Source organism: Crotalus tigris, unplaced genomic scaffold (assembly GCF_016545835.1).
Source record: "Crotalus tigris isolate CLP2741 ecotype Arizona unplaced genomic scaffold, ASM1654583v1 scf7180000024298.760630, whole genome shotgun sequence".
In the NCBI taxonomy this organism is placed as follows: domain Eukaryota; kingdom Metazoa; phylum Chordata; class Lepidosauria; order Squamata; family Viperidae; genus Crotalus; species Crotalus tigris.
Genome location: NW_024100471.1, coordinates 294,373 through 355,320, shown reverse-complemented (window position 1 = coordinate 355,320; position 60,948 = coordinate 294,373). Strand labels below are relative to the sequence as shown.

At 52.8% G+C, this 60,948-nt stretch overlaps 2 protein-coding genes across 7 annotated transcripts in view; both read left to right on the top strand.

Moving 5' to 3' along the window:
• Positions 1 to 1,178: 1,178 nt before the first annotated feature.
• On the top strand, positions 1,179 to 49,756 carry KCNN1 (potassium calcium-activated channel subfamily N member 1). 6 transcript variants are annotated; one of them, XR_005554423.1, is made up of 10 exons: positions 1,179 to 1,247; positions 20,091 to 20,223; positions 28,382 to 28,837; positions 31,100 to 31,195; positions 32,277 to 32,695; positions 33,933 to 34,074; positions 37,485 to 37,595; positions 38,082 to 38,184; positions 39,390 to 39,459; positions 40,868 to 40,940. XR_005554423.1 is itself a non-coding variant. In XM_039324347.1 (10 exons), exons 2-10 carry the CDS (start codon positions 20,206 to 20,208, stop codon positions 41,147 to 41,149), a joined length of 1,722 nt encoding a protein of 573 aa, XP_039180281.1. In that variant the 5' UTR covers positions 1,179 to 1,247; positions 20,091 to 20,205; the 3' UTR covers positions 41,150 to 49,756. The 6 variants fall into 6 exon arrangements, 4 of the variants coding, with proteins under 4 accessions (XP_039180281.1, XP_039180278.1, XP_039180280.1 ...); XR_005554424.1 differs by having other exon boundaries at positions 40,865 to 40,883; XM_039324347.1 differs by having other exon boundaries at positions 38,082 to 38,209; positions 40,868 to 49,756.
• A 5,450-nt stretch (positions 49,757 to 55,206) lies between these two features.
• The window catches only part of OCEL1 (occludin/ELL domain containing 1), a 10,865-nt gene continuing 5,123 nt past the window's right edge, over positions 55,207 to 60,948 (top strand). Inside the window, exons 1-3 of the mRNA XM_039324349.1 lie at positions 55,207 to 55,636; positions 57,100 to 58,322; positions 59,398 to 59,582. Coding sequence (XP_039180283.1) covers positions 57,219 to 58,322; positions 59,398 to 59,582 — 1,289 coding nt within the window. The 5' untranslated portion in view covers positions 55,207 to 55,636; positions 57,100 to 57,218. The remainder of the gene's footprint in view (positions 55,637 to 57,099; positions 58,323 to 59,397; positions 59,583 to 60,948) is intronic.

The following is a 60,948-nucleotide window of genomic DNA, read 5'->3' as shown; positions in this document are numbered from 1 at the left end:
CGGAGGGGGCCGCCCCGGAGAAGCGTTTGAAAGCGGGAGGCGGTGGCGCACGGGTCCTCGTGGCGCTCCCCTCGCGCCGCCGCTCTCGATGGGTCCCCGGGGGGTTCTGGGTGCAGCTCAAGGTGCCAAAACCCCCGCCCCACCCGGGTGCCATAGTTGGCCCCTCCCCCCGGCGTGGGTCCCCCGCGGTCCCCCTCCCTGGCGAGGAACAGGGCTTCCCCTGGCCAGCCGGGCTTCGGGATGTGTTCGCTTTTAGTGATGGCGGGGAACCATTTTCTCCCGATTAAAGTTCAAGTTTTCGCTTCATGGAGCATCGTGGAAGAGAGGAAGGAAGGAGGGAAGGAAAAGAGAAGGAAGGAGGGAGGGAAGCGGGGCTGCTTCCTTCTCCGTTCGGTTTCACGAAAAGAGCCAGCCGGGACTTTTGGCCGCGCCCAGCGCGCCTTCTGCGCTCCCCTCGGTGGGCGGGCGGGCGGCCGGCCCGGGCTGGGGGTGGCGTAGAATCCGGCTCGCTGGTTTTGCGGGGAGGGGGGGAGCGCCGCCTGCCCGCCTCCGTTCAGCGGGGAGCGAAGGGCTCGGCTCGGCTCGGCTCGTCCGCTTCGCCCTCGCGCACCGCGGCTCTTGCGGCGCCGTCCGCGCTTTGCCCTCCGCCTTGCGTGGCGGCTCCCGCGGCTCCTTCCCCGCGAGGCGGGCCACGCGCGGCCTCTCGCCCCGTTGCCCGGGCCGCCCCTCCGGGGGGCTCTTGGGGGACGGGCGCCTCGGCCCCCCACCGCTCGCTGGCCCGGAGCTGCCGGCCGCCCGGAGCCCCCTCGTTCCGCGCACCGGATGGCGACTCCCGCTGCCCGCCCCAAAGGAGACCCCGCCGGCCGCTCCCCAGCTGGGCGGTCCTCCCCGCAGCTGCCCGGCCGGTTGGCTGGTTGCTGGGGCGGAGGGGCTTCCCCGGCGCTGCCGCTGCGGCTCCGAGGGCGGGAGGGGTGCTCGGGGAAAGCCCGCCCCCGCCCCTCCCTCCCTCTGCGTCCTGGCTGGCGGGAAGGCGACCCGCCCGCCGCCCCCCCGGATGGCGACGAGGTCCCGGGGGGCGCCCAGGCAGGGGAGGTCCGGAGCCCCTCCCCGAGGCGGCGGCGGGGCTTCCTCTCCGGCGGGGCGGGATCCCGGCTGCCGGGCGCGGCGGGGCTTTTGTTCCCGGCTGGCGGGCGGCGCGGGGGCGATCGGCGGCGCTGGAGCCTCGCGGCGGACCGAGGGCGGACGAGGTATTTGCGCGGGGCGGGCGGCGCGGGCATCTTGGGCGCCGGCAGAAGCAACTGCGCCCGCGTCCCCCCCGGGCAGCCCGCTCGGTCCTCGGCGGGTCCGGCCGCGGCGTCCCCGCCGGCTCTGCTCTTGACCGCGGCGACGCCGGCTTTTGTCCCCGGGCGACTTCGGGGCTGCCGGCCGGGACGCCCGCTGGTCTGCGCGGCTACCGGTCGGAGGTCGCCTCCCGACTCCCCCCCCCCGAAAGCTGTCGCGGGCTGTGGCGGAGGGGCCGGTGGGCAACTGGCGGGGGCGGTGCGGGCGTCGCGTTTGCCGAAGTTGGCGCCGCCAGTAAGCAGCCCGAAGGCTGAGAACGGGAGCCTTTTCGGGGGGGCCGCTCAGAGCCCCCCGCTCAGCATTCACTCGTCACTGCCTCTCCCGCAGCCACCGCCCCGGGGACTCGTGTGGGGGGGGCAGGAAATGTGAACCGCAACACCGTTCCCCCCCCCCGACTGGCTATGTTCCAGTGGGTCAGTGTGCAGAGAGGCTGGGGCGGAGTAGGGGGGGGGGAAGGCCTTTGGTGGTGGGCTCTGTTCAGCCGCATCGCTTCTGCTGCGGCTGTGTGAGTTGGCAGCCCCTTGCCAGGGTGGTCTGGTTCTCAGTTGTGTAATGTAATAGTTTGCTCCTTGTGGATTCACTTGATCCCAACATCCCCTCAAGGAAAAAGCGTGGAATATCATCTCATATACAGTAAGAAAAAAAGAATCTCCAGGAGGAGCTAAAAATCCTTTTTAAAAATCCTTGTCGTTGTGGAGAGAAGGGTGGCGTATAAATTTAATAAATAAATAAACATTATTTCCCCGTGCCTGCTGGGGCAGTCTGGGCCTTGAGGTCCACAGGCCTTAACGTTGCCAATCTTGGACACTCCCTGCTCTTAACGGCTGCGGCTAATTTTGAGGGGGGGAAACTCATTTATCCCTGGCTTAGGCACCACTAACCAGGTTTAAATTTCTTGTGCAGGGAATGACACCCCGGGCAAAGAGAAACCCCCTTCCCCACAGGGGTCAGCACAGGTTCATTAGCACAGATCAGCAATGCCAGTTTGCACACCCCTGTGCTGGGGCGGGGTTGCTGGGTGTCCTCTGGGTAGGGCGTCTCCCCACCACGCAGGCAGGCGAGAGAGGGAAAGAGAGAGGAAGACGTCTCTTAGGTCTGTCCTGCCCCGGGTGGCGTAAAAGACCTCGTCCCCCCTCAATGGGCAGATGCCCAGGCCTTACTGGCTCTCCTAAAGCTCTGACGGGGGGGGGGCTCTGTGTCCGTGGCACCACCACGTCCGTGCCAGTTGTGGCTTCCTTGGGTGCAGAAGCAGGAGATGGAGGGATCAGAGGTAGGAGGGGGTCGCTGGCCCCGAGGAGGGTCTGGCTTTTTGTATCTCCTGTGTAGAAGCAGCAACTGTGGCAGGCAGATGGAGGACGAAGGGGGTGTCTTCTCCCGAAGTCTGGCGCTGCAAAAGAGGGGGGGATCTCTTAACCCCTGAAATCTGGGCCACGGCTGGTCCCAGGGAGCTCAGACTGCGCTGGAGGCTTCCTGGGAAGGAGGCGGGGGGGGGCTTGTTCGGTCACGGGAAGCCCCGGCGCAGCTGGAAGAGAGCGAGCGAGCGGCCTTGAGTTGCCCTGGCCTCGCCCAGCCCAAGGCGGTTTCCATAGCGCCCACTTAGCCGAGCTGTCCCTCGTAATCATGAGGACTGGAAACCGAGGTTGAGGAGAGAAGCCATTGTTGGCCAGCTGTGTCACGCCCGACTCAGGTCCTTGCTGGAGCTCCTTGGATGAGAAACGGAACGTTTTGTTCCTCTTCCTGGAGGAAAAAACAGCCCAGCCGAGACGCCCCCGAGGAAGCCCAGGCTGAATGCGCCAGGCCTGAGCCAAGGCCGCCTTTCCCCGCCTGGCTGGCACCGGGGCAGCCCCGCCCGGCCCCCGGGGAGCTTGGCCTGGAGCTGGGAAAGGGGTGGGTGGGCTGGCTTCAGCAGCAGAGGAGACCCTCCCGCTCTCTTTCCAGCCGGAGACCACCCTTAGCGCCTCCCCCCCCCCCGCCGAGGTGAGTCTCTGCTTTGCGCTTTGAGGCGCCTTTAATCTCCCTGCGACAGGCAGCTGGGCGGCCGAGGGGGGCTGTTTTCGGCCAGTGTTTGCGTTTCCACAGGGACCCTGTCCAAGCAGGGCTGCAATAGCCCCCCCTCCCCGTTTCCTCTCCAGCCGCGTTTATTAATAGGTGTTCCTTTGTTTGGGGGCTGGCAGGTGGTGGCGGCGGTGACGGGAATCCCCACAGCCGCCCCTGGTGGGCGACGATAAGAAGGGGAGGAGGAGCAGGAGGGGGCAGAAGTGGGTGTGCTAGGAAACACCCTCGGGGGGGGGGTCTCCTTGGGGGTCTCCCCTGGCAAACTCCCATCTGGTAAATTTGCAAGATTCGTTTTTCTCCCCATGTACATGTCTATACCCGAACTAGACTGTGTTGTTTCTCTGTGTCATAGAATATATGTGCGCGTATGCAAAAAATTTTCGCCATATATCTGTAGTGTACATGGGAGGTGATGACCCTTTGAGAGCTGAATGCAATGAAATTTCATTTTAAAGTATTTCTATATTGCTATTTCTATTTTTTATATTTTTTTTCTATGAAAGGTTGATGGAATTGGGTATGTCTAGTTTAATGAAGAGAAAGATGAGGGGGGACAGGATAGCAGTGTTTCAGTATCTCAGGGGCTGCCCCAAAGAAGAGGGAGTCAAGCTATTCTCCAAAGCACCTGAAGGCAGGACAAGAAGCAACAGATGTAAAACTAACCAAGGAGAGAAGCAACCTAAAACTAAGGAGAAACTTCCAGACAGTTAGAACAATTAGCCAGTAGAACAACCTGCCTCCAAGAAGTGGTGAATGCTCCAACACTGGAAGTTTTTAAGAAGAAACTTGGACAGCCATTTGTCTGAAATGGTCTAGGGTTTCCTTGATGACCTCCAATGTCCCTTCCAACTTTATTATTACTATTGTTATTGTTATTGTTATTTCTATTTCCATTTCCATTCCATTAAGATTCAAAACTCTTTTGGCTTTCTGACTTTGAGCGATGGGCAACACGGGCCCCATCTGGGAATTGGGGCTGGGGTGGAGGGGTGTTGGGTACACCTCTGAGTCCCTTTGCGCCCCTGTGCTGCGTTCCTTGCTCAGGGGAAGCCAAAGGCCCCCCACGGAGGATGAAGGTCACCAGCCTTTGGACGGGGAAAAAGATTTAAAGCACCTGCCTTATGGGGAGCCTCAGTACGGGCCGTCCTCGGCTTAACAACCATTCGCTTAGGGACTCTGTGAAGTTACAACGGCGCTGAAAAAGAGAGACGTGCTTTTCACAGTTGCGACCCTGGCAGTCTCCTCAATGTCAGGTGATCAAAATTTGGAGGCTGGGCATCTGGCCTGGATTTATGACGGTCGTGGCGTCCCGGGGTCACGTGATTTCCCCCGTTTGTGACCTTCCCAGCCGGCGTCCGATAAGCAAAGCCAACAGGGGAAGCTGGATTCATTTAATGACTGCACGATTCATTTAATGGCTGCATGATTCCCTTAACAACCGTGGAGAGAAAAGAGGCAAACTGGGGCAAGACTCACTTAACAAATGTCTTGCTTAGCGGTAGAAATTTTGTGTTCGGCTGTGGCTGTGGGCCTAGGGCAGGGGTAGGCAACCTCGGGGTAGGGGTAGGCATAGCTGACTTAGGAATTCTGGGAATTGAAGTCCATGAGTCATAAAAGAACCGAGGTTGCCCACCCCTGGCCTAGAACTGTCTCTCTGCTTTTGTGGCTTTTCTCCTTCCTTTTGCCGATTCAATGAAAAAGGAAAGAAAGTGAAGGAGGCCACTAGTGCTTGACACACCCACAACACCCCCCCCCGAAAGTTATTTTGCATTTAAGACAGAGAGTCAGATCCAAAGGGTCTATTTTCAATGTATTTAAGGAATCCGTTCTTTTTCATGGTAACTTCTGGGGAACTCAGACATCCTTGCAAGTTATGCACCTTAATCCACAGGCAGGTGGGTGGATTTTATACAAAAAATCACTGAATCTCAAAATAACAAAATAATTAACAAAATTATTATTATTATTATTATAGAGTTGGAAGGGACCTTGGAGATCTTCTAGTGTTCCTGCAGGAGACCGTGTGGCATTCCAGACAAATTAATATAATAATAGATTCTTGATGTATTTTGCAAAGGTTTTGGATATAGTTCCCAGTGCCCCGATGACAATGGGTACCACTGTTATACATTTCATCCATAATTGTGCAGTTTCGATGGCCAGGTCGCGATATTTCGTCATTTTTTCCAGTTCTTTTTCTTCGACTCTGGCATCTCCTGCTACAGCGATATCAATCAGCTGTACGCTTCGGTTCTCTACTGTGATATCCGGTGTATTGTGTTCCAAATGGCGATCTGTCTGTATTCGAAAGTCCCACAAGATCTTCACCCTCTCATTCTCAACAACTTTTTCCACCCTATGTTCCCACGACTTTTCGGACACAGGCAAGTCGTATTTTTTACACAATGCCCAGTGGATTAGTTTAGCAACTCGGTCATGTATGGATTATTATTATTATTATTACTACTACTACTACTACTACTACTACTACTCCTATCAGGGCTTTTTTTCTTATAGAATGCCCAGAATGGAGTTCCGGCACCTTTTTTGGATGGAACCTTGTAGGGTAGGCAAAGTGGGTTGTATGACGTGTGTGAGTTCTGGCACCTTTTTTTTTTTTTTTTTAGAAAGAAAGCACTGATTATTATTATCATTAGTCAACCCTGAAAACAATTCAGCTGAAGCCAATTTCCCTTCGTTTTCAGTTGCCACAGAATTGGGAGGGGGGATGAGTGTTTTATCTTAGACATAACAATAGAGTGTTCTGTAGAAACCAAGGTCATTGCTAACTGCATTTTGGCAGGCTGTAGTTTCCATTAGAAAACCTGTGCAAGTAGTTAATTGGGGAGTGTGATTAATAACAATACTGGGGTGGGAAGTTTAATTCTGTAATTGTAACCTTTGGGTGGGGGGTGTTTCAGTTTTGGGTTTACTTTTGAACGTGCCGATATTATGTAGCTAAATATGTTCTCTAAGGAAATTCTTTTTGCTTTGGAGTTCTTTTTTTGAGTCTCATTTTTCGGAACCATTTATTATTATTATGGATCATCGCACAGTCAGCCAGATGTTCAGACTGGATTTGGCATTTTGTCTACCTATCGAGTCCTTACCAAGGACCTGGGATAGGCGGATGTGGATGTTTGATGGTATTACAGGTATCGTCGCAGGATGGAAGCAGTTCCTAGCAAGGCCGTCTTTTGCAATTGACTAATAGCGAATTTGTCAATGCCAATGGTGTTCAAGTGGTGCTCCAGTTGTTTTGGGATTGCACCCAAGGAGCCTATTACTATTGGTACTACCCTTGCTTGCTTTTGCCACAGTCTTTCTATTTCTATTTGTAGGTCTTTGTATTTTGTTATCTTCTCCAGTTCTTTCTCGTCTATTCTGCTGTCTCCAGGCACTGCCACGTCCACTATCCAGACTTTTTTGTCTTTCTTATCGACAATTGTTAAGTCTGGGGTGTTATGTTGCAGGTGCTTGTCTGTTTGAATTCTGAAGTCCCAGAGCAGTTTAATTTTATCATTTTCTATGACTTTCTCTATTTTATGATCCCACCAGTTTTTGCTTACAGGCAAATGATATTTTTTGCAGATCTTCCAATGCACCATTGTTGCTACTTTGTCATGCCGCTGCTTGTAGTCAGTCTGTGCAATCTTCTTGCAACAGCTTACCAGGTGGTCCACTGTTTCTTCAGCTTCTTTGCATAGGCGGCATTTACTGTCTGTTGCTGTCTTCTCAATTTTGACTTTATATGCATTTGTCCTTAAGGCTTGGTCTTGTGCAGCCAGAATTAGTCCCTCGGTCTCTTTCTTCAATTTTCCTGCTCTTAGGGGAGGGGAATAAAGCCCAAGCTCCATTTGGTGTTAAAATTCAAACTTTTCATGCAAGGAACGAAGTGTAGATTTATTATTATTATTATTATTATGGATCATCGCACAGTCAGCCAGATGTTCAGACTGGATTTGGCATTTTGTCTACCTATCGAGTCCTTACCCAGGACCTGGGATAGGCAGATGTGGATGTTTGATGGTATTACAGATATCGTCGCAGGATGGAAGCAGTTCCTAGTAAGGCCGCCTTTTGCAATTGACTAATAGCGAATTTGTCAATGCCAATGGTGTTCAAGTGGTGCTCCAGTTGTTTTGGGATTGCACCCAAGGAGCCTATGACTATTGGTACTACCCTTGCTTGCTTTTGCCACAGTCTTTCTATTTCTATTTGTAGGTCTTTGTATTTTGTTATCTTCTCCAGTTCTTTCTCGTCTATTCTGCTGTCTCCAGGCACTGCCACGTCCACTATCCAGACTTTTTTGTCTTTCTTATCGACAATTGTTAAGTCTGGGGTGTTATGTTGCAGGTGCTTGTCTGTTTGAATTCTGAAGTCCCAGAGCAGTTTAATTTTATCATTTTCCATGACTTTCTCTATTTTATGATCCCACCAGTTTTTGCTTACAGGCAAATGATATTTTTTGCAGGTCTTCCAATGCACCATTGTTGCTACTTTGTCATGCCGCTGCTTGTAATCAGTCTGTGCAATCTTCTTGCAATAGCTTACCAAGTGGTCTACTGTTTCTTCAGCTTCTTTGCATTATTATTATTATCGATCATCGCACAGTCAGCCAGATGTTCAGACTGGATTTGGCATTTTGTCTACCTATCGAGTCCTTACCCAGGACCTGGGATAGGCAGATGTGGATGTTTGATGGCATTACAGATATCGGCGCAGGATGGAAGCAGTTCCTAGTAAGGCTGCCTTTTGCAATTGACTAATAGTGAATTTGTCAATGCCAATGGTGTTCAAGTGGTGCTCCAGTTGTTTTGGGATTGCACCCAAGGCGCCTATGACTATTGGTACTACCCTTGCTTGCTTTTGCCACAGTCTTTCTATTTCTATTTGTAGGTCTTTGTATTCTGTTATCTTCTCCAGTTCTTTCTCTTCTATTCTGCTATCTCCAGGCACTGCCACGTCCACTATCCAGACTTTTTTGTCTTTCTTATCGACAATTGTTAAGTCTGGGGTGTTATGTTGCAGGTGCTTGTCTGTTTGAATTCTGAAGTCCAGAGCAGTTTAATTTTATCATTTTCTATGACTTTCTCTATTTTATGATCCCACCAGTTTTTGTTTACAGGCAAATGATATTTTTTGCAGATCTTCCAATGCACCATTGTTGCTACTTTGTCATGCCGCTGCTTGTAATCAGTTTGTGCAATCTTCTTGCAACAGCTTACAAGTGGTCCACTGTTTCTTCAGCTTCTTTGCATAGGCGGCACTTACTGTCTGTTGCTGTCTTCTCAATTTTGACTTTGTATGCATTTGTCCTTAAGGCTTGGTCTTGTGCAGCCAGAATTAGTCCCTCGGTCTCTTTCTTCAATTTTCCTGCTCTTAGCCATTGCCAGGTTTTATTATTATCTGCTTTCCCAGCTATTTTTTCATGTATTGGCCATGTAGTGCTTTGTCTTCCCATGCCTCTATTCTGTTCTTCATTTGGTCTTTCTTGTAGGCCAGTTTGGTCTCTCCAGTAGTCAGTAAGCCTTCCTGATATACTAATTTCAGTGCATCTTCATCATTGTTCTTCAGATATTCTTTCAAAGCCATTTTTTCTTCTTCAACCATCTGATGTATTTGTAGCATTCCACGCCCACCTATTTGCCTTGGTAGATAAAGTCTGTCAATGTCACTGCGTGGATGAAGGGCATGATTCATTGTCATTATTTTTCTGGTCTTCCTAACCATTGCTTTTAGTTCTGCTTGAGTCCAGTCCACTATTCCAGCTGTGTACCTAATGACTGGAATTGCCCAAGTGTTGATTGCCTTTATGGTATTTCCTCCATTGAGTTTGGACTTTAAGATCTTCTTCACTCTCTTGATGTATTCACCTCTAATCTTTTTCTTGACTTCAGGGTGCTTGATGTTGTCAGCTTGAAGGATACCCAAGTATTTGTAGTACTCTTCCTCATCCAGACTCTTAATGTTATTTTCGTGGGGCATCTTGATTCCTTCAGTTTTCATTATTTTTCCTTGTTTGATAGTAAGTGTGGCACATTTGTCCAAGACAAACTCCATTAAAATATCTTGGCTATATATACGGACAGTGTTGAGCAGCGATTCTATTTCAGATGATGTTTTTCCATACAGCTTCAGATCATCCATATAAAGGAGGTGGGATAGTCTGGCAGATGTTTTTGATGTGTGATAGCCATGTCCTGAGTTATTCAGTATTGTTGACAGAGGAAACAGTGCAATAACAAATAGTAATGGTGATAATGAATCTCCTTGAAATATTCCTCTCTTGATATTAACCTCTCCCAGCCTCTCACAATTGATCTGCAACTGTGTTTTCCATTGTGCCATCGATCTTTGCACAAATTTTCTGATGTTTCTACTGACTCCTGTTATTTCTAGGCACTTTATTATCCAATCATGTGGCAGAGAGTCAAATGCCTTTTTGTAGTCATTCCATGCCACATTCAGGTTGGTCTTCCTTCTCTTGCAGTTTCTCCAGATCATTTTGTCTATTAGGAGTTATCTTTTTTGTCTTTCTTATCGACAATTGTTAAGTCTGGGGTGTTATGTTGCAGGTGCTTGTCTGTTTGAATTCTGAAGTCCCAGAGCAATTTAATTTTATCATTTTCCATGACTTTCTCTATTTTATGATCCCACCAGTTTTTGCTTACAGGCAAATGATATTTTTTGCAGGTCTTCCAATGCACCATTGTTGCTACTTTGTCATGCCGCTGCTTGTAATCAGTCTGTGCAATCTTCTTGCAATAGCTTACCAAGTGGTCTACTGTTTCTTCAGCTTCTTTGCATTATATATTATTTTATTATTATTATTATTATTATTATTATTATTATTATTATTACTATTATTATTATGTATAGGGTCTCCTGCCTGAGCAGGGGGTTGGACTAGAAGACCTCTAAGGTCCCTTCCAACCCTATTAGAATGCTCGCTCACCAAGAGATCAATGGGCAAAGCAGCGCCTTATCCCCCCCTGCGCTTGTGCCTCCTTCTGACTCACTCAGGTCTTCCCCTGGGAGAGGGGAGTTACTTTTTTGGCTTCCCAGCCAGAGGGAGGTGACCTTCCTGGCGCTGGCCTTGGCAGGGGCCTCTAATGACTAATCTCTGTCTGGTTCTCAGCTGTGAACAGTTGAGCCGGCCTGTCTGTCAAGTGTCCTCTTTGGCCCAGCCCTTGTGCGGTTCCTCCCCATGCCCTGCGTGAGACAGGGGGCTTGCAGGGGCAGCCAAGGCTCCAACAGGGGCAGCCAGGACCGCTGGGCGTCCCCTGCAGCAGGGGGTTGGGCTAGAAGACCTCCAAGATCCCTTCCAACTCTCCTCTCATTCTGTTATTCTCCAGCCCAGGGCCAGGTGGTGAAAGGGGCTCCCTGGCCCAAGGTGACCACCGTCTTCAGACCTGCAGGAAAGGCTCCAAGCTGCCCCGAGGCTGCCCCAGGGGCTTAATCTGCCTTTGGAAGAGCCAGGAAGGCCCCTCTCTGTGGCCTCTCCTGGGCTGTTCACGGGCAGAGTCCTTCAAACTGTTGACACCAGAGGGTGGAACAAAGGGATGGCAAAGCAGGAAATGTGTGTTTGTATGTTTGTGCGCACGTATGCACATACACTCATGAACTCCCCTTGAATGCCCTCTCTGCTTGCGCCTTCGACTGCTGCAGAAGCAGGCGTTCACACACAGCTGGTGGGTCCCTTCTCTGAAACCTACCTGAACCTCAGTAGAATAGAGCTGGAAGGGACCTTGGAGGTCATCTAGTCCAGGGCTTTTCAACCTTTTCACCCATTATACCATTTTTAGGATATGGCAACATCTGAGGACCACCAGTCACCTAGCAAGGTGTCAAAAACTTGATGACCCCCCCTCCCAAAAGGAAAAAAGTGATAAAGTACAGGTAGTCCTCGACTTACAACAGTTCGCTTAGTGACTGTTCGAAGTTACAATGGCACTGAAAAAAGTGCCCCCCAAGCCACAGCCGAGCAAGACACCTGCCCACCCAGTGGCACTCTTCCTCCTGTCCGAGGCTTTCATTGTTGTGAGCATTTCTGTTGAGGATTGGCAGCGGGGGTGGGGTGGGGGGTGTTTGGTTTTTATTCCCCCCCCCCCCGTCTACTGGGTGGTTGCAGCAGGTTTTGGTCACTTCACATGACCTGGGACACTGTGACCGTCATAAATATGAATCAGTTGCCAAGCATCTGAATGTAAATCACAAGACCCTGGAGAGGCTGCAACATTCCAGCTGATCGGTGCTTCTTCTGGGCTCAGCAGAAGCGCCAGGATCAGTGCTGAGCTCCAGCTGGAGCCTGGCGCTGATCCTGGCGGTTCCCCTGAGCCCTGACAGCCCTGCAGCTCCAGCCGTCTCTCGCTCAGGCTAGTGCGGTGCTGCCACCGGTTCAGCCCATTCCCCTCCCTCCCCGCTACCACTTTTCTAGGATGCTCGCGTACCACCTGCCAGGTGCCAATGGACCACAGGTGGTACCGGTACCACTGGTTGAAAAGCCCTGATCTAGTCCAGCCCTCCTCCCCCCCTTCAAGCAGGAGGACCTCTGTACCATCTCAGACAAGTGACTGTCTGGCCTCTTCTCAAAAACCTCCAGTGACGGAGCGCCCACGATTTCTGGAGGCAGAGGTTGCCCCCCTCTTCTTGGTGGTGGCCCCACAAATGTTGGGATGCTGCTATCCTATCATCCTTCCTCCTTCTCTTCATTAGGCCAGACTAGATGATTAGATTAGGAGGTACATATTTCAGGGTTAAACTGGGGAGGGAGGGAGGGGCTGTCCTTGACGCTCTTGGAGCTGGGCTATTTTCTTGCAGATGTTGCACTGTCAAAGTAGCACTGATGATGTTGCTACATTTGTAGGGAAACAACCAAGCTCAAAGAGGACCCCCCCCCCTTTCCCCAACTAAGCTTGTGCCGTCATCTTTATTACTGCAAGAGGATCGGCAGCATGCATACCTCTTCCAAGGCCCCCTCCCCCGCCATGCAGATGTGCCTCGGAGGAGGAGAGCACATCTTTCTCCTTCTGTCCTAGCCACTTTTGACAGAGGCATGATTGACAGCGTCTTAACAAACTGCATCACTGTCTGGTTTGGTGGCAGCAGAGCCTCAGATGGAAAGTCTACGCAGAGGGTGGTGAGGACAGCCGGGAAGATCATAGGAAGCCAGCTGCCTCCTGGTATTTAGGATGCTGCTTCTAAGCGCTCATGTGCGCTCAAAGCATTGCTAGAGACCCCACACCCCCACTTCACAGTCTGTTCCTGTTGCTCCCCTCTGGGAGGAGGCTTCGAAGTATTTATAGCAGGACTACCCAGTTCTGTAATAGCTTTGTTCCCTCGGCCCTCCGTCTGGTAACCCCGCAAGGTTCCTTTTTCTTGCCACGCACTTGTATGCATAACTAGACTGTGTTGTTTCTCTGTGTCATATAATGTATGTAGGCATAGGCATAACTCTATTTATTTATTTATTTTTGTCATATTTATGTAGTGTATATAGGAGGTGGTGACCCTTTGAGAGGCGTATGCAATGAAATTTCATTTTAATGTATGCCAATTAGTGTACATTCAAAGTGACAATAAAGTTAGTATCCTATCCTATCCTATCCTATCTACTCTAGCTATATACTCTATACTGTTCTATTCTATTCTATTCCATTCCATTCCATTCCATTCCATTGCATATTTTCTTTTCTATTCTATTCCATTCCATTTCATTCCATATTTTCTATTCTATTCTATTCTATTCCATTCCATTCCACTCCATTCCACTGCATTCCATTCCATATTTTCTATTCTATACTATTCTATTCTATTCTGTTCTATCTACTCTGTTCTGTTCTATTCTGTTCTGTTCTATCTACTCTACTCTATATTCTGTTCTATATACTCTACTCTATCTACTCTACTCTGTTTTATTCTGTTCTGTTCCGTTCTGTTCTGTCCTGTTCTATCTACTCTATCTATATATTTTGTTCTGTTCTGTTCTATCTACTCTACTCTACTCTACTCTACTCTATGCAACCCCTGTTGAGTAAAAGTCCTCCCAGCCTTGATAGGACCCCCCACCCTGAGATTCTGCCCTGAACCCCCAGACAGGGAAGGGTCCGATAGGCAGCCCGGGAGATGACCAGGCGCCCCGGGCAGGGCAAGGCATCCGCCCCAGTCCTGAGCTTCCTCTCTCTGCTTCTCTGTGCCTGGCCCGTCAGTGGTGCCCCCAGTGCAGTACTCATGCAGTCCTCCATTTACAACAATTCATTTCATGACCATTCGAAGTTACGAGGGCAGTGACAAAAAGAGACTTATGACTGTTTTTCACCCTTATGACGTCACGGCATCCCCGTGGTCACGTGATCAGAATTTGGACGCTTGGCAGCTGACTCCTATTTATGACGGTCGCGGTGTCCCCCCCGGGTCACATGATCCCCTTTTGCAACCATTTGACCAGCAAAGTCCACGGGGGAAGCCGGATCCAGTTAACAACTGTGTCACTAAACAACTGTAGTGATTATTTAACAACTATAATAATAATAAAGTTGGAAGGGACCTTGGAGGTCATCTAGTCCAACCCCCTGCTCAGGCAGGAAACCCTATACCATTTCAGACAAATGGCTGTCCTCCAGGGTTGGAGCATTCACAGCTTCTGGAGGCAAGGAGTTCCACTGGCTAATTGTTCTAACTGTGGTGAGAAAGGTCATCCAATGGGGCAAAATCCACTTAAGAACTGTCTTGCACAGCTGTGATTGTAAGTTGTGGGTCTGCCTGTACCAGATTGCCTCACGTCCCCACCTGAAGGACGCCTGCCGTTCGTTCTCTGGCACGTTGTCCTGAGGTTTCGCACTGCCCAGATTTTGCGGTGACAATAATATTCGTACCGCAGGAGCTTTAAGCTCCTGATCTGAGGTTCTCTGCCAAAGCAGCCGCGCTGGTGCCACTCCAAAACCAATAACCGCAGACCGCGTGTATTGAACCCTTATTTCCTTCTGCCAAGTCTCCTTGGCTGCCGTTCTGCTCCCAGCAGAGTTGGCAGTTTTGCCCAAGGAGGATTCGCTCTGCCTGCAAAAGCAGATTGAGGTAGCTTTAAAGTCATCACCCAGCTTGCCAGCTTTGTTTTTTTTCATCCGTTGGAATTGCAAGAGAGATTTAAACCACTTTGGAAAGGGTTCTGCTAGCTTCTGTCGCCTATCCCGTTCCGGGCGTGTGGAGTGGGATCTGTCTCAGCTGTGGCATTTCCCTGTGGCCCTGATTCTCCTTTGATGTGCTTGTGAGTCCTTGTGTTGCCTTCAAAGGCGATTGATTCTACAGCATTCATGCCTTGTGCAGCTCAGTCCCACTAGCAAAGATCTCTTCTCCTTTGTGCATTTCTGACACTGTGCACCAGTGATTCTCACAGTTTGAAAATGTGTGGACTTTAACTCCCAGAATTCCCCAGCCAGCTATGCTTGATTATTGGTTTTGGAGTCGCACCATTGTGGCTGCTTGGTAAAGAATCACAGACCAGGAGCTTAAAGCTGTTGAGACACTCACTACGCTGGCTGGGGAATCCTGGGAGCTGAAGTCCTAAGTCTTCAAACTGCCAAGATTGAGAAACAAGTTATCTCCAAAATGCTGCTCAGGTTCAGAATATGCTGTCATACATGCAACAGAAGCCTCTGTGTAATTGCATTTGTAAGATTGTACCATGCAGATCGGATGGGTGCCTGTTTCATTTTCATTATCCCGTTCTTTATATACAGTATGCACTGCTGCGCTCTTTTTAAACTAATAGTTTAAAATGGTTTACACCAATAGTTTACACCTAGGCAGGAAAAAGTACAAGTACAGATTAGGCGAGACGTGTCTCAAAAACCGTAACTGTGAGAGGGACCTTGGAGTCCTAGTGGACGATCCCTTAAACACAAGCCAGCTGTGTGCGGCGGCAGCCAAAAAAGCCAACACAATCCTGGGTTGCATGAACAGAGGCATTGAATAAAAATCACGTGAAGTCTTAGTACTGCTTTATAAAGGCTTAGTAAGGCTACACCTGGAATGCTGCATCCATTTTGGGTCACCGCATTACAAAAAAAAGATGATGATGATGATGATGATAATAAAGTTGGAAGGGACCTTGGAGGTCATCTAGTCCAACCCCCTGCTCAGGCAGGAAACCCTATACCATTTCGGACAAATGGCTCTCCAGTCTCTTCTTAAAAACTTCCAGTGTTGGAGCATCCACCGCTTCTGGAGGCAGGTAGTTCCACTGGTTAATTGTTCTCACTGTCAGGAAGTTTCTCTAGATTGCTTCTCTCTTTGATGAGTTTCCACCCGTTGCTTCTTGTCCTGCCTTCAGGCGCTTTGGAGAATAGCTTGACTCCCTCTTCTTTGGGGCAGCCCCTGAGATATTGAAATACTGCTCTCCTGTCCCCCCTCGTCCTTCTCTTCATTAAACTAGACATCCCCAATTCCAGCAACCGTTCCTTATATGCTTTAGCCTCCAGTCCCCTCATCATCTTTGTTGCTCTTCTCTGTACTCTTTCTAGAGTCTCAACATCTTTTTTACATCATGGTGACCAAAATTGGATGCCGTATTCCAAGGGTGGCCTTACCAAGGCATTGAAGAGTGGTATTAATACTTCACGTGATCTTGATTCTGTCCCTCTATTAATCGATGTTGAGGCTTTGGAAAAAGTGCAAAGAAGAGCAACTAAGATGATGAAAGACCTGGAGACTAAAACATATGAAGAACGGCTGCAGGATTTGGGACTGCCCAGTCTAGAGAAAAGAAGGACCAGGGGGGACGAGATAGCAGTCTTCCAGTATTTGTGGGGCTGCCACAAGGTGCAGGGAGTCAATTTATTTTCCAAAGCACCTGAAGGCAGGACAAGAAACAATGGATGGACACTGATGAAGGAGAGAAGCAACCTGAATTAAGGAGAAGTTTCCTGACAACAACTTGATAGGTATTATTATTATCTATTTGGCCTACTATTTTTTTTAATGTACTGGCCATGTAATGCTTTGTCTTCCCACTAGTCAAATATCCTGCCTGAGCAGGGGGCTGGAGTAGAAGACCCCCAAGCTCTGTTCTGAGCTGAATTGGCTAGGTTGCGCAAACAACTTGCTAGGGCAGTGTTTCTCAACCTTGACAATTTTAAGGTATGTGGACTTCAACTCCCAGAATTCCACAGCCAGCAATGCTGGCTGTGGAATTCTGGGAGTTGAAGTCCACATGCCTTAAAATTCTCAAGGTTGAGAAACACTGTGCTAGGGACTCTTTCTGTGTTTCCCACCGGCTTGTAGTTACTGCAGATTCCTCCTTTTATATATGAAAACATGATAACAGGGTTCCAGTATCTCAGGGGCTGCCCCAAAGAAGAGGGAGTCAAGCTATCCTCCAAGGCGCCTGCAGGCAGGACAAGAAGCAACGGATGGAAACTCATCAAGGAGAGAAGCAACCTGGAACTAAGGAGAAACTTCCTGACTGTTCGAACAATTAACCAGTGGAACTACCTGCCTCCAGAAGCAGTAAATGCTCCAACCACGCCCACCCTATGGGCCACACCCATCCGGCATCCGACAATGCATAAGTGGGTTTTGGGTTGCAGTTTGGGCACTCGGTCTCTAAAAGGTTCGCCATCACTGAACTAGTACATTTCTAATTGTACCAAACTCAACAAAAACTTCATTGTTACATTTATCAGTGCATTTTTAGCTTATACATATCTTAATAGGCCTTCATAGACAGTCCATATCCTGTTATTAATTTCTAGCTAATATTTAGTTTTTAGTTCCTGTCCTTTCTGACCTCCTTAGCGCCCTTTCTCTCCTTCTTCCAGGGAGGAGGTGGGGCCGCAGACCCTGTTTTATATGCTGCCCCTCTTCGGTCTCCCCCACTGATCAAACCAAAGATGCAAAGACTCCAGCCGGCTTTTCTTCTGCAGGAAGTAACTCTCTCTGTGTGTGTGTGTCAGTGTAAGCAATGGATGGAAACTCATCAAGGAGAGAAGCAACCTGGAACTAAGGAGAAACTTCCTGACAGTCAGAACAATTAACCAGTGGAACTACCTGCCTCCAGAAGCGGTGAATGCGCCAACACTGGAAGTTTTTAAGAAGAGACTGGACAGCCATTTGTCTCAAATGGTCTCTAGGGCAGGGCTTTTCAATCTTTTCACCCATTGTACCACTTTTAGGATATGACAATATCCGAGTACCACCAGTCGCCTAGCAAAGTATCAAAAACCTGATTTATTTATTTTATGAGACTTATATACCGCTTTAAGTGCGAGCACTCTCTAAGCAGTGTACACCAGTAAGCAATGTATATATATATTTACATTGCCCCCAACAATCTGGGTCCTGATGACCAAAAAAAAAAAAAAAAAAGAGGAAAAAAGTGGTGAAGTACAGGTAGTCCTCGACTTACAACAGTTCGCTTAGTGACTGTTCGAAGTTACAATGGCACTGAAAAAGTCCCCCCAAGGCACAGCCGAGCAAGACACCTGCCTGCCCATCCGGCGGCGCTCTTCCTCCTATCTGAGGTTTTCATTGTTGTGAGCATTTCTGTTGAGGATTGGCAGCGGAGGTGGGGTGGGGGATTGTTTGGTTTTTATTCCCCCCCCTCCCGTCTGCTGGGTGGTTGCAGCAGGTTTTGGTCACTTCACATGACCCTGGGACACTGTGACCATCATAAATATGAATCAATTGCCAAGCATCTGAATGTAACTCACAAGACCCTGGAGAGGCTGCAACATTCCAGCTGATCGGCGCTTCTTCTGGGCTCAGCAAAAGTGCCAGGATCAGCCCTGAGCTGATCCTGGAGCCTGGTGCTGATCCTGGCGGTTCCGCTGAGCCCTGACAGTCCTGCAGCTCCAGCCGTCTCTCGCTCAGGCTTGTGCGGTGCTGCCACTGGTTCAGCTCATTCCCTTCCCCCACTACCACTTTTCTAGGATGGTCACGTACCACCTGCCAGGTGCCAATGGACCACAGGTGGTACCCGTACCACTGGTTGAAAAACCCTGCTCTAGAGTTTCCTGCCTGAGCAGGGGTTGGACTAACAGAATAAGAGAATTACAAAATTGGAAGGGACCTTGGAGATCTTCTAGTCCAACCCCCTGCTCAAGCAGAAGACCCAATACCATTTCAGATAGGTGGCTGTCCAATCTCTTCTTAAAAACCTCCAGCAATCAAGCACCCACAACTTCTTGTGGGATTCGTTGTCTAGTTGAAATGAAAATCACAAGCCAAAACTTCTAAGAGAAAGCAATGGTGATTTAGTTGTACCCCTTTGCAAAGGGGGCGCTCCTTGTGCATGCAAGCACACAGTGGACACACCTTAAATCAGGGGTCTTCAAACTTGGCCCTTTTATGACTTGTGGACTTCAACTCCCAGAATTCCTCCCTCCTCTTCTTCATTGGCTTAGCAATCATGCTGTAACCAGTCGTCACAACCTATCCAAAGCTCCTAAAGTGAATACATTATCTTCACTCCTGATTACTTCTCCCATTCCTCTAATTTTATCACCCTGGCCCTTATTTACAAATTATCTTTTATGGTTGTTAGTTCCTATCGTATCAGTAGATTCTGGTTAGGATGTAGCAGAGACCTTTTCTCCACAGGCTAGCATGGCCTCTCACAGTTCTGTAAAAAAAATAAACTCTTTTTCCCACATTCTGAAGGCAACCTTGTTCCACTGGTTGATTGTCCTCACTGTCAGGAAATTCCTCCTTAGTTCTAGGTTGCTTCTCTCCTTGATCAGTTTCCATCCGTTGCTTCTTGTCCTGCCTTCAGGAGCTTTGGAGAACAACTTGACTCACTCTTCTTTGAGGCAGCCCCTGAGATATTGTCCCCCTTCGTCCTTCTCTTCATTAAACTAAACATACTCAATTCCAGCAACCGTTCCTTATATGTTTTAGCCTCCAGTCCCCTAATCATCTTTGTTGCTCTTCTCTGCACTCTTTCTAGAGTCTCAACATCTTTTTTACATCATGGTGACTAAAACTGGATGCAGTATTCCAAGTGTGGCCTTACCAAGGCCTTGTAAAGTGGTATTAACACTTCACGTGATCTTGATTCTATCCCTCTGTCAATGCAGCCTAGCACTGTGTTGGCCTTTTTGGCAGCTGCAGCACATGGCTGGCTCACATTTAAGGGATTGTCCACTAGGACTCCGAGGTCCCTCTCGCAGTTGCTACTATTGAGCAAGGTGCCCCCTATATCAGGGGTAGGCAACCTTGGCTCTTTTATGACTCATGGACTTCAACTCCCAGAATTCCTGAGCCAGCATAGCTGGCTCAGGAATTCTAGGAGTTGAAGTCCATGAGTCATAAAAGAGCTAAGGTTGCCTACCCCTGCCCTATACTATACCTGTACGTTTGGTTTTTCTTGCCTAAATGTAGAATCTCGCTTTTTTCACCACTAGAAGACCTGCAAGGACCCTTCTAACTCTTTTATTCTGTTACTTCTATTTTTCAACAGGCTTTGGCCATGAAAGGGAGGGGGGGGGGAGATCCTTGTCACTTCTGGTTCTGTGTTGCAGACGATGCCTTGAAACACATCACTACGATGATGTGCCTGATTGCAGTTTGTGGCAATTGAGGGGGGTGGAGGGGGCTGCATTTCCCTGACCTTCCTCTCTTCCTTCTGAGCCCCCTGACTTTTGGTGACTGACCGGTGCTGTCTTCTCTCCCACCCCCTCCTCCTTCTTCCCTTCCAGGTGGACGCCGAAGCCAATGGCTACCTGAACCAAGGAAGGCAGAGAGCTTGCTCGGCCTCTCTCCACGGTGGGCCAAGCGTAGGTCGAGGCGTTGAGCCCCTACAGACCGGCCCCTATGACTGGAGTTGAGCAGGTAAGCCCCACAACGCCCCTCCAGAGCCAGAGGGAGGAAACGGCCAGGGCTTCAGCTAGGAAGCAGCTGCAAAGGGCCTGGAGAGGCCATCCGGTGGTTTGGCTGCTCTTAGAAAGTGGTTTTGTTTTTAAAAAATATATGTGGAGACTCCCAGTCATCCAGGTCAGCTATGCCAAAGATGCTTTTTCACGAGGCAAGTGGACTTTCTTATGTTTCTTTGAAAACGTTTTGCTTCTCATCCCAAGAAGTTTTTGCAGCTCAGCTCCTGAGTCAGAGCTGGCGAAGCTTCTGGGATGAGAAGGGAAACATCTTCAAAGAAAAACATCGTGAAAACGTATCTTTGGGATTTTTTAAAAAAACTTTCAGCTGGGATTGAGTCCTTCTGCCTCTCAAGGGCTTTGCTTTCCTGCTCTCCCTCTGGAACACGAAGGGCCAGCTGGGCATCTTCGGTGGGGCATCCTCCAAAGGGTGATTCCTTCCTCCCTCTGCCCTCCCTTCGCCAGGCTAAACCTGCCCCCTCCTTTGGGACAGGGGTGGGCACGGCCGCCCCCGCTCCCCATTCCTGGAATTCTCCTGTGGGGACCGAGAGCATTTTTGGTGGCAAAACCTCCGCTAAGTTGCTCTCCTGCCGCTATGCGGTTTATTTAGTTTTTTAAAACATTGTGGTGGGCATGGCGGACGGCCACATGCCAGCCCGTAGGAATGCCTTTGCTTCTGAAGAATGCTCCGGCGTGTTTAGAAATTGTCTTGTTAAAATAACATGGGAGGGTGGAGGGCTTTGCTTAGACTGGCATTCAGAAGTGTTATTTTTTTTTTATTAGCTTGTTTTTTTGTGGGGTGTGTGCCTACCAAAAGTGACACCCTGGGTTTGTTTGAGGTTAAGAGTTAAATGTTGTTTTTTTGCCACTAAGATCGTCGGTTTTGTTTGTGCTTCCTTGGGAATTACTTTAAGCCACTACTGTTTGCTTTCGGTGAAATTCATGTAAATACGGAAATAGGGGTTCACTTCCAGTTCCTGGCCCCTGCTTCAATTTTTGGCACTGTTAGCTGTTGCTGAGTGTGGGGAGTCTGGAGGTTGAGGCAAAAAAGGATGAATTCTGTTTGTGGGACAAAGACCCCTGGGCTGAGGCTTTGGGGCAATCTTAGCTGGAGGGGCCCACCTGGGTTGACCCCAACCTCAAAAGGAGCAGAGGGGAACAACAGAGGGTGCCACCCGCACCCAGAGAGACATGCACAGGGGGGTCTCCAAGGAGCAGCGGGGTGGGGGAGGGAGGAGCCCTGCATTCAGCCTCAGGGAAGGCCAAGCAGTGGGGCAAGGAAGCCCCACCATGGGGCAAAGTTGGAAGGAATCAGAACAGATCCCAGTGGATCCCTCCCCAGGGAGAAAGAGCTTTAAAAGGGTTTGGAAAACCTAAATGACAGACATCTTGACCTGCTCCAAAGGGAAGTCGGGACCGCTGCTCCAGTCACTCCAGATGGGTGTCTCCCCCCCCCCGCCATGGTTGGGCTCCGCACCTCACAAGGGATACAGAGAGCGAGGGGGGGGTGAAAAGCAGACAAAGGGAGGGGAAGGGCATAGGGAGGGTGGCATCAGGGGCATCTGGGTGGGGGAAGCTCTGCTACCTCCCTCCACCCCCCCCACCAGAATGGGAGGGGAGCCCCCCAAACCCAAGCTGGGCAGGGCAGTTCAGGCCGGCCGAAGGGGCAGGTGGGCGGGCAAAGCCTCGTGTGCTGCGGGAGTCTCCGGAGTCTTTCTCGTTCCTGCAAGAGGCTCCCCGGGACAAGCGGTTCCTCTGGTTTCCCAGGGGGTCGTTAGTGGGAAGGCAAAGCCCAGCCCCGAAGCCCCCCCCGCCAAGGGAGAAGAACAGCTGTCAAGGGGGGGGGTCGTGGAGGCATCTCTGCCCCAACTGCCCCCCTCCGGGCAGGGCCCCCAAAGCAGCCCCCCCGCCCACGGCCTCCTGCCCACGGGGGCAGCCGAGGGGGCCTCGCCGCTCCCCCCTTGGCCCCGCAAGAAGGCCGGGCGCGCCCCCCGACTGGCAGAGCCCGGAGAGCCGCCGGCTTCGCGGGACTGGCCTGGCGGGCGGGCGGGGGGGGCTGCGGCGGGCGCGGGTCCGGTTGCGGGCGGGCGGGCGGGGGGGCGGGGCTGCGGAGGGAGGGAGGGAAGGAGGCGGGGTCCCGCCCGCCCATCCCCGCCGCTCCCGCCGACCGCACCGGACTCCCCCCGCGGCCCCTGCGGAGAGTCGGGCCGGCCGGCCGGGCGGGGCAGACGAGGCCGGGGATGCCGTGGCGATCGCCCGCCGTGGCCCTCCTCCCGCCGCCGCCGCCGCTGCCCGCGCGTCCCCGCGCCCGCAGCGCCCAGCCCGCCGCGCCGGACCAGCCGCTCGCCGCCCGCCCGCGGCCCCGGCCCGGCCCGCCCCGGCCCTCGCCCGGCCAGCTGGTCTACCTGTCGCTGCAGGTGCTCTGCGGCGGGCCCCTCCCGCTCGGCTGCCCCCCCGCCAGCTGGCCCCCCGCCCGCCGCCCCCCCGGCCCGCCTCCCCCGCCGCCGCCCCGCTGCGCCCAGCAGGTGAGTCGGAGCCGCCGGCGAGGGGGAGGGGGGAGGGGCGGGGGAGCCCGGGGGGGCTGTCCCGGTTGGCCCGGCGCTTCTCGGACCCCCCGCCCGGCCGGCCGGCCGCCCGCTGGCTCTGCCCTTGGACGGGCTGGGGCGGCCCCGGCAGCCGCAGAGCCCCCGGACGGCGCGGGGCTGCGGGGGGGGGCTGCGCCGTCCGGACCTTGGAGGACAAGGCGGGAGCCGCTGGGCCGCCCCCCGCCCCTCCCTCCCTCGGCCAGCGCCTCCGGGCCCCGTGGTAGACTGCCCTGGGCCGAGGAGGCTCCCCGGCTGAGTTGGCCGATGAGAACATCCCGGGAGCCCCAAACGCGGATCGAGGAGGCTTGGCGCCCCCTGAAGGGGCCCATCCCGTTCGCCCCCAATAGATGATCGATGGCTGCTGGGTGTGGAAGCTTTGTGTGGCCCCCTGAGCCCACCTCCCCAGGCCTGGTCCCCCTCTGTTTCCCTGCCCGACTGGCTGGATGCCCTCCGGAGGTCCCATGGTTGGGGGGGGGTGCTGCTGCTGCTGCTGAGGCAGCCATTTGTCCCCAGCTACCAGCGTGCAGGTGCTGAGCCCTGAGCCAGCATGGAGAGCGGGCCTGTTTCCCTTGAGTGCTGGGAGTGAATTCTGCTGCTGGGGAGTTCGGGATCCCCTTGAACGTGGCAATCCAGGACCCTTGCCCTGGCTGGCCGGGTTTTTATTCATTGAGACCCCCGGCTGGAAAAGTGAGGGAGGGTGACCCTCTTCTCTCGCTTCAGAATCCCCTGCCCCCCCCATGCCTGATGGCAACTTCTGCCCTGGGGATGGGTCGGCTCTGGGGGGGCTGCATTTTGAGCATTTTGCCGGAAGGATCCTTGAGTTGAGTTGTGCCAGAGCTTGGGTATTGCAGTGTTTTTTGGGGGGGGGGCTGTTGCAGTTGGAGGGAACAGCTTTCCCCCAGCCAGGACCCCTAGGTGCAATGAGTTATGACCCCATCATCCCCAGCCGTTGTCATAGCTCTGGATGGTGGGAGCTGTAGTCCCCCCCCTTTGGGTGTTGCTAACCAGCGCCTCGCCAAAGAGGGCTTCTTCCCTCTTGCCCCCAAATTGGCAGTTGAGGTTTGCCTCTTCAGAGCACCCCTCCCCCGGTCTGGGTTGCAAGCAAGCCAGTTGCCCCAGAGGCCCCGGGCGGGGGGGGGGCTCCCTGCACCCTGCTGGAACGGACCCCAGACCCAGAAGGAAGAGCAGCGGGAGAGCCGGACCCTCTGCCCAGCACAGGCCCAGCTGCTTGTCTCTCTCCTTCGCCCTGCTTTGCCCAGGTTCCGGGGGTGGTGGTGTATAGGGGGGGGAGGCAGGGCTGGGACCGAAATCCAGGCCGCTGGGCAGAGGAGCATCTGGCTGCAAGAGAGGCCTTGAGGCCTCTGTGGCACATTTTTGGAAGTGGTCATCTTCCCTGGCTTGGCGGACTACGATGTCCAGCATTCCCAGCCATCGTGGTCTGTTGAAAGCCGGTTGAGGCCAGTGGTGGTTTTCTGGGGTGTCCAGAGTGAACTGCCCCCTTTCACAGCCCTGGCCAAGAGGGAGGTGCCCAGGGTTGCCCCTGGGATGGGTGGGTGGGGTTCAGATCCCCCCCTTTGCCCCAAACAGGCTGCCTTGTCCTCACCGGCGCTGCCCCCCCGCCAGGATGCCCCGGGAGCCCCCCTCTGAGGGGAGGGGGAACCCTTTTTGATTGGCTACCTGGCTGGTCAATTCTCCCCCTCTGCACGCCCCCTCCTTAAGGTAAGGAAGGCCTTTGTCCTTGGGGGGGGGAGAGCCTGCACTCCCAATTTCCTCTACCCCATCAGTGCCCCCTTCTTTGGCCCAGCGATCCCCAGTGGACCCTCCTCACAACCTTTACCAGCAGCCAGGTGGGGTGGGAGGCCCAGGCAGGCTCTCCCCTTCTCTTCCCCCCCCCCCGCCAGCTCCGGCACTGTGGAGGGAAAGGTGGGAAGTTTGGGGAGTTGTGTATATGGGGCCCACTTGGGCAAGGGGGCATCCCCAGCCCCCTCCCCACCTTCTTTCCTAGGCACCCCTTCCTTTTCTTCTGGGCTGCTCTTCCGTTCCAGCGACTGGTGCAGATTGGGGGCTGGCACAGGCTGAAGGCCTAGGTCAGGGGTAGGCCGCCTTGGCTCTTTTATGACTGGTGGACTTCAACTCCCAGAATTCCTGAGCCAGCCATGCTGAGGGGAAAGGGAGAGGTTTCCAAGCTGAGCCAGGCTGGCTCAGGAATTCTGGGAGCTGAAGTCCACGAGTCATGAGGGGGCCATAGTTCCCCCATGCTGGCTGAGGAATTCTGGGAGTTGAAGTCCAGGAGTCACGAAGGGGCCATAGTTTCCCCCATGCTGGCTGAGGAATTCTGGGAGTTGAAGTCCACGAGTCATAAAAGAGCCCAGGATGCCTACCCCTGACCTAGCTGGATGCCCAGGTGCCCAGACTAGGCTCCCCTCCCACTGCTGCTCCCCTCCCATGGCACTGGATCACCTGGCAGGACCTTTGCTGGTGCGGGGGAGGGTCTCCTCTCCCCTTTCCTGCACCAGTACCCTTGAGAAGCATCCGGCAATAACAGAATAATAGGCTTGGAAGGGACTTTGGAGGTCTTCTAGTCCAACCCCCTGCTCAAACAGAAGACCGTTTCAGACAATGGTCCAGGAAGATCCCTGGCTGAATGTGGCTCTGCCCGGAGGGCCATACTTTTCCACCAACCAGACAGCAGCACTGCTTTAGCTTTCTACTTCCTTCCTTCCTTCCTTCCTTCCTTCCTTCCTTCCTTCCTTCCTTCCTTCCTTCCTTCCTTCCTTCCTTCCTTCCTTCCTTCCCTCCCTCCCTCCCTCCCTCCCTCCCTCTCCTTCCTTCCTTCCTTCCTCCTTCCTCCCTCCTCTCCTTCCTTCCTTCCTTCCTTCCTTCCTTCCTTCCTTCCTTCCTTCCTTCCTTCCTTCCTTCCTTCCTTCCTTCCTTCCTTCCTCCCTCTCCTTCCTTCCTTCCTTCCTTCCTATTTATTTATATTCATTCATTGGTCACCCATCTAGTGGGGACACGTATATGCAGATTCTCAGATGGACCCCCCCAATTCACAGGCCTATAAGAAGGGGAGGGGGCAGAGCACACCAGGTGGGCAAGGTTGGTGCCCAGACCAGGCAAAGAAGGCAAAGAGGCCATACCAGAAATGGCTGCAGGAGCAAAATCTCCTCTGTCTGACTCTCCTCCCCCCCTTATACTCCTGTGACTGAGGGAGGGGTCTTTTCTGGGAAGGTTTTCCAAACCTCCCCCATCTCCTTCAAGGTCATCCCCTGGGAGGGCGGAGGAGGGGTGGGGCAATTGTGGGGAGCCTTAATCTGCCTCCTGGTTGGGGGCTCCTGATGGCAGAAGGAGCTGTGTCGGCGCAGAGGTTTGAAGGCAGCACTGCAGGCTAACCCACAGCTCACTGCCAGGGGTTCAGTCCTGACCGGTCCAGGCTTGACTCAGTCCTTCCATCTTTCCGAGGTCGTAAAATGAGGACTCAGATTGCTGGGGGCAAATAGGCTGATTCTGTAAACCGCTTAGAGAGGGCTATAAAGCGGTACATAAGTCTATGTGCTCTGGCTATCTATTGCATGAAGATGGTCACTGTGCCTTGTTCATCTGGAGTCTAAGATCCTGTGTGAACCCCACTAAAGTGAGGAGGGAGAGGGAGGCTTATGCTGAGGACCCTGCCATTGTTTGCCCACAGGAGGCTCTGGATTCAGGTTTTGCCAGTAAACCTGTATGTGGCCCTTGAGACTTTAATCCTCCAAAGGGTCTTAATGAATTTGGAACACGTTTTTGCAAAAGGAGGGAAGGGCTAATTAAGGATAGGAATGGGGGGGGGGTTGTCATAGTATCTTGCCTTGTTTTGCATTCCAGCTGAATTCCGGCTTTCTCCTGCCTCCCCTCCCCCCTCTGCTTTTTGGGTAAGCCAAACACCCTCAAAGCCATGTGCGGATTTGGGTTCTCTGGCAGGGCAGCCCAGGTGCCAAGGCTTTGAGCCCTGCGCAGGCACAGCCAGGGAAACATCACCAGGAGGGCCGGAACGAAGGTCCCAACGGTGGGGGGAGGGAGGTGCCGCCTGGCACAAGGGGTTCCAGGCTCAGGTGGCACCCAGGTGCCAACCAGGAGGGCTAAGTGAGATTAGTGGAACAGGAGGGGAGAAACAGGTGCCAAACCCATGCTCACTGGCAGTTTTGGGGTGCTGGGCAGGAAGCAAGGAGGGCAAAGGGCGGGCTGGGTGGGCAAAGTTGCCTGTAGCTCAGATGCACCTTTGTGACCCTTGTGGCTGGTTCCCTGGCAGTTTCCAGGAGGGACTGGACCTGCCTTCCTCCGAGCGGGAGATCTTCTGCGCAGGGTCCTCCATATCGCTGTCTGGCTACATGCCAGCTGAGAGGTAGAATAAACCTAGTAGATGCCCATGTTAAGAACCAACAAAATTAACCCAGTGCCAAGTTATCTGTATTAAAAACAGCTTGGGCCCCACTGGCATGGCTGCCACCTTCTCTTTCTTGGACCAGGCCCTGCTGGCACCCGGGTGGCGAATCTGTGCAGCTCGGGGCTGGCAGACTGGCTGGCCGCAGTGCTGTGGGTTGGTTGGGACGTTTCGGTGCCCTGTGGGGGTCACCCATCACTCTGGGAGACGGAGGCCCCCTGGCATGGCCTCCTGTGCCAGGCGGGGGGGGGGGAGTTCCTGTGCTGGCGGAGTCCTCCCTTGGCAGAGATTGGCTGTTCCTGTGGGGTGGGTAGCATGAGCGGCCGGTTGGCAGCAAAGGCCTGGACTGCTGGGCTGGTGATAGCAAGGGGGAGGGCTGGTTGATTTTGATGGTTTGAGCTGGTGGGCTGCCGCTGGGTGTCTGCTTGGGGCTTCTCTGGGGTCTATAGGTAGAGTCTAGTTCTGGGGGGGGGAGGCAGCCCTCCGGCCTTCTCTGAAAGGCCAGCGCTGGTGATGCCCCTGGGTGGGGGGCACGGAAGCTCTGCAGGGCAGGGGGCCAGTTGGACGTTCCCAGCCCGGCCTATGAAGTGCGTTTCTGCTGAGACGGGAGCCCTGCGTGGGGGGGGGGACTGGAGAAGGCCTGTTCCTCCCGGAAAGGGGGGCCTCCATCCCCAAGGGAGGGTCCTGGCACCCCCCCTTGAGGGTCACTCCAGCCCGGGACTCGGTGGGCGTCTTGGGTGCTCAGGACAGGGCAGCATCAATTGGAGTGGGGGGGCACCCTCTCCACTGGGCCCAGGGACACATTCTGGCGACTGGAGCTGACCTGGCCGGACGTGGGGAAAGGCCTCCTGGAGGCCCTCAGGCCCCGGCCTTCCCCACAGGCTGTTACAGGTGGTCCTCCTTCGTTTAGTGACCGCTCAAAGTCACAACAGCACTGAAAAAAGTGACTTAGGGTTGTTTTTCACACTTAACAACTGTTGCAGCATTCCCTGCGGTCACGGGATCAACCTTCGGTCACGTGGGAACTGGCTCCCACTTGTGACGGTCGCAGGGTCCCTGGAGCACACGATCCCCTTTGGCGACCTTCTGACGGGGTCTTTCTCCCTCTACCCCTCCTCCAGGTCAATGCGAATTGCCCCCCTCTGAGCCATGCGGGGTCCGGGCGCCCGTCCGGCGAGTGCAGCCCCTTCACCGAGATAGCCATGAACAGCTGCCGGCACAACGGGGGGGCCATCCGACCGCTGGGCCGCCTGGGCGTCTCCCCCCGCCACCTGGGCGAGCTGGACACCGAGATGCAGCCCCTGCAGACCTTCCCCGACTCCGACTTGGAGGTGGTGGTGGCCAAGGCCGAGCCGGGCAAGGGGGGCGTGGAGCCCCAGCTGGACGGCAGGGCGGAGGGGCCCGGGGGGCGCAACCCCCGCCAGAGGAGGAACCAGAACGTCGGACACCGGCTGGGCCACCGGCGGGCCCTCTTCGAGAAGCGCAAGCGGCTGAGCGACTACGCGCTCATCTTCGGCATGTTCGGCATCGTCGTCATGGTGACGGAGACGGAGCTCTCCTGGGCCATCTACTCCAAGGTGAGGCCTGCGCTCCGGCCGGGGCTGCCCCGGGGCCCCAACCCTTGGAGAGGACGGGCTCTGGGGCCCCCCCACCTCACAATACTATTACTACTACTAATAATAATAATAATAATACTATAATTATTATTATTAAGGAGAAACTTCCTAAAAGTAAGGACAATTAACAAGTGGAACAGCTTGCCTCCAGAAGTTGTGGGTGCTCCATTACTGGAGATTTTAAAGAAGAGACTGGAAGTCACTTGTCTGAAATGGTATAGGTATAGGTACAGGGGGCTGGACTAGAAGACCTCCAAGGTCCCTTCCAACTTCTGTTCTATTCTATTCCTATTCCTATTCCTAATTCTATTCTATTCTATTCTATTCTATTCTATATTCCATATTCTATTCTATTCTATTCTATTCTATTCTATTCTATTCTATTCTATTCTATTCTATTCTATTCTATTCTATTCTATTCTATTCTATATTATTCTTTTATATGAGCCAGCCATGTGCTGCAGCTGCCAAAAAGGCCAACACAGTGCTGGGCTGCATTAACAGGGATAGAATCAAGATCATGTAAAGTATTGATACCACTTTACAAGGCCCTGGTAAGGCCACACTTGGAATACTGCATCCAGTTTTGGTCACCACGATGTAAAAAAGATGCTGAGACTCTAGAAAGAGTGCAGAGAAGAGCAACAAAGATGATTAGGAGACTGGAGGCTAAAATATACAAGGAATGGTTGCTGGAATTGGGTATGTCTAGTTTAACGAAGAGAAGGACGAGGGGGACATGATAGCAGCATTCCAGTATCTCAGGGGTTGCCCCAAAGAAGAGGGAGTCAAGCTATTCTCCAAAGCGCCTGAAGGCAGGACAAGAAGCAACGGGTGGAAACTAACCAAGGAGAGAAGCAATCTAGAACTAAGGAGAAACTTCCTGACAGTGAGAACAATTAACCAGTGGAACAACCTGCCTCCAGAAGCGGTGAATGCTCCAACACTGGAAGTTTTTAAGAAGAGACTGGACAGCCATTTGTCCATAATGGTCTAGGGTTTCCTGCCTGAGCAGGAGGTTGGACTAGATGACCTCCAAGATCCCTTCCAACTTTACTATTATTATTAGTATTGTTCTATTCTATTCTATTCTATTCTATTCTATTCTATTCTATTCTATATAATAATAATAATAATGATAATGATAATGATGATGAAGAGGATGATGATGATGATGATGATAATCTGGATAGCGGATGTGCCTGGAGACAGCAGAATAGAAGAGAAAGAGCTGGAGAAGATAACAAAATACAAAGACCTACAAATAGAAATAGAAAGACTGTGGCAAAAGCAAGCAAGGGTAGTACCAATAGTCATAGGCTCCTTGGGTGCAATCCCAAAACAACTGGAGCACCACTTGAACACCATTGGCATTGACAAATTCGCTATTAGTCAATTGCAAAAGGCAGCCTTATTAGGAACTGCTTCCATCCTGCGACGATATCTGTAATACCATCAAACATCCACATCTGCCTATCCAGGTCCTGGGTAAGGACTCGATAGGTAGACAAAATGCCAAATCCAGTCTGAACATCTGGCTGACTGTGCGATGATCCATAATAATAATAATAATAATAGAGTTGGGAGGTACCTTGGAGGTCATCTAGTCCAACCCCCTGCTCAGGCAGGAAACCCCATACCATTTCAGACAGTTCAGTCTCTTCTTAAAAACTTCCAGTGTTGGAGCGGTTCACAGCTGCTGGAAGCCTTTCAGAGGTTTCAACGAGAAGGTTGCTGAGATACAGACTGACAGAGTTGGAAGGGATCTTGGAGGTCTTCTAGTCTACCCCCTTTGCCCAAGTGGGAGGCCCTATAGCAGGGGTGTGCAACTTTGGCAACTTTTAAGACGTGTGGACCAACTGCCAGAAGAGCAGACATCTTAGTAAAGCTGGCTGGGGAAGGAATTCTGGGAATTGAAGTCCACACATCTCAAAGTTGCCAAGACTAGACGCCTCTGCCCTCTCCCGATCCAGGCAAAGGGCTGTCCGGTTTCTTCTGAAAAACGTCCACTGTTGGGGCACCCAGAACCCTCGGGCTGTAACCCACCAGGTTGGCTCAAGTCACCCCCGGAGTGCCAGGATGTTGCCTTGGCTCCAACCCCTTCCCCTCACCTGCCTCCCCCAAAGTGTGACAGGGCCCCCCACAGGAACCCATCTGTGGCAGGTGGGCTTCCTTCCTGCCTGACCCTCCCTCTCCCTCCCTCCCCCCTTCTCCCTCTACCAGGATTCCTCCTACTCCTTCGCCCTGAAATGCCTCATCAGCCTCTCCACCGCCATCCTGCTGGGGCTGATCATCATGTACCACGCCCGGGAGATCCAGGTGAGGCGCCCGGAGGGAGGGAGGGAGGGGCTGCCCCTCTGCCCCACCCCAAGGGCCTTGCCCCCCCCCCAATCTGGGAGGAGATGCAGCAGCCCAGCATCAGCCGGCCTCCCTGGGGTGAAGGCGCTCCTGGGGGGGGGTAGGAGGAGCAGAGGGTGGGGCACCTGGGCCTGCCCAGCTACGGGATGGGGAGGGGATTGGGGGAAGGGGAGGGTCCAGGAAGAGGCAGGCGGTCCAGCAGGGCTGCCCCTGACCCTCTTCTGAGCTCTTGGCCCAGATGGCAGGCACAGATGTTTCTGCTGTGGGCCGATGCCCAGGGGGGCAGCTGGGGCGGGTGAACCCCCTAATACTGCAACTGGGAAGCACCCCAACCTGCTCTGAATTAAGCTTTTGGAGTCGGCAATCTCTAGTCACGCCGGCCAGATCCGAGCCTCTCTCTTGGCCCTCCTGGGGGGCAGCAGCTGGACTGCCAAGGGTCAAGGTGCTGCCCGGGCTTTGCCTGCCCCCACATCCCTTTTGCACCTGGCCACTTCGGCTCACTGCACTTGCCCGCTGCACAGGCAGTCCTCGGTTTATGGCCAAAATTTCTGCTCCTGAGCGAGATGTTTCTTAAGTGAGTTTCGCCCCATTTTACGGCTTTCTTTGCCACCGTTGTTAAGCGAATCGCTGCAACTGCTAAATTAGCAACAGGGTTGTTAAGTGAATCCGGCTTCCCCCGTTGACTTTGCTCGTTCAGAAGGGCGCAAAACGGGATCGCTGCGACCGTCATAAAGGTGAGCCGGTTGCCAAGCTTCTGAATTCTGATCACGTGACCACGGTCGTAACTGTGAATAACAGTCATAAGTCCCTTTTCCCATTGCTGAGGTAGCTTTGAGCGGTCACTAAACGAGCTGTCATAAACCGAGGACTATTTGCATAGCCTTTCCTCGTCCTGCCCGCCGCAGACTGGCGAGCCAGAGCAGAGAAAGGGCCCCGGGCAGAAGCTGGGCCTGGAAGGGGTGGGGGCTACCAGGCCGGCTCTCTAGAGCTCGACCCCCAGAGCTGTGTGCCCCCCAACCATCCCCCCTCTGACCCCCTCCAGCTGTTCATGGTGGACAACGGGGCGGACGACTGGCGCATCGCCATGACCTGTGAGCGCATCTCCTTCATCACGCTGGAGCTGCTGGTCTGCGCCGTCCACCCCATCCCCGGGCAGTACGTCTTCACCTGGACCACCCGGCTGGCCTTCACCTACACCACCTCGGAGGTCAGCACCGACGTGGACATCACGCTCTCCCTCCCCATGTTCCTGCGCCTCTACCTGATTGGCCGCGTGATGCTGTTGCACAGCAAGCTCTTCACCGACGCCTCTTCGCGCAGCATCGGCGCCCTGAACAAGATCAACTTCAACACCCGCTTCATCATGAAGACCCTCATGACCATCTGCCCGGGCACCGTCCTCCTGGTCTTCAGCATCTCCTCCTGGATCATCGCCGCCTGGACAGTGCGCGTCTGCGAGAGGTAGGAGACCCCCCCAGCCCCACCCCAGCTAGCGGGAGGCCAGGCGGAAGTCCCAATGTGCCCAGCGATGGAGCGGGCGCACAGGCAGGTTGGCAAACCTTAGGAGCCCCCGTCTCTGTAAGCGACAGTCCCGCTTTATAATGCCCTGGTAAGGCCAGACTTGGAATGCTGCATCCAGTTTTGGTCACCACGATTTAAAAAAAGTTTAAATCAGTGGTTCTCAACCTTTGGGTCGGGACCCCATTTGGGGTCGAACGAACGCAGTCCGCCATTTTTCCCCCCTTTTCCTTAGCTGTGCTACTCCCTTTTATTCTATTGGCTTTTGGAAGCCAATAGAATAGACTCTCTTGAATAGAGTCTAATTCTATTGGCTTTCAAAAGCCAATAGGAATTGTCCAGGATGTCTTTGCCCTGCTGAGCCCGCCAAAAGTCCCATTCTGCAAACGGGGCTGCACCAGTTGAGTAGTCCTCGACTTACGACCGGTTGAGTAGTCCTCGACTTACGACCAGTTGGGGGTTGCGGCATTAAAAAGGTTGAGAACCACTGCTCTAGAAAGAGTACAGAGAAGAGCAACCAAGATGATTAGGGGATTGGAGGCTAAAACATATAAGGAACGGTTGCTGGAATTGGTGTGTCTACTTTAATGAAAGACGCGGGGGGGACAGGATAGCAGAGTTCCAGTATTTCAGGGGCTGCCCCAAAGAAGAGGAAGTCAAGCTATTCTCCAAAGCGCCTGAAGGCAGGATAAGAAGCAACAGATGAAAACTAACCAAGGAGAGAAGCAACCTAGAACTAAGGAGAAACTTCCTGACAGTTAGAACAATTCACCAGTGGAACTACCTGCCTCCAGAAGCTCTGAACGCGTCAACACTGGAAGTTTTTAAGAAGAGACTGGACAGCCATTTGTCTGAAATGGTATAGGGGTCCCTGCCTGAGCAGGGGACTGGACTAGATGACCTCCAAGGTCCCTTCCAACTCTGTTGCTCTGTTATTGGAAGATCTGGGCCTGCTGCCGGGTTGGATTCCAGTACTTATGATGCCCAGCCAGCGTGCCCAGATCATAGGGTGAGTTGAAGACTTGCACCCAAGAGGTGAGCTGCATCAGGCAGGGCATCTCCGTCCTTCCGCAGACTTTGGGCTGTTTGTCGTTGTGTGTTTGTGTTTGTCTGTGTGTGTGTGTGTGTGTGTGTGTGTGCGTGCATGTGGTGTGACGCCCCCCCCCTCTCCCTCACTCAGGTACCACGACAAGCAGGACGTGACCAGCAACTTCCTGGGCGCCATGTGGCTGATCTCCATCACCTTCCTCTCCATCGGATATGGGGACATGGTTCCCCACACCTACTGCGGGAAAGGGGTCTGCTTGCTCACCGGGATTATGGTAAGGCTCCGGGGCCGGCGAGCTGGATGGCATGGATCCCTAAAAGATCATCTAGTCCAGGGGTAGGCAACCCAAAACACTCAAAGAGCCACTTGGGCCCGTTTCCCACCGAAAACAAAACACTGGGAGCCACAAAACACTTTGGACATCTAAAATGAAGATAACACTGCATATATCCTTTTTTACCTTTATTGTTTGTTTGTGTGTGTGTCTGTGTGTGTGTGTGTGTAAAATAAAGGTAAAAAAGGATATATGCAGTGTTATCTTCATTTTAGATGTCAAAAGGGTCTCTCTATGTCTCTCTTTCCTCTCTCTTTCTTTCCTTTCTCTCTTTCCTCTCTCCTTCTTTCTTCCTCTCTTTCCTCTCTCTCTTCCCTCTCCCTCTCCCTTTCTCTTTCCTCCCTCTTTCCTCTCCCTCTCTTTCCTCTCTCCTTCTTTCTTCTCCCTCTTTCTCTTTCCTCTCTCTTTATTTTTCTCTTTCCTCTCTCTTTCTCTTTCCCTTCCCTCTTTCTTCTCTCTCTTTCTTCCCTCTCCCTTTTTCTTCCCTCCCTCTTTCTCTTTCTTTCCTCTCTCTCTTTCCTCTCCCTCTTTCCTCTTTCTCTCTCTCTTTCCTCTCTTTCTTTCTTCTCCCTCTCTTTTCTCTCCCTTTCTCTTTCCTCTCTCTTTCTCTTTATTCTTTCTCTTTCCCCTCTTTCCTCTTTCTTCTCTCTCTGTCTTCCCTCTCCCTTTCTCTTCCCTCCCTCTCTCTTTCTTTCCTCTCTCTCTTTCCCTCTTTCCTCTTTCTCTCTTTCCCCTCTCCTTTCCTCTCCCTCTTTCTTCTGCCTCTTTCTTTTCCTCTCATTCTTTCTTTCCTTTCCCTCTTTCTCTTTCTCTCTTTCTCTTTCTCTTTCTCTCTTTCTCTTTCTCTTTCCTCTCTCTAATTGTGTCGAGTATGCACTGAGAAATCTATTTGCAGATTGACAAAAAAGTAACAAGAACCTATTTATGGTATATAATGTTTTATTATAAATCGTGAATTGTATACTATATTGCATCTGTACATCTGCTGTGCTTTTGTCATGTGCAAATTTCAGCATGGGTTTCATTGAGGTTTTCAGTTGCTTTTCTGTTGTTTGGGGGAGTTTAAAAAAATTGTTTTGGGTTTGTTTGGGTTTTTTTTTTGGGCAGGACACACCCAAAGACCCAAGTTCGTGTTAAAAAAAAACTAGGGAAAAAATAGACAAGCTAACACACCCTTTCGCTGAAGAAGGGGGGAGGGAGGGGGGAAAAGGGAGCGAAGTTTGGCTACCTGTAAGCCCAAATGAGTACCGTATTCCCACCTCCGCATCCCTTTATGCCAGTGCTGAGCTCAGGGTGAGTGCGTGCGCGTGTAGGCGTGCGTGCCCCCCCCCCGCCCACCTTTTGTCCTGCTCTCTATTCTCTCCTTTTCCTGTTTTGGAAACTTCCGTGCAGCTTTGTGGATCGTGCAGAAAAGAAAAAAAAGGGGGAAAACCCCACCCCATCCTGTGTTGTCCATTTATGCAAATATACCAGCCTTGGTAGTTGCTTGGAGGCGAACACACTCAAATCCTCCAGATTGGCACCATCTAAGCCGCTGCTGCTTGCTTGATTCCTCTCCCTGGCCCAAAAAAATCGTCTTTGTCCAGCCCCCGAATCCCCCCCCCTCTTTTTTTTCTTTTACTGCTCCCTGTCCCGCACCCCTAGGAAGGAATTTTTAATAGACACTTTTTATATTAAAAGAAACCTATATATTGAGTGACGAGGCTGCCTCGTGTGCCTCTGTTAGCTGTTTGGTTGGACGCTGCTTGGGGGATCTGGGGGGGCAAAGGGAGAGATGGCTTCTTGGCGAAGGCTTCGCGTGGGCACTGCTGGCGGAGTGGGACAAGCGAGGCGGCTGCAAGGCTCGCTCTTGGCTGCGCCCCGCAACAGCTCCAGGGAATCAAGCCCAGCTTCCTGGTGCTGGCATCCAAGAGGCTGACGCGGCCGAGTTCCTGTCGCGACAGAAAACTAGCCAAGCACCGCAGGTGTGAACGCAGCCACGGCGGCTGCCTTTGCACGTGGGGCGGCCCGAACGCGGGGCCAAGATTTGGGCTGCTTGCAAGGCAGCGCCCCTGAAAAGCAGAGCCTCTCTTCCCCTCCACCGTCGACGCTCCTGCGCCAAAGCTTCTGACACACACACATACACAGACACACACACACACACACACACACACACACACACACACACACACACACACACGGTCCCAACTCAGTTCGGCGGGATGGATGAGATTTCTCCTGGCCCGCGTTTCAAAGGCGTGATTAGACGCACAACAACAACAAGGACGCCCACAATAATTGGGCCACGAGGGGCAACTTGCCCCAGGAGGCAGAAAGAATAGGGGCAAGCGGCATTTTGGAGATCAGGCCGGGTTGAGCCCTCGCGGGGCGCTGGCAGGGAGCCCACAATTAGCGGGCCCGCCAGAGGCGGCTGAGACATTTTTAAAAAATCTGATTTTTCCACCCAGACTTTGAAGCGGGGTGCTCTGCCTTCTGCAGCCCTCCAGCCTGGTTTTTTTCTCCCAAGAATTTCACTCCAAACTCCAAAAGAGGCCGGAAGGACCCCTAACGGGGGGGGGGTGGGGGTGGGGGGGGAGGAGGGGGCACTGCACTGTTTTTCACATTGAAGGTTTCTGCGGATTGCAAGGAAAGTCTAACCTCCCTGCAGGTAGAAATCTAACGTAGCAGGATTTGAATTTCCTCCAACACATTTTTTTGCCAATTACCTTTCCCCCCCCCTATACGGACAGTCCTTAACTTAACGATCATTCATTTAGTGACCGTTTAAAGTTACAGCACATTGAAAAAAGTGACATGGCCATTTTTCACACTTATGACCATTGCGACATCCTCACGGTCACACGATCAAAATTCGGATGCTTGGCAGCTGACTCATACTTACGACGGTCGCAGAGTCGCAAGGTCACGCGATCTGCTTTTGCGACCTTCTGACAAGAGAAGTGTTACCAGCTGAATTCACTTAACAACCGTCAGGAAAGGTCATAAAATGGGGCAGAGCCCACTGAAGAAACATCTCGCTTTGCAGACAAAACTTACGGCTGTGGTCGTAAGTCGAGGAGGGCGTTTAAAATCCCTCCCGCGCTCCGTTACAGCCTGAAATTTCAGCTCTGCTGGATTCTGTTCCGTTTTCCTGACCTGCTAGATTTTTCCTTGCAAGGGATTTTAAGCATTCTTGAGAAAGCAAAGCAAGAGGGCAAATGACTCGACCTACGCAACTGCCACAAAACGGACACAGCCCTCGAGGATATGACGAGGCGCCTTCTAAGCAAGGGGGGGGGGCTGGGGGTCCCCCGTTCTTTCCTCTCTCCAGGGCGAAAGGAGACTTTTCACTCTCCTTTGTTGTGTTTCAGGGTGCAGGGTGTACAGCGCTTGTGGTTGCCGTTGTGGCCCGGAAACTGGAACTCACCAAAGCCGAGAAACATGTCCACAACTTCATGATGGACACACAATTAACAAAGCGGGTAAGACCACGAGGAAGGGGAGGGGCGTCCTCTGTGCTGGCCCAGGCTGACCCTTTGGAAGCCCGGTCTTCCCTGGGAGAGATCCACTGGGATCCGTTCCCGATCCCTCCTGACTTTGACCCTGGACGGTGGGATCATCCACAACTGTGGGGTGCCCCACTGCTGGGTCTTTCTTTGGGGGTCCTCAGAGAGAGCCTGGAGCCCTCTGGAGACCCCCTTTGCACGTCTCTCGGCATAGAGGGAACCTTTTGCTCCTCCCTTCTTCTGGTTTTTTTTGGGGGGTTTCCACAAAGCCCCCCTTGGGATCCCTTGAGAAGGGAGCCCCCCTCAAGACTTTGGAGCCCCCTCCCTGGCAAAGGAGGCATGCCTCGGTGGGCACCGAGGGAGGAAAAAGGATTCTCCGGGGGCCGTTTTGGTTCTCCTCCCTTGCCCATTCAAGGGGGGGGCTTTCCCTTCTCACTTTGTGTCCCCCCCCACCCTCCCCAGGTGAAGAACTCGGCGGCCAACGTGCTCAGGGAAACGTGGCTGATCTACAAGCACACCAAGCTGGTGAAAAAGCTCGACCAGGCCAAGGTGCGGAAACACCAGCGTAAGTTCCTCCAAGCCATCCATCAGTAAGTTCACCTGTTTACCTGCTTCCTGCGCCCCCCACCCCACCTGCCCCCCTTCCCTGCCACGCCTCCTCCCCACTGACCCAGGGAACCCCTCCGGGAGGGGCCCCCCCAGTCACCACCCAGAACCTCCAGGCCTCTGATTGGCTGTGCCCAGAGGGAGGCAGGTGGCATTTGGCCATTCGATGCCCCCCTGCCCCGCCTGTTCAAGGCAGGTGTTGGGAACTTGGCCCCGCCCAGCATCGTCCAGAAATGGGGGTGGTTGTTCCCCCAAATTGGGAGCGGCTGCCTCTAGCGCTTCTCGAGGGGGGGCTGAGTCAGGGAGGGCAGTGCCAGTCGGGTGGTGGCAAAGGGTTGGGCAGGGCATCCCTCCATCGTGCAGGGCTGTGGGCGGCTGGTCAGCAAGGCTTCGGCGGGCAGAGAAGCCCCTTTGCTGGCCTTGGCAGGGCTTGACCCTCGCAAGGACCGCCGGGCTCTGCCACCCAGCCGGGCGCTCTGCCCCGGAGCCCCAGGCCCTGTGCTGAACGGGGGCATCGAGGGCAGGGCCAAGCGGGCCCTCCTCCCTTGGCATGTCCTGCCCCCTGGGTGAACCTCCGCGGGGGCCTGGGGTGCGCGTGGGGGCTGTTTGCAACATGTTTCTGAATGGGGAAGTGGGGCCACGGAGGACTCCGCTAACCCTGTGGCTGTCCTCCAGAGGAGACAGCTGGAGTGGGCCCATTTTCTCCCTTTAAATGTGGGTTCGTGGGCAGCGTCCTGAGTGGGCAGGACGGCCACCTTCGGGCAGAGCCCTCCTCTCAATCTAGCAACTCTTCCGTCGTGTGGCTGCACCACCCGGCAGTTTGGGCTGCGCGTTCAGAAGCTTTACAGGGTTCTGCAGCCTGTGGGGGGTGGGTGGGTCAGGGAAGGACCCCCAAAGGGTGCCGAAATGAGGGAAGATAAAAGCAGAAAGGCAGCTGGGAGAAAGGGCTTTGGGGAAGGGGTGGCTGTCCCCCCCTCTGCCCTCCCCGGAGGCAAGGGAGGCGGGGTGCCTCGCAGGACTTGCCTCTGAACCCGGGGACTGGGGGGGGGGGTTGCCTGCAGGGGAGGGGGAAGCTGCTCCTCGCTCCCTCCCCCTCCCCACCTAGTTTGCCACTCGGTCCTCGTGAAGAGGAAGCTGAGGGCGACCCCAGATTTTGCTTTCCAGGTTAAGAAGCGTGAAGATGGAGCAAAGGAAGCTGAGCGATCAAGCCAACATGCTGGTGGATCTATCCAAGGTCTGTGGGGAAACCCGGAAAGGCAGGAGGGGATTCTGGTGGTGGGGAGGGCTCCCCCCTGCTGCCTGTCTAAGTCACTGGGTCGCCCAGAGGGACTTTCCTGGGGGGGTGGTGGTGCTGGGTCCGGAAAACCTTTGGGCCGGGAGAAGAATTCGAATCCTCCCACCTTTGCCCAGAGCAGCTTTATGGAATCCAGTCTGGGTCAGTCCCTGGGACCCCCATGTTTGCCTTCACTCACTTTACTAAATATTTGTCTTGGGGGGCATTTCTAAAGCACAAAAGTTTAGCCCGTTCCCTTAATCGGTAACAGCCAAGTTTGAAAAGCTTGCCTGTTTGTGTTGCGCGTGCAACAACATTTTTTTAAGAAAAAACAGGTGAAATTTTGATCCACCGTTGTCTTTGCCATCTTGACATTTCTTGACCATGCTTTGCCCATGCCCCCCTGGCCCCCACATTTCTTCTCTGTTCTCACTGCCCTCAACTTCCATCGTTGTTCCCAGGCGTGGACCCCACTCTCACCTCCCTACCGCCATCTGTGTTAGCCGCGGATCCCTTAATTTTCAGATTCGGGTTCCTTGTGGCAGCACCCAATCTGTCCAACATTCAGTGCGAGTTGCTCAGCTTTCTTGGTTTAAGCACGTCCTGCCCTGCTTTTTTAACAGAATTATAGGGTTGGAAGCGACCTTGGAGGTCTTCTAGATTCTAGCCCAACCCCCTGCTCAAGCCGGAGACCCCAGACCATTTTAAACAAATGGTTGTCCAATCTTTTCTTAAAAATCTATTAGTAGCGTTGTGTGGCTTCCTATTTGTTTTCAAATTGGATCGTGTTGAGGAACTTGACAGATTGAACAATTCAGCTCTTCAGTCTGTGGGAAATCTATGGGTGAAGGTGGGGCAGGGACGTCTCAGCCGTCAAAGACTTTCAGGCCAGTCCAGGGGGTTGGGTGGACCCTGAGGGGGGGGGGAAGAGGTGGCTGGCAGGATGGGGGGTGCTGTGGTGGTCACAGGACTGTGCACTGCCTAGCAAGCAAGCTGCAGCCGCTGCCCCTCTTCCACCCGTTCCCCTCCACCCCTGAGACTCTGTATTTATTTTATTTATTTATTTATTAGACTTATATACCGCTTTAAGTGCGAGCACTCTCTAGGCGGTGTACACCAGTAAGCAATGTATATATATATTTACATTGCCCCCAACAATCTGGGTCCTCATTTTACCTACCCCGGAAGGATGGAAGGCTGAGTCAACCTTGAGCCGGTGAGATTTGAACCTGCTGAACACAGTCAGCTAAAGTGGCCTGCAGTACTGCACTCTAACTGGCTCATAAGGGCAGCCCCACAAAGAAAGCAACGTAGCAGTCTAGCCACAGTCTATCCATATGCGGGTAACCTCGTTTCTCTTCCTCAGCAGACCCAGAATATCATGTACGACGTGGTGTCCGAACTGCAGGAGCGCAACGAAGACCTGGAGAAGCGGATCAGTGCGCTGGAGGGCAAAATTGACACGCTGGGATTCACCCTGCACGCGCTGCCCGGCCTCGTCAGCCAAGCCATCTGGCAGCAGCAGCACCAGCACCGGGCCCTGCCCCGGGGCCACAGCACCTCCCACGGCTCCGAGCGCTCTCTGTGGACCCCCACGCGGCGGCGGGAGTCTCCCTCCACTGCCCCCCACACATCCTCCAACAGCGGGTGACGAGCGCCGGAGCCCCAGAGCGGCTCTGCTCCCCTATGGCCATCGTGTGGCCGGATTGCCTCTGAGCTTTTTTTCTGGAAAGCCCCCGAAGCACGGCCACCTCCCCCCCCCCCAGTGCCAGATGGAGAGGGAGGTCTGGCTTGTCTTTGGCTCGGCCTGGAGAAGAAGCCATCGTGCCAGGCCAGTTCCAGTGCAACATTTGGCAAAGCTTTGGGGCAGGGCGGGGGGCAGTCTTGGTAGAAATAATGCATGTTCAAAGGAAGGGAAGGAAGGAAGGAAGGAAGGAAGGAAGGAAGGAAGGAAGGAAGGAAGGAAGGAGATGGGAAAATGGTGGGCGGCCTCAGATTTTCAATTGAAGAAATAAGGAAAAATCTGAGCACTCTCAGGATGTAGGGGGCTGCCCCCTTCCCCGTGGGCACTGCAGGGAATGGGTTACAGCCTGTGGGGGAATGACATCACTGTGTATCACGTGACTTGATTTGAACCAGACCCTTCGGCTTCCAGGGAGCACAGGTGGGCAGGGTGGGCACTTTGCTTTTTATAATAAAATTGGGGCAGTCTCGAAGTGCATCGCGTCACTTGCCACTGTGGGTATTCCAGGCTGTTGCCCTAGATCAGGGATAGGCAGCCTGGGCTCTTTTATGACGCGTGGACTTCAACTCCCAGAATTGCTAAGCCAGCCTGGCTCAGCTTGGAAACTTCTCCCTGTCCCCTCAGCACGGCTGGCTCAGGAATTCTGGGAGTTGAAGTCCACGAGTCATAAAAGAGCCCAGGTTGCCTACCCCTGCCCTAGATGTACCCCACACGGATGTGTCTGTTAACAGCATGAAAAGGGGTGGCAGCCCTGGCCGAGTCGAGTGTTTCAAGGAAAAGTGAAGTGAAGAGAAACTGACACTACCTCTGTGTGGTTGTTGTTGTTCATTCATTGTTGCCGATGTAGATCTCAACACTATTAGTCATGTTAAAACTGAATTGGGGAGGGGGTGGTTTCCAGCCGCACAGAATGTCTTGGCACAGCTCGGCAGACCGGTGGAAATGACAGCGGGGGGGGGGGAGAGGGGATGGTTGTGTTTGGGTGTGCCACTTTCACAAATGCAGCTTTGTGCAAGTGTACTCACCTGTCACTTCCATAGCCCGGTTCCGAAAGGGTTGTGGTTCAGCACTGGGCCACAGACCCCTGTCCTGGCATACGTTGGGCAAGGGAAAAATGTGTAAGCACCACAGTTATTTTATTGCTAGCTCTAGACAGCTCACACGTTGTGCTTCCGCCGTGCGCTTTACTCTGTAGGTTTGACAGCCCTTGTGGATGAGGCCGTGCCGGCTAGGGTGCTTCCGTGTCAGCTCTTCCCAGGGACTTGTGTCTGTGTCCAACAACTTCAGGGAGGCCTTTAAGTGTCTTTGTGGAGTTTCTTCTCCCCTCCGTCTGAGTGTTTCCCTCCCCCCAAAAAAAGCTGCTTGGATACGCGCTTGTCTGGCACGTGGGTGGCATGACCCCCCCCACCAGTCTGTGCTCTCACCAGCCACATGTGGGCAGATGGTAGGCCTGCTCTTGGGAGGACTTTGATCTCTGCTGCTTCATCTCGCCATCTGATGCCCAGCATTCTGCGAAGAGCAGCCATGTGGAAGTGGCTGAGCTGTCTTGCGTGTCTGACACACCATCCGCGTCCCACAGGCAGACAGAAAGAAAAGGATTCCCACAGCTCTGCAGACCTTCAGTTTTGTTGCTGGATGGATTGCTCAAGCACAGCCCACCGAAAGCACAACTTGGCTCTTGTGCAATTCAGTTCAGTCTCGGCGGTCACTGCTTGGGACACGAATGGGTGACGCATTGAAGGCTTTGGTGAGGTCAACAAGGATTGTACAGAGTTCACAATGCTCATGACTTTTCTTCTGAAGTTGGTGCTTGGCAAAATTGATGTCAACGGTCCCAGAATTTTTATGGAAGTCACACTGTGACTCTGGCAACAGGTACAGCTTCAGGTGTGTGACCAGAAAAAAAAACCTGCAAGAGTTTTTCCTGGGTTGAAGAGAGCGAGATTCCTCAGTGGCTGTTGCGGATGTGTTGTTTGTCCTTTTTCCCATAGAAGTTACAGCGGATGCATCTTTGAGTTCCTGAGGAATGGATCTTTGCTTTTGAAAAAACTAGAATGACTCAGGTAAGTTTTCCCATGAATATAGTGTTACCAATGTTGTAGATCTCAGCAGGTGTGGCATCTGCCCCTGAGGCTTTGACGCTAGAGAGCTGACTGGCAGCTTTCACGGGTTCAGCTGCTACGAGTGGTCCTCCTTAGCGCTGATGGTGTCAGCCTAGGCCACCTTGTCTATCGCCTCATTGTTAATAAATGACAGTTAAGGATGGCTTTAAAGCCATGGCGTATCTCTGCAGGTTCTCAGCCTTCTCTGCCAGGAGAGTTGTACTATCTGTACCAGACCTGGGCATTTTTATGGCCTGCGGGCCACATCCAGCCTGCAGGCAGTCCCATTCTGGCCTGCAGCATTAGAATCTGTGGATCGTTAGCGTGACGGGGTGTCGGCAGTGGGGGAGAGGTCTCAGCAGAGGGCAGGGCAGTGATGCTGCTGTGTGGGGGGAGATGTGTGGCATTGGTGGAAGTGGGGTGTTGCTGTGGGTGGGCTAGTGACAACGAGGGCAGGGCGGTGCCAGCACGGAGGGGGTGGCCCTCCACAACGGTTCTGGTTTCTCAGGTGGCCCTTTGGGAAAATTAACTGCTCACCCCTGATCTATTCACGAGAGGGGGGGATTCCCAAGAGACTTGAGGGAATATTAAAGCAGGGTCTCCAAACTTGGCAAGCGAACATTTTATTATTAGATAGGTCAACCATACAGGAAAACAAAGTTTAACACAACCCTTTCTTCCCCTCACAAGTCAGCCTTCTAAGACAGTGTTTCCCAAACTTGACAATTTTAAGGCATGTGGACTTCAACTCCCAGAATTCCACAGCCAGCGTTGCTGGCTGTGGAATTCTGGGAGTTGAAGTCCTCATGCCTTAAAATTGTCAAGTTTGGGAAACACTGTTCTAAGACAATGTGCTTCGCTGCTAGACAGCCATGTCAGAGTCGCTGGTTACATCTGCATTGCATTTGCATAGCCCCAGAGGTGGCTGGGAAAGCTGCTCACTGTGAGTTCAGGGGGATTGAGACAAACTCCGGTGGACCAAGTTACTGGCCCACACACTTAACTGCGCATGAATCATATAACTGAAAATCTAACCCAGCAGTAGCTCATCCCTGTTAAGCGCTTCTGGGATGGCAATTTTATTTTAGGATGCCTGGCTTAGTTCACCGCAATACTTGTTTTGCAGCTATCTTTTATGGTACTCTTTCAAAATTTGTATACTGTCCTCTTTGTAAGGAAGTTATTAGTCTACGTGGACAGATTGCTTATCTAGAGTCTCTGGTCTGTGCCCTCCAGGCAGAAATTAGGTGTCTAGTGCAGCCCTTCCATTCTGTTGAGCTACCCGGCTGTCAGCCCCCTTGACCACAAAGACCCTGCAGGAGGAGGGCAGTGAGGACAACCGTGGGATCTGGCAGGAGGACCACCAGGCAGCTCATATATCACTGGTGTATTCTTACGGTTCAGGAACACCCAGTCTCGGTTCCAGGCATAGAGAGGTTGTAGCATTTGAGTGAGCCGCTGATGGTGAGTAAACACAGGTCCGTAATGTCCCTGCGGCTCAAGCCCAAAGCGTCAAGTCCACCACCCGATGAGTCGTAGAACAATCCCTGGTTGGAGATTATGATGGGCAGATGGTGTACCGGAACAGAAGCGGAAGCTTTAGCCCAATGATGAAGGTTGGCGATACAGAGAGGATGTCCATACTTTGCAATTTTGAAGTCCTGGGCCTTTCTCACTCTTGACCACAGAGATGTCAATGGGTTCATTCCATGCACAATCAAGTCCTGTTTGATGAAAGATGAACCGGATGGGATAATGGGTTCCACCATGAGTAAATGCTTTCTTGCACAGGAGCTATTCGAGGCACTGACGTACACAGTTGTGTCGTGCACATCTTGCATTGTGGGTGAGTTTGCAGACACGTAGGACCTTTGACGGTTTCGGGGGGGCACGACAGGCTCCTCTGTGGCACTTGTCGATGACTTGGCAGCAAGTGTCCTGTGCCCTCCTTGACTTGGTGTGGAATAAGAGGCCCCTCAGCTGGATGTCCCATAAATACAGGTGGGGAACACCTGGGGGGGGGACAACAACCACACATGACTGGCTGTGTCAACATTTGGGATACTCTGTTCTCGGCCACCGATAGATTTCAAGAGCAGAATCCTCCACTCAGCTTGTACTTTTGCCTTTCTGGTGACGACTGTAGAGTTCAGTTTGCATGGCTTGTTAAGCTTCCACCGCGTGGAGCGAAAGGCATCTTGTTGCAGGATGTCAAACACCGTGGTGGAGTTCAATGCAGTCTTCTCAGGCCGGGCCTTCTGCAGAAGTGGCATTGAGGTGGAGAAGCAGGGGACACCCCCCCCCCAAAGCCTCCATCTTTGACATTGGCATGGAAGTAGCCCAGGGGAGTGTCCTTCAGTAGTCGCAGCCAGGGTCCCACTGCAGAGTGAACTGGGCAGTCCAATTTCTTCAAGATGTGCTGCGCATGATCTGGTGTGACCTCGTACGTGAATTTGGGCACCGGATACGTCATCAGCAGCTTAAGACCTTGGTGTGGCTTAAGCAGTGTTTTTAAGAGCTCTTGCAGCAAAGTGTTCAGTCTGGAGACGCCGGTGTGAAAGGCTTCGTTTTAAGTTGTTTCTGTCAGCACACCCCTTCTGCCTATGATGCTGCGAAAGGAAACGCGATGTCCTTCCATACGTCAGAAGGCATAATATTTATGTGCAGTTATTTACAGATGCAGAATAAGAAAACTGCCTGAAATCTAATCTGATGGGGAAACAAGAGTCCGCAAATCACTGCAAAGAAGCAGCAGAAAAGTTTGTTGCTACTTGAGTTGTTATCTCCTGACCCACACCGTATGTTGTTTATTCAACAGTCATTGGGGCAGTTGTCAAAAACAAATCTACCATTGCCCAAGATACACAAAAGAAAACCTTGATAAGCCTGAAATAGTTTGGAAGAAGGAGGCAAAATTGAAACTGAAAAGGCACCCTAAGAAAAATGGAAAAAGAAACAGCTAACACCCCTAGAGAAAAAGCATATGCAACCGGAAGACCCCTCACACCCAGGTTCTACGGACACCCCCAAATACACAAGGACAGGATCCCCTTACGCCCAATTGTGTCTCTACCTGGAACACCGATGTACAAATTAGCAAAAACCCTGCAGAAGAAACACTTTAGACACCTGGTCAACAACTCAACTAAACTCCCCAGAACAATTTCTCCAATGCATCAAACACACGAAGATCAACAAGGAAGAAATTGTGGTCTCCTTCAACGTCACCGCCCTCTTCACCTGACGTCAACCTGGCTGAACAAACCATATACCACCTATTCACCGAACACCATACCCATAAAGTGGATACCACCACATCCACAGAAACCATCATGAAACTCCTGGATCTGTGCCTCAACATAACACACTTCAAATTCAATGAAATTGAATGGGAAAATGTACAAGCAAGCACAAGGCACCCTGAATGGGATCCCCCATATCAGGCCTCGTAGCAGGAGCAGTCACGCAACGCCTTGAATCCATTGCTCTACCCACCATCCAAGATTCTGGACACACAACATGGATGCCACCTTCGTCATCATCAGACGCTCCCAAATTGAAGAAACACCCCACCTACTCAGTAACACCTTCCCTGGATCAAATTCACACATGAAGGGGAAACTGACAATGTACTGCCTAAAGTGTTGGAGGCAACCGGGCATCCCTGAGGGAGGGGCAGCCTCCAGTTTGCCAGGTGAGGTTTAAGATTCCAAGCGGAGGTGCGTTGACTCCACACACCATATGCACCCATGAACATCCGAGGGCCCAGCAGCGGTTCACTTCCCTTTGGGGTGTTCCTCCTCGCATTCAGCCACCGCCTGCTGTCCTCTCCTGGAACACGGAGGGGCTCCTCCTGACCCCAAGCCCCCTTCACGGCTGTCGTGTGCCCATTTTCCCTTGGGAATCCTGCTTTGCATGCCTCGGCCGTGTCCTTTTGGCCAATTCATCTGGCCTCCGCCCTTTTCATAGCACTTGATCCCAAACATGGCATTCCAGGCGAGGCTGGATAACTGCAGAAGGTGCTGCAAACATCAAAGCTTGGCTTTGTTGCAACCTCATCGCCCACTGAATCGGGTGTAGCTTTTGGCCTGCAACGGTCCCAGAAACCTGGCTGCTTTTACTGCTGCCGTGTCCAAATTATCCGATCCTTTCCTTTGCAGAAGTTGGCCTGTGTTCCTTTGCCTCCACATGGGGAGGTGAGGGTGGCCTTCATGCAGTGTGTTGAACCAGCTTTTTGCAGATCAGGAGAGGTCTGTTAAATTATGTTTTTCACGGGCTAATATGTGGGATGTGGTGCCCACCTGCTCACTTGGTGGATGCTTCGAGCTGTTTCTCAGCCCCAGAAAATGGCTTGATAACTGCCCATGTCTTTCTGCAGGCTGAGTGGCCGGTCCTGGCTCTTCCTTGCCCTGAGTGAATGTGGGGTGGAAGGAAGGAGAGCCAGGAAGGGAAGGGTCTTCCAGACCCCCGAGGGTCTTCTGGATTCGAAAGCCCCTCCAGGGTTGCATGGGAGGCAAAGGGGCCAGGAGGGAGCAGAGCAAAGCAAAATGTTGCATTGAAACTGGCCCTGGGGGGCTCACTGCCGGAGGGAGGGGCTGTCCCTGGGCATGACTCTTGGCAGAGGACTTTTCCTTTTTTTTAAAATGACACAGTAGCCCCTAAGCTCATTTTGGACTCCCTCCCTCTGTGCCCCCACCGGCATCCAACCCAAATCCTGATCCAGTCCCTGTTCCTCACTTAGGAGGCTTCCTGGGGATCCCGCTTCCCCGCCTGCAGTTTTCCTACAGTCCCACTTTACTCCATAGAGCAGAATAAGAGTTGGAAGGGACCTTGGAGGTCATCTAGTCCAACTCCCTGCATCAGCAGGAGAGTCTATATACCAGTGGTGGTGAACCTATGGCACAGGTGCCAGAGGCGGCACTCAGAGCCCTCCCTGTGGGCACGCACACTGTCGCCCCAGCCCCGCCACTCCCTGTGGCCCCCTCCTTACCAGCAGCCCTCCTGGAGGAGAGTTGCCCAGGGCACGGCCTGTGCACAACAACACAAGGACATGGCAGCGGGGACAAGACTCCGCCCTCGCGCCCCATCGCATACAGATGATGCTGCGGGGTATGGACAGAGGGCATGGCCGCCATGACGCTGCTGGGCCGCCTGGGCAATTTGCTGTGGCAGGCCGTGGAGGTGGTGGGTGGCCCTGCGGGCAGGAGAGGCGGGGGCAGGGCAGGGGCGAGGCGGTTTTGGGGTACTGGGTCTCTAAAAAGTTCGCCATCACTGCTATATACCATTTCAAGCAAGTGGCTGTCCAGTCTCCTCTTGAACGCCTCTGGTGCTGGGCCTCCCTCCTTCCCATAACTGACCAGGCTGAAAGAAGATGGAGCAGAGGGGGGGATTCTATGTGTGTGGGGGGGGGTGTGTGTGTGTATGAACTAAAGCCATCAATGTAAGCCCTAACAGGGTTTCTTACTTGGGCATTGTGACGGGAATGCATCAATGAAGGCTTGATCACCTAGGTTTAGGGGTGAATGTATTGTGAGAATCAGCTGCAAGTCTTTGTGGAGATCAAAAGAATACAGCAAACAGTCTGGTCAAAGTTAAAACTTCTTTTTAAAGTGGGGGATGATTGTCTCCTGCCCCAGCTTAGCCAGAGGGTCTTCCTGCTTCTGAAATGGGATGGGCAGCCAGCCTCCCCCCCCCCCAGTCCTCCAGGTCCCCTTTAATTCAATTCCAGTTCAGTTCAGTGGCATTGTGGCTCTCCCCTCCCCTTATTTCTAAGGGGTCTCCCAGCAAGGGACAATCAGATATAAATTCTTGGGAAAAGGAAGCTCTGCTGAAACCAGATCAAGTTGGATGCCTTTCGAACCCAAGGCCAAAGCTGCATCCATCTGATCCGAGATGCCAAATCCAGGCAACTCACAAAAGGCAGCCAGACACGCTATTGCCTAGGAGAGGAACCTGGGAGCTCAGGGCTGAAGTTTCCCTGTTCTCAGCTTGGTTTCCCCCCCCCCCTTTTCCCTGCAAACCTCCCTAGTGACTAGTCCACACCATCAGCAGGAACCCACTAGGAAAAAAAAAAACACTAAATTCAAATTGTAACCCTTTGCTGCTCTCTAGTGGTCGATCCGTTACAAGCCCTAATCACAATTGACTAGCATCTGTAAGGTCTCTCTGGATCTTAGCCACTGGAAGACTTGTGGACTTCAATTCCCAGAATCCCCCAGCGTGGGGACTTCTGGGAATTGAAATCCATACCTCTTCCGGTTGCTAGGACTGAGAAACACTGGTCTAGATTGTCATTTGCAGCCTTGGAGTCCTCAAAGGGATGGACTCTGGCGTTTCCTGAGTCGGTGTATGGGGGGAGGGGGTCAGATCCTCCTATCTGAGACTTTAATTTTAATCACATTAAGACAGGGGTCTTCAAACTTGGCCTTTTTATGACTTGTGGACCAACTCCCAGAATTCCTCAGCCAGCTGAAGTCCACAAGTGATAAAAGGGCCAAGTTTGAAGACCCCTGCATTACGACTTAGGGTTATTCCAACACAAACAGTCTGATACAATTCCTTCTTTAAAAAAAGTGCCCCAAGTCAGGTTGTGTGCAGAATTTTGGGAGAGATTCTGGCTGCCTTTTGTGCTCAGAGTATAGTTTTGAGCAGCAAGGAACTATTTCCGCTGCAGAATCAGAATTTGCCATCCCAAAGTCACAGGTTTGGGATGCTGCTGTTTTTAAAATCTGCTTCCTCTCAGCTCCCACTGCGTGCCTGGCTGGAACCAGGGCTAGGAGGGTCCTCCAGGCCAGGTTGTCCCAACGGGGTTGGTGATCCCGGATGCAAATGTTACAGCCCTTGCAAGGCTCAGTTAAGTACCTCATCAGATGCTGTGAAATCTGACGCAGGGCTGGCCTTTCTGTGGCTTTTAGGCCGCAGTTCTAACTTGGTTCAAAGGCCTCCTCAGTTGCTGCTTCTCGGGGGAGCTGCCAGCTTTATCCTGGGCAGGGGTCCTACAATTTGGCGAAAAAGGGAGGGGGTTGCATTCCTCTTTGCTTAAAGCGGGGGGGGGGAGACCTTTCTAAAGCCCAAGTTTAGAATTCAGAAAATTCATTAGAATTCTATGAAAAATAATAATAAAAATTTTCGGCCCCTTCAAATAGCAGAAAACAAATAGCATTTACTTTATTTCATTTAGAACAGTGGTGGCGAACCTATGGCACGCATGCCAGAGGCGGCACTCCGAGCCCTCTCTGTGGGCATGCGTGCCATGCCCCGGAGATGGCAACCATCTCTCTTCAACCAGCCGCCCGCTAACTCGCTGAGGTCCCACATGGCCGGATGCATCCCGACAAGGCTGGTTTCTCTCCCCCCCCCTGTCCCGTCCCTCCTGACTTCGCATGCTCTCCTTTTCCCGGACACGATCCACTGCATCGCCTCCTCAGCTATCGGCCAGCGTTCCAGCTCAGAGGCGGCTTCTTTGAACTGCTGGCAGCGGGCTGTGGAGCCCCAGAGTGCACCAGTCTAGGGGCTGGCACGCTGTGGCTGCTCACCGACACCATTGGCCCCCATGCGCTCGCTGGCATCTGTGTGCGGAGGCCAATGGTGTCAGGGAGCAGGTGCCCTGGCCCTTGCCTTGCCCCATGGCAATGGCACCCCCGCCCTGCCTCGCCTCACCCCGCAGGACAAGACTCCCGCCCCACCTGCCAGACCCCCTGGATCTCCCCCAACCCTGCCCACCCCCACAGGCGTCCTTCCCCATGAGCAACATTGAGGTGATGACCACGCCCACCCTGGCCACGCCCACCCAATCTGCCATGACCACCACAGCCACGCCCACCTGGCACCCAGCGATAAATACATGGGCTTTGGGTCGCAGTTTGGGCACTCGGTCTCTAAAACAGTGTTTCTCAGCCTTGACAATTTTAAGGCATGTGGACTTCAACTCCCAGAATTCCACAGCCAGCAATGCTGGCTGAGGAATTCTGGGAGTTGAAGTCCACATGCCTTAAAATTGTCAAGGTTGAGAAACACTGCTCTAAAAGGTTCGCCACCACTGACTTAGAATGTTTATTTTATGCTTTTCCCTTCCAATTTCCACAGGGGGGGGGGATGGACGGGAGCAACTGTGTTAGCAGGAAATGGGCGCTTTTTGTTTTCCAAGGGGTTCTTAATGGGGGGAGGGGGCGAGGAAGGGGCTCCTGTGGGAGGCTTTGGCTGAGACCTTTGGGGAGGGCTGGGCCTGCGATTGGAGGTGCGGGTGGGGGTGGGTGGGGGTCTGGCCTGGGGGGGTGTTGTTGGGGCCTGAGAAGCGCAGCACAAGCCAGCTAGGCAGAGAGCAATAGGGAATTGGCTTGCCCAGGTGTTCAGAATAACAATGTCCTTTGTGTGTGTGTTGTGTTCTTGTTTAAGCCGAATATGTTACAGGAACCAAGTGTCTGGACCAGGGGTAGGCCACCTCGGCTCTTTGATGACTGGTGGACTTCAACTCCCAGAATTCCTGAGCCAGCCATGCTGAGGGGAAAGGGAGAGGTTTCCAAGCTGAGCCATGCTGGCTCAGGAATTCTGGGAGTTGAAGTCCACGAGTCATGAAGGGGCCATATTCCCCCATGCTGGCTCAGGAATTCTGGGAGTTGAAGTCCACGAGTCATGAAGGGGCCATAGTTCCCCCATGCTGGCTGAGGGATTCTGGGAGTTGAAGTCCATGAGTCATGAGGGGGCCATAGTTCCCCCATGCTGGCTCAGGAATTCTGGGAGTTGAAGTCCACGAGTCATGAAGGGGCCATAGTTCCCCCATGCTGGCTGAGGGATTCTGGGAGTTGAAGTCCATGAGTCATGAGGGGGCCATAGTTCCCCCATGCTGGCTCAGGAATTCTGGGAGTTGAAGTCCACCTGTCATGAGGGGGCCATAGTTCCCCCATGCTGGTTCAGGAATTCTGGGAGTTGAAGTCCACGAGTCATGAAGGGGCCATAGTTCCCCCATGCTGGCTGAGGGATTCTGGGAGTTGAAGAGCCAAGATTGCCTACCCCTGGTCTGGGCTAAGGCAGGGCGAGGGGACGTGTCCTTGGTCTTGCTGGATTGGCGGGTCCTCTGCAGGGTCTCCCTACTCTGGGCCGGAGCCTGGCCTGCACCCGACACCCCAAAGCCAACACTGGATGCTCCTTTCATTGCTGACTGGTTTTAGAAAGCCTGCATGTTCACAATCCCTCTGGGGGACCTAAAACCTAATTGGACTATCCCAGCACACAATCTCCCTCTCACACACACACTCACATCCCCAACTCCTCCCGGGAAACACAATTTTAACCCTTTTAGCTTGTTTTGCATAGAAAACTCCTCCCCCTGCCCCCATTTGGGGATCTGCCCTGTTTAGGGGGTTATCCTGTCCTTGTCAGTTGCCTACAGCAGAGGCTGGGCTGATGGTGAAGGTTTTGTGTGTGTGTGTGTGTGTGTGTGTGTGTGTGTGTGTGTGTCACACAGCAGTCCACAGGATTGAGGACAACCATCAAATCCTTTACAGCAGCTTCCGTCCAACAGCTGGATTTGAATTGGGATTGGGAGGGTCAGTTACTGGAACAAAGGGTGAACATCAGGTATTTGGGGGGGGTCATACACAGGAGAGGAAACACCTGCACAGATTTGCTCCTAAAATTTATGGGAAGAGGAATGTATGTGGGGGGGGGGCAGCTGATTAGATTCACAGATTCCTTCCGGCTCCTTCCTATATCACAATTTCCCAAAAGGGAATGAACTGGTTTCTTTCTTAGGGCTCCAGTTTGAGCCATTAAGGCCGCCGGCCATATTAACCCCCCCCCCCTTGGGAAGTATGCAACTCGCTCGGAGACCCTCCCCTTTTTGTCTTGGCTGATACCATTCCTGACACCCATCACCACCAGGGCTTCGCTTCGCTCCTTTCGTCTCTGTTTTGCGTTCCGCATCGGTCCGTTTTATAAAACCACGCAGAAATATTTTTAGAGGCTTATTTCAAAAGTACTTTCTCATGGAATACACAATTTTTATATGAGTTTGATCCTGATGAATACTTTTCTATGCATTTTTGATACTTTTGGAGTCCAGAATGGGCATCGCGTAAAAGGGAAGCGTGTAACCCGAAAGACAGCTGGGTTCCGCCTGCACCCCAGTCTGGAAAATGTGGATTGGGGTGAAATCGGTTTGAAATCCTGGCCAAGCCGGCTCCTTGGGCATCCTAGAAAACTGCAAGTTTAAGGATGGCAAGGAAAGAATTTATCTTTGCTTCAATGGCGCTTCCGGGGTATCTGCGCCTTTCCCCCCCCCCTCTCTTATACGCTGAGATCCCTAATTACACCAGGGGTGCTCAACCGTGGTGACTTTAAGACTTGTGGACTTCAACTCCCAGAATTCTTCAGCCAGCTTTGCTGGCTGAGGAATTCTGGGAATTGAAGTCCACAAGTCTTAAAGTCGCCAAGGTTGAGCACCCCTAAATTACACAACACCCAAAGGATCTCAGCGAAATCAAAGATAACCCTCACACCAAGCTAAAGTTGCAAATTTGTTTTTTTAGCCTTGTGTGAAATAGAAACGCACTAAGCTAACACAACCGCACGCTTTGCAGCGTTCTGTAATCGGCGCAAATGTAATCATGCTTTTCTGCGGTGTTTTATATTTTCTGCCTGATTATAATAAGAAATTATCATGATATAAAAATGATTTGAGGGTTGATAGATATTCAGGCAGTCCTCAATTTACAACCACTGTTTAGCAATCCCTCAAAGTTACGACGGCGCTGAAAATAAGTGACTTACGATTGGTTCTCGCACTTAACGACCGTCACAGCATCCCCATGATCAAAATCTGGGCACTCGGCAATTGGCCTGTACTGGTGGCATCCTAAAGCCATTTACGACTTCCGAATGGGAGGAGCCACATTCTCTTAATGACCCTATAATTGGCTTAATAACCACAGTGGTTTGTTTAACAGCCATGTCAAAAAAAAAAAGGTCGTAAAATCAAAATTGCCTTGCTTAGTTACAGACATTCTAGTCCCAATGACGTTCGTAAGTGGAGGACTGCCAGGAATGCTTATGAACCGACCCTATGAATAATTTCTTGTGTATTGATTTCCTGTGGCATCCTTATCTTAAAAGGCAATCCAGACCATTTACAGGAAGAGAGAGACCCACACAGGAGTTACGGTTTAAGGCGTCCCCCGGCGAAGCCTCCAAAACATTCGCGAGCCCACCTTAAAGCAAACTGCAGGCTCTGCGGGCAATAAGCGAGACAGCCTTTTATGATTTAGTTATAAAGAGCTGGAGAGGAAGCACTAAAATAGACTTGCCATTTTATTTTGCACATCGATTTATGATTTGGGAGCCGGTTTCGGTTTTTAATTTTTTATGCAAGCCCTTTGAAGGCTCCAGAACGGGATATCATTTCTAAATAAACACTTTAAAGGTCTGCGTGTTGTGGGTTTTTTTCTTACTCGGAGCTCAGAATTTTATTACTTTTAATTGTAGACATCAAGAAGATTTTTAAGAAGAGACTGGACAATCTCCTGCCTGAGATGGTATAGGTCAGGGGTAGGCAACCTCGGCTCTTTTATGACTCATGGACTTCAACTCCCAGAATTCCCGAGTCAGCTACTGACTCGGGAATTCTGGGAGTTGAAGTCCATGAGTTATAAAAGAGCCGAGGTTGCCTACCCCTGGTATAGGTTCTCCTGATTGGGCAGGGGGCTGGACTAGAAGACCTCCAAGGTCCCTTCCAGCTCTATTCTATTCTATTCTATTCTATTCTATTCTATTCTATTCTATTCTATTCTATTCTATTCTAAAAGTTTTACTTACAATGGCAATTTACCCCAAACACATTAAGAATCATTTTTAAAGTAGTATTAATGTTTTGCTGGTTTGTTTTTAAATCCATGGGTCCCTTGCAAAGTGGCTCTTGCAATCGAGACCCCCTGGGCACTGCCCCATGGGCCTCTGGGCCCCGCAGTGAAATGGGGAAATTCGGGGTCCTTCGGGGGCTCCTGCCCAGCTCGCCCTGCCCCGCTCTGGGCCTGGTGCTCTCCTCTCGGGCAGCCTTCTGGCTGGGCTGCAGTTAATCATTAACCTCCCAGGAGCCCGATAAGATGCTCACTTGGAGCCCAGCTCTCTCCCTGCACCACAGCCAGCAGGGCCCCAGCAGACCGGAGCCGTCCCTGGCTGGGCGGAAGGGAGGAGGACGCAGCAGGCTTCCTGACTGGCCCTTTGAAGTGGGCCTGGCCCGGCCCGGATCCCCCTCCCCACCCTCTTCCCCTCCAGAGAGGGAACCGCAGGCAAGTGGAAGGTAGGGGGGCCGTCCAGGGGGAGGGAAGGGTCCAGCCATGGGGTCCTCCAGCTGTGTGTCGGTGGGGGGGAATGAAAGATGAACACCTGGAGGTGGACTGAGAAGGAGCAGCCAGAGGTGGTCTTGCTGGGAGGGGGTCTCTCTCCTCCTCCCCCTCCTCTTTGTTTTCTTGTTCTTCCTCCTTTGCTCTATCTTCCTCTTCGTCTTGTTCCTCCCCTCTTCTCTGTCTTCCTCCTCCTCCTCAGAGACCTTCCACTGGGCAGTGGGGCCTGGCAGAGGGATCAAAGGTCAGATGGCCTCAGAGCAGATGGGCAAAGCCAGAGGTGGGATCTTTCCCATGGGGGGGACCCGGTGGAGGCACAGACCAACTACTGGAGCACACGCTGGGCAGGTTGGGGGTTCAGGAGAGGCGGATGCCCCCCCATGCCTCCCGTTTGTCAAAGCCCCCACTCTCGGGAGCCCTCGGTATCCTTTATCAGCCCCCCCCCCAGCAAACAAAGGGACTCAGGGCAGCCGGGACAATCAGCGCCCTTGTCCGGAGACCGGCCGAGTCGGCCTTTGCTTGAGGTCGGCCGGGAGGTGCCGGGTGCGGAGCTGGGCAAGGGCCGGGGGCTGCCTGCCGTCTCAGCAATTGGCACCATGGGCACAGCCAGCTGCCTTTCTCTCTCTGGGCCTTTGGATGGGGCCACGCCAGCTCTGCTCCCGCCTTGCCTCCCCTCTTGGCCCGGAGGAGGGGAGAGGGTGGGTGGGGGTCCCCCCTGGGGGAGTCAGATCCTCCCCTTTCCAACCGACGGGCGGCCCCGAGGCCCCGATCCTAACCCCAACAGCCCCGTCATTGAGCACCATCCCATTATTTGGTTCTAAGTCCGCCTAGGAAGAGCCCCGTTAAAGGTTGAGGCAGGAAGTTTGGGAGAAGCAGAGAAGAAAGTTTTTAGGTTTTTAGCCAAGACGACTAATCTTTCTTTCTTTCTTTCTTTCTTTCTTTCTTTCTTTCTTCCTTCCTTCCTTCCTTCCTTCCTTCCTTCCTTCCTTCTTCCTTTGTTTCGTCTTTCTTCCTTTTTCTTCTTTCTTTCTTTCTTTCTTTCTTTCTTTCTTTCTTTCTTTCTTTCTTTCTTTGTTCCTTCCTTCTTTCTTTGTTCCTTTCGTCTTTCTCTTCCTTCCTTCCTTTTTTCTTTTTTCTTTCTTTCTTCCTTCCTTCCTTCCTTCCTTCCTTCCTTCCTTTCTTTCTTTCTTTCTTTCTTTGTTCCTTCCTTCCTTCTTTGTTCCTTCCTTCTTTCTTCTTTCCCTTCCTTCCTTCCTTCCTTCCTTCCTCCCTCCCTCCTTCCTTCCTTCCTTCCTTCTTTCTTTTTTCTTTCTTTCTCTTTCTTTCTTTCTTTCTTTCTTTTTTCTTAATTTGATTGGGCTCATGGAAGGATCTCCCTACTAGGATAAGCCTTTCTCTTTTTTTTTCTTTTCCAAATCAGCATTTCAGCCCTGAGGACGAGACTTAGCCAAGCTGCGAGGGACGAGGGGGGGGGCAGAGAGAGAGAGACCCCCTCCTCACAGGAGACTTCGTGGTGGTGCCTGGAGGGGGGGGGCATCAATGGCCATTGAGAAGCCTCTTTCAGCCGGGGCAGAGAGGCAGCCTCTGGTGGACCTGGGGGCAGACCCACGCCTTCCCTCCAGCCCTCTCCATCCAGGGGCACTGAGGACCCCCAGTTCTGGACGCAGCTCTTGGTCCGGCTCTCCAGCTGCTTCCCCACCTGGTGCCTACCAATGGTCAGCCCGGCCAGCCTTCCCCGATGGACCTCAGGACCCGGGAGGGCCCTCTCTGAAGCCCATCCGACGCTTCTTTCCTCCGTCCTGGAAGAACGCTTTCAGGACGTGGTGGAGGTGGCCCCCGCAAGAGCCCTCTCCCTTGGCCCACCCCCCGGGATTCCCAACCCCCCCACCAGGTTTGGAGGGTCCTCAGAGAGCCACCCTGGATGGGGGGGATGGTTCCACCAGTAGTGAGAGGAAGGATGAGGGTAAGGAACCCCTCTCAGATGCCACCACCTCTTCCACATCCGGAAAGAGCACGACCGTCGGTAGCCACGGTGGGGCCTCCCCAGCTCCACCAGCATATAAGGAGAAGCTGGAGGCCTATGGAGACCACAAATACGCCCACCTGAAGTCCTGGCCTGGCCTCCTGCGGCTGCTGGGGGGGCTGGAGCTCCTTTTGGGTGGGACGGTCTTCGCCTGCACGGCGGCCTACATCCAGAAGGACTACCAGTGGTCCCAGTTTTATGGCAACGGCTTCCCCGGAATGGACTACGGTTCCTATGTCCCAATGACCCCGTTTGTGCTGGTGGTGGTCAGCCTGGTGTGGCTGCTGACGGTCATCCTGCTGGCCCTGGGGGTGACCACGCACTACAGGGTCATCCTCCTCCGCTCCCACTGGTGGCCCCTGGCCGAGTTTGCCCTCAACCTGTCCATGTTCCTGCTCTACCTGGCGGCCGCCATTGCCTACATCAATGACCTCAACCGGGGTGGGCTCTGCTACTCCGCCTTTGCCTACGGCCCCCTCCTCATGGCTCTGTGCCGGGTGGAAGGGGGGCAGGTGGCTGCCACGACCTTCCTCTTCCTCACCCCCGTGCTGTACCTGACGGGCTCCCTCGTCTCCCTCAAGATGTGGCGGCGCGAAGCAGCCCGGAGGATGCTGCTCCCGGTAAGACCCCTCTGGAAAAGGGGTGGGGGGGTCAGTGAAGGGGGGGTGTTGCTGGATGGGGCATAGATGGGGGGGGAAATCTCCACCTTCCGGGAGATCCACAGGGGCTCCTGGTTGCCATCCTGGGTGTCAGTGTCTCCAGGGAGGGAAATTGGTGGAAGAGACCTGGGTGGGTGGCAGCCCTCAAACACACACACACACACACACACACACCCTTGTGGGAGAGACTGTGCAATGTGGATGGAGAGATGCATACTGCCAGGTCAGAGGGAGACCCCTGCAGATCCCTCATATCCTGGACATCAGCTGTTTCAACTCCTCCCCTCAGGATGGCGCTGTACAGGGCATTGCACACCAAAACAACCAGACACAAAGACGGCTTTTACCACTGGTCGTCACTCTGCTAAATGGCTGGTTCTCTCAGTGCTGCTTAAGGTCTATTAATTAATCCATGTAGTGTGGCTGTTGCATCATTCTTATTTATCCTCCTTGCTATCTTCTACTTCCCCTTTTATTGATTTTCTTTTTCTCCTCCTCCTGCTCCTTCTTCCTTCTCTTTCCTTCTCCTTCCTTCTTTCCTTCTTCTCCTCCTTCTCCTCCTCCTTCCTTCTCTTTCTCTTTCTTCTCCTTCTTCTCCTTCTCCTCCTTCTCTTTCTCCTTCTCTTCTTCCTCCTCCTCCTCCTCCTCCTCCTCCTCCTCCTCCTCCTCCTCCTCCTCCTCCTCCTCCTCCTCCTCCTCCTCCTCCTCCTCCTCCTCCTTCTTCTCACTGAAAGCTTCTGTCCTGGAGATAAATTTCTTGTCTGTCTAACCACACTAGGCCAAATAAAGTATCTGATTCAATTCAAACAATTCCCAGTGTATCCAGGGCAATCAGGGAGCCCCCCCCCCAGGTTGCCTGTTGCCCGGAACTGGGGACTTCCCCCCCTTTCCCTGTGAACAAACGGGCACCCTCGGTTGCGAATCTGCCCTTGGGTGCAAAGGATTGGGGCTAAGAAGGCTGCAGGGGTCATGTCCTCCTGGTGAGGGGGGCATATTGGGACCTGCCTCCCTCCTTCTCTTTGTCCCCCCCCCCCAGCCGAAGCTGGTTCTCCCGCAAGGCGGTTCCCCTGAGCACCGGAGGATCCCTCTGGGCACGGGGCGTCCAGCCGGCCGGGTCTCCAGGCGCGTCATGTTCTCGGAGGAAGGAGGACCCGAGGTGTTGAACGGGGCCATCCCGGTGGGCCATAACCCCGACCCGCTTATCGTCCCTGATTATATTGTGTAAGTACCAGGGAGAGAGAGAGGGAGGGAGAGTTTGGGGTTCGCCCTAACTTTTGTTCATTTCAGCCGCTGTTTTCACGGTTATAAGCCAAAGAGGAAAAATATTTTAAACTCTGGAGCGGTGTAAGCTAATTAAGGGGGAAAGCAAGACAAGAATTTAGGCAAAACATTTAGGCAAGAAAAAACAAATGCACAGGTATAGTATTGGGGGTACCTTGCTCAATAGTAGCAACTGTGAGAGGGACCTCAAGAGTCCTGGTGGACAATCCCCTAAATATGAGCCAGCCATGTGCTGCAGCTGCCAAAAAGACCAACACAGTGCTAGGCTGCATTCACAGAGAGATAGAATCAAGATCACGTGAAGGGTTGATACCACTTTACAAGGCCTTGGTAAGGCCACACTTGGAATCCTGCATCCAGTTTTGGTCACTACGATGTAAAAAAGATGTTGAGACTCTACAAAGAGTGTAGAGAAGAGCAAGAAAGAGGATCAGGGGACTGGAGGCTAAAGCATATAAGGAACGGTTGCTGGAATTGGGTATGTCTAGTCTAATGAAGGACGAGGGGGGACAGGATAGCAGCATTCCAATATCTCAGGGGCTGCCCCAAAGAAGAGGGAGTCAAGCTATTCTCCAAAGCGCCTGAAGGCAGGACAAGAAGCAACGGATGGAAACTAATCAAGGAGAGAAGCAACCTGGAACTAAGGAGAAACTTCCTGACAGTGAGAACAATTAACCAGTGGAACCACCTGCCTCCAGAAGCAGTAAATACTCCAACACTGGAAGTTTTTAAGAAGAGACTGGACAGCCATTTGTCTGAAACGGTATAGGGTTTCCTGCCTGAGCAGGGGGTTGGACTGGATGACCTCCAAGGTCCCTTCCAACTTTTTATTATTATTATTATTATTATTATTATTATTATTATTATGGATCATCGCACAGTCAGCCAGATGTTCAGACTGGATTTGACATTTTGTCTACCTATCAAATCATTATTATTATTATTATTATTATTATTAACTGATTTGATGCAAGTATCAAAAACACTCTGGCCCAAGACGGGGACATCCAGCCTTGGCAACGTTCCCCATGCTGGCTGGGGGATTCTGGAAGTCCAGAAGTCTCAAAGTTGCCAAGGGTGGAGACCCCTGTAAATCACACTCAGAAGCCCCTGGCTGGTGGTGATTCAGGATGCTACGTCCACCGGAAGGTATCAAAAGATTTTTTTAAACCCTCCCTGCCAGCTGGGGTCTGTCAGGGAAGCCCCCAGGGCTTTATGTCCTCTGGAATTGAGCAGGTGGGATGTTTCAAGGTGCCCTGGAAGGGAGGAGGCTGCACGGGCAGGGCGCCCACCTCTGGAATCCATG

Excerpts from the sequence above, each read along its gene's own strand:
- KCNN1 (XM_039324344.1), top strand. Across the intron at positions 32,696-33,932 it reads ACAGTGCGCGTCTGCGAGAG|GTACCACGACAAGCAGGACG; the intron begins GTAGGAGACCCC and ends TCCCTCACTCAG. Across the intron at positions 34,075-37,484 it reads GCTTGCTCACCGGGATTATG|GGTGCAGGGTGTACAGCGCT; the intron begins GTAAGGCTCCGG and ends GTTGTGTTTCAG.